At 36.1% G+C, this 72,089-nt stretch overlaps 3 protein-coding genes and 1 pseudogene across 4 annotated transcripts; all 4 read right to left on the reverse strand.

The window, feature by feature from the left end:
• Positions 1-4,673: 4,673 nt before the first annotated feature.
• On the reverse strand, positions 4,674-11,789 carry LOC132299971 (ceramide synthase LOH2-like). The gene is made up of 6 exons (XM_059796894.1): positions 11,403-11,789; positions 9,751-9,959; positions 8,666-8,821; positions 5,793-5,978; positions 5,523-5,701; positions 4,674-5,088 (listed from the first exon to the last, which is right to left on the reverse strand). Exons 1-6 carry the CDS (start codon positions 11,517-11,519, stop codon positions 5,066-5,068), a joined length of 870 nt encoding a protein of 289 aa, XP_059652877.1. The 5' UTR covers positions 11,520-11,789; the 3' UTR covers positions 4,674-5,065.
• A 19,087-nt stretch (positions 11,790-30,876) lies between these two features.
• LOC132299972 (ferredoxin--nitrite reductase, chloroplastic-like) lies at positions 30,877-34,414 on the reverse strand. The gene is made up of 4 exons (XM_059796895.1): positions 33,858-34,414; positions 32,626-32,980; positions 32,072-32,360; positions 30,877-31,871 (listed from the first exon to the last, which is right to left on the reverse strand). Exons 1-4 carry the CDS (start codon positions 34,237-34,239, stop codon positions 31,131-31,133), a joined length of 1,767 nt encoding a protein of 588 aa, XP_059652878.1. The 5' UTR covers positions 34,240-34,414; the 3' UTR covers positions 30,877-31,130.
• A 3,281-nt stretch (positions 34,415-37,695) lies between these two features.
• Positions 37,696-40,763, reverse strand: LOC132298704 (ferredoxin--nitrite reductase, chloroplastic-like; annotated as a pseudogene).
• Positions 40,764-48,290: 7,527 nt separating this feature from the next.
• Positions 48,291-55,889, reverse strand: LOC132299973 (cold-regulated protein 28). 2 transcript variants are annotated; one of them, XR_009480246.1, is made up of 6 exons: positions 55,582-55,889; positions 52,211-52,390; positions 51,777-52,059; positions 51,501-51,631; positions 49,100-49,209; positions 48,969-48,987 (listed from the first exon to the last, which is right to left on the reverse strand). XR_009480246.1 is itself a non-coding variant. In XM_059796896.1 (5 exons), the coding sequence occupies exons 1-5, from the start codon at positions 55,726-55,728 to the stop codon at positions 48,961-48,963; spliced, it is 747 nt and encodes a 248-aa protein (XP_059652879.1). In that variant the 5' UTR covers positions 55,729-55,889; the 3' UTR covers positions 48,291-48,960. The 2 variants fall into 2 exon arrangements, 1 of the variants encoding a protein (XP_059652879.1); XM_059796896.1 differs by lacking the exon at positions 51,501-51,631 and having other exon boundaries at positions 48,291-48,987.
• Positions 55,890-72,089: the final 16,200 nt, after the last annotated feature.

Genomic DNA, 72,089 nt, shown 5'->3' on the forward strand with positions numbered 1-72,089 from the left:
GGCTTTTCATCTCTCAGAAAGGCAATAAGTGGCTTCCAAATGGCTTTTTATGGTGATAGGAGCCAAACGATCAAGAGCCAAACGTTTTGGTATGGGGGCCGCAAATTTTCTTTTTATCTTTTTATTTTTTAATTTTTAAAATCGATAAATACCACACTCCAAAAAAAATATATAATCTATATAATTTCTTTTTATTTTATTTACTTGTTTATGAAAAAAAAAAAATCAACTGAAAAAATAAGTTTTACAAATTTGTAAGGAAAAAAATTGATAAAAAATAATAAAATAATAAATTCGGGCCAACCCAAGCAGCACCCTACCATACCAGTTAGGGTTACAACTCGAACAGGTTGGAGGTACAACTCGAACCCAACATGTCATATGAAATGTTATCCCTAACTCAATTTTCAAACCCAATCTCAATTTTCAATCTTAACTATTCAACCGAACCAATTCATTTTTTTATTTTTAAACTCAAGTTGATATTTCGGATTACTTACATAACAAATTTCTAAAATGAGAATTTAATGTAATCATGAGTTGGTTTCAAATTAAATTACTCTTAAGAAAAAAATAAAATAAAATAAAACTTATTGCAAGTTTTTAATAAATTACAAAAAAAAAATTAATAAAAAAAATTTAATTCTCAAAATGTTAACATGTAAAATGCGATGAATATATATACTCCGTATATAATAGAAGAAGGTGAATGGAAGGAACGATGGTGATGCAAGTTGGGACAAATAAACGGACGTTCCCTATCATCCGCTGACTATTTCTATCTGTTCTATGTTTGACTTTTGCTTTTTTAATATAGGAAATCCTTTTAACCATTTTGGGTCGTACTCGTTATTGTCCTTTGACACATTTATTCTTGTCCATACGCGGTACCGGGACAGCATCAACATGCTGTTTAGAAGTCTCTATTGTCTGATGTCCGCTAATTGTCCACAAATGTATGTGCTTTGTACCATCTGACACAGGGAGGCTCATGAGACAAATTGAAAGACAATAAAATGGGTACACGTGTAAGTTTACGATTCCTGTAAAAGGTCTTACGTATTTATGTGCAAATAAGAATTACGTTTCCGTGACACCGTGTCATTTCTCGGTCGCATAACCCGAATATATTCCGACCCATTCTTAATTTTAAAAAGAAAAGTCACTTTACATCGAACTGAATTTTACAATTACAAAGAATCAGGTCTAAGAAATTCGATGCATCATTATTCATTCTTAATATTCGGACTAATTTTGAATTACTCAAATTAGACTAGGAATTAGTCTTAAATAGTTAATAGTTAATACTAAAATTAATAATATAGATTGAGTTTGAATTCTGATTTAAATTGACCAATAATTGTCCAAGTCCCGCCCCTATGGATCCAAATTCGATTCTCCTCTCTTACTACCTATCACTATTAACTAACCATTGTCATTGTCAGGATAAAATAAATTAAAAAAAAAATAAAAAATAAGAAAAAAGAAAAGAAAAAGAAATGATGAATATTGAGGGGTTTGTGTTATCATCGGGTCCTGTAATTAATATAAGGAGCATTTATAAAAGAAAAAGGTCAATTAAAAGAACGATGCCGATGGAACAAAGAATCAGACGGTCCCTATCATCCGTTGACCTTTCTAGTTGTTCTTCGTTTGGTATTTTTTTTTTTTTTTTTTTTTAAATTAATTCCCGCAATCATTTTTGACCATTTTACCTTGTACGGATCTATTGTCCATTGATACATTTAGGTTCGTAAAATATTTTTTTGCATTTTTTAGTATTTAGTTGTCGTAAAATATTTGGAAAAAAAAAAAAATAACAAAATAATTTATTCATTAATGTTTGGCAAGTTATGTTACACGTCTCATTCAATGAATCGACCTCGATCTCAATTTAAACCTTTGCCAAATACCGAAAAATAAAATATATATATATATATATATATATATATATATATATATATATATTACTTTTTTAAAAAAATAGCCATTGTCAAAATAAAATAAATTAAAAAAAAAGAGAGAATAAAGTAAAAGAAAAAGAAAGAAAGATGGAAAGGATGAATATTGAGGGGTTTGTCATTTGTGTTATCAACTTATCTTTAGTTGTGTCATGTAATTTATATAAAGGGTTAATTTCATTATCACTTAGTTCCACAGTTTTCATTAAAAATATGTAAAAGACAATTTTATCCCTAAATACCCTTTGACTTGATTAAGAGGACTCTCTAACATAAAATAAAAATAATAATAATAAAAAAAATAAATTAAGTAAAAAGACTACAATACCCCTAAATACACTACAAATTTACGATTATATATATATATATATATATACACACACTGAGCAGGAATGGACATTTTGGTTGGTGAGAGATCACTCAAACTTCAGACGCAAGGTGGGCTAAAGGTGAGCAGTGTTTGGCTGTTGTGCAGTCTTACAATTCCTAATACCATGGTTTGCGCCTCAGATCTGTATATACACACATTACACACAGAGACATATATAAATACATATATATATGTAGATATACACACAGATATCCGCCACCGCCACCGCCACCGCCATCGCCACCGCCATCGCCATCGCCGTCGCGGCCGCCGTCCATACAATCCCAACCCATCGCCAATCGTCGCCGCCACCACTCACACAATCCCAACACCCATCCCAATCTCTCCTCCTCCTTCACCACATAGAGTGATTGTTGTTGTTGGCAAAAACAAATACTACAATCAGACCAAATTCCATCAAAATCCAAGCATAATGCAGAGCAGAATTTTTTATTTTTTTTAGTTTGTATAGCTGAAAACCGACAAATCAAGATTGTTGTTCATTTGGTTTCCAGAAATTAATAATCTAAATTTCTTGAAAACTGAGAGAAACAAAGAGATTTAAAAAAAACTGATTATGGATCAAAAGAGTTGATATTCTTGTTTTTTTCTTCTCTTTGTTTAAACTGATTACATATCAAATCAGGATTGTTCTTCATTTGGGTTTATAGAAACATATATACGTGTCTATATATATCTGGTATATCTATGTAATTTATAAATTTATAAAATTTTAGGATATTTTAATCTTTTAATCCAATTATTTAGGCAAAGTCAAAGAATATATAAGTTATTTTATATCGTGTCAAAATTGTTTAGCTAATTATTGGGGTGTGAGTGAAAAAAGAAACAAAAATTTGTAATGTAAGAAGTGATGGTTATTCTTGAAAAATATTTGAGGGTGAGGGGTGTCAGTGTAATTCTAACATATTTTTATAAAAGAAATAGGTCAATGAAAAGAATGACGCTGATGGAACCAAGAATCAAACGGTCCCTATCATCCGTTGACCTTTCTAATTATTCTCTTTTGACTTTTTTTAATTATTTTTTTATTCCAAAAATCATTTTTGACCATTTTGCATTGTACACCTTTATTGTCCATGGACACATTTAGGCTCGTAAAATATTTTTATTTATTTATTTATTTCATTTGTTGGTGTTCAGTTATAGTAAAATATTTATAAATAATAAAATATTAAAATTTAACAAAAATAACTTATTCATCAATTTTCAATAAGCAATGTCACACATCCCATCTAATAAATTTGACCTCAATTTTGACCTAATCCTTTGTCAAATACCAAAAAATAAAAGTAAAAGAAACTATTTTACCTTTGGACTTCGTTTGTTTGGACGTAAAATATTTTTCAAAAAATATTTTTTCATTTTCTAGTGTTTGATTGTCGTAAAATATTTACGAAGAAAAAAAATATTAAAATTTAACAAAAATAACTTATTCATTAATTTTTGACAAGTTATTTTACATGCCTCGATAAACTCAACTTCAACCTCGAAGTAAACCTTTCAAACACCAACAAAATAAAAATAAAATAATATTTTACTTGAAATATTTTTCAAAAAAAAAAATTTACATCAAAACAAACAGAGAAAAAATTATTTTATAAAGAAAATATTTTACTTTGTTTGACCAATGTAAAGCCGCGCTGTTTCAGGACATCAACATGCCCGGAAATATGCTTTGGAGGCCCTACTAACTATTAATCAGAATATGGGACCTAATATTTAGCTCTTCTTTTTCTTTGGGCTGGTTTTGTAAGTTGACCTCTTCGTCCTTACGTTTCATGTTTCAACCACTTTTTGTGTGTCCACACCAAGTTGGTTCATCTTCAACTATCAAATTAAGAAAAAAACATGAAATTAAAGGGTTCTGATTTCAAACTCCTGATACAAAAAATGGGGCATTAGAAAGGCTAATCCTGCAAGGTATTGTGGACTTAAATGCTTCCATACAATGTATGCACACCGATCATTCTGAAAAAGTGCCTAAACAGCCAATGATTCAGCACATCAATAATTATAATTACTGCAGTCTAGAGTACTGCCTCACTTTTCAAAGTCGAGAAGATCAAGAGTTTAAGTTCTCGAGATAAATGTGTGTGTGAGTACGTTTTTTGCCAAGGTGTAAAATCATTATAATTATTTGTCACTCTCCTTTACAGTTAGATAAGAGTGACATCACCAAGAACCGTAGTGTTGTATTTCATGTACATTAGAGTGGAAGTCGAGATTTCAAATCCTCACACAAAAAACAGTGTCATTTGAGAAGCCAAACCACACACAAATGAAGAAGAAGAAGACACAGTGGGGGATCACAGAGGGCATAACAAAAATAAATAAATCTTATCCCAACTATTTTGAATAGATAAGGCAGGAAAAAAAAAATGAGTAACTATAGTTTGCTCCATTCATTTTCCTACAAGGATCATCTGTTTACCCAAAATGAAGTATCATCTGTTACCCCCAAAAGAACAATGGATCGTCGAGAAATCAATTATACAACAAGAACCTATTTCTTTTATACACTAAAGTAATCACGAAGGGGAATACTATACGGTCCTACCTCCTTTTTCTATCCGAGAGAGAAATCTTACCAGGATTAACACCGCCAATGAGAACAAAACTTTGAGCTCACAAGCCTACAAAATAAGGCCAAAAAGATCTTCCCGGGGCTTACATATTACAAGAAGAAAATTATTTGAGCTGAATCTTCGATCTAGTCATCATCATCCTCCGAATCTGCATTTTGGTTGTAAGAAGTTGGTAAATGCTTACCAATATCAGATAAAGATGCTGAAAACCAATAGAACAAAGAGAATGCAGCAACAATTCTGTTATGCTATTCATAGTATTGTTATGAGAAGGGCCTTGGCGCATCCATTGTGACTGGTTAAAAACGGAAAACAGCCTCTCCACATGCGGAGGTAAGGTTGTGCGCATCTGACCATCCCCAGACCCCGCAATGTTGGGAGCCTCGTGCATTGGCCTCATAGCCTTACATTTTTATAACTCTTTTTCTTATTATAAAAATAAAAAAGGTTAAAATACAGCATTTCAACATGTGTGTGTGAGAGAGAGAGCAGTTGACGCAGCATAAAATCAGTAAAGTTGATATTTTGTTTAGAACTGGAAAATGAATCTTAAATTCAGTTATGAATTTATAAAATGCTTACCAGATCGTATATCTTCTCCAACTTGTCCTCTATTTTGCAGCTGTCTCTTGATCATTGAGCATATGAGAATCCACCAATATATGTGGAAAACAAGCAGGGTCAATAGCATCGTATTGAAAACATAGTATATTATCATGGGATACACTTCTGACAGCCTCAAGAAGTCACGCATATAGTAGCTGAGAAATGCCAACCATACAAAGGAATATGTGAAAGCAAGCACGATTTGTTAAAGGTTACTGAAACGAGACATCTGCTTGGAGGACAAACCTTGTGGATCTTATTATCCAAAACGGAAAAATTATTAGCCTTAGTATAAGCCATGAAATAGCAAACAGTCCAAAGCACACACTTGCTCCAAGCTCCTTCTCAGAATATTTGAAAACTTTAGCAGCTTCCATAAAAACATCACTTCCATCATGCAGTGCAAGGATAACCGAACCAATACGGAAGAATCTGTAATATGGATAATTAATTAATTTCTCCCCAAGAAAATATCACTAATTGTATTTTGACATCTATTGAACTTAAGCCCGAACAAGAAAATACTACTATGCCATGAGACCATTGAGTAATCATCCCAAATTTTGGCAGACCAAGCATATATGGACATAAAAAAACAACACAAATGGTCTTCAATCAAAAACTCTTACCAATTACCATATCCAACAGAGAAACTATTATTGTGGAGAACAATCTAAAATTTTCAGACTTCGAGTAAATCACTACAGTCATAAATTTAACCATTATAAAATCTAAGACAAACAAGAGTGATTAGCGCAACGATATAGAAAGGAGATACCTTTGAATTCTCCCAAGGATCAAAATATATACGTGTTATTCACAAAATGGAACCAAATACTGGATCCATGGTTTAGAAGTTTGAGGCTAAACACTCAATACCCTTAAAATGCTTCGTTTCATTAAGAAACCAGGATTAAATGCTAAAAAGAAACTGGATGATGCAGGATATATACCCTAAAGGTCTTCAACACTGAAATTTCCAAAATAGGTACTTCTATACATATACATTTTTAAGTCAGCGGTATCTTTACTTCCGTGCTTTAGGTTGTTTCATATATTCAACTCTTTCAGAATAAACTCATAAAATAAGGATTTAACAAAAAACAACTAAACTGGAAATGAGGAACCAGTTCTTCCATATCGAGCCTTGCATTGAGTTCAATTTTTCAACTTTTCTGTGGAGAAAATAAATTAGAAATTATTCAGGAAAAAAATAAATAAATTAGAAATCTGTCTTATTCTAGATTTGAGGCACTTCTTGGATTCACTTTGAAGTTGAAGGTTTCTTTCTTTACATCTAAAATTAAAAACTTAATCTTCAAAAGATTGCTTTTAATTTAATTAGAGTAAATTTACAACGAGATTTGCATGAATAATTATTATTGATTGATCATATCATTAAAACTTTAATCCCATAACATAAAAAAAAAACTTTACAATTACAAAATCTGTTACATCGACATTCAAAACAATGTAATGGTCTAAAAATTGTAAATGACCAACTAATGACTGATAAAAATGTTTACTGTTTAGATCATACTATCTTTAGAATATTAAACCACCTCTTTCTTCACATTTGTGATACATACAAGGACCCCTCATATTATACATGGCAATCTGAATCTTAATAATGTGACTGGTTACTTTTACCATTTTACGTAATTAGTGCTTTGACAATTTTATATAATTAATTAGTACCAAGAGATGTATTGATTTACATTTCTATTCAAATGACGTTATTAAAATTTTCAATTGCATCTTATAGTATTGATCATCAATAAGTGATTTTTATTAGATTTCTAAAAGCATTTATTGAGGTTATCACAAGCTTCTTAGCATTTATAAGCAAACTTGTTTGCCTCTACAATATTGTAACGCCAGGTGAGAGGATGCATACATAAGCAATATACTATATTCACCAATATTTGAACTTAGGGCCACACTTAAGAGGCCCTCTTGAAGTTTCAAGAATTTCCTGAAAATGTTTCTATAAAACATTGAATACCTATCCCCTGTTTGAAGCACTATGACATGTTTCTACTGTTTTCTACTAACTTGTTCGGATCAAAATTCACATCCAAATAAAATTAAATTAACAGTTCAGAGAGTTGGCAATTACATAAGGAAGTAATTATAGAAACTGCAACTCCATTGGAAAATTGTCAAGTCTAGTGCTTATGTGCCCTTAAAAATTTGAAGTCCAAAAAAGTCACTGAAGTCATAGGTGTGCCAAATCATATTAAATATTTGAATTTTATAGCTTAAGCATTGCAAGCAAGTAGTGGGAGGAAGTCAGAAACAGGTTCAGGTCTGAGAAAGGGAGAAACTTAGTCCTAAGGGATTCTGAAGTTCTGGTCTGTCAGAAGCATGCAAACAGATATGTGTGTGAACATCTAGAATCATCATTATCGACCACACAGAAATAACCAATTTTTATACTAACAAACTGAGCGTCACAGCAGTTGGTTGTTGTGGGGAGGGATTAGAACCCCCTACACTGGTTCCTAGCCACATGCTCAAATCCTCTGAGCTACAAAGCCAGCCCGGTCTCCACTGGATCTGTTCCTGGGAGTAACCAATCCTCTTACCCAGCCATTTCGGGTTAAAAAAATGTGGAAGCGCTTTTCTTTTTAACTAATTTGCATTTCGGAAGAGTCAGTTTAAGTTTGCCTTGATAAGAATTTTGCAAATTTTACAAGTAACAAAGATACAAGTGCAGATTTGCGGTTTTCGAGTGGATTCAATATTTTGAGCGCCAGGGGTTTGTGCTTTTCCAAATTCAGGATTCATGCTACACCAACAATTAAAGAGGAGGGGAGGAGTTTAAGCTCCGGCGTGGACAAAGAGTGTGTGTGAGTACTTACCTGACCGGGGGGTAAAAAATGAATTAAAGAGTGACTGACAGATCTGGGCAGCAGTAGAAAAATACTAGCAAACTAAACCAACAATGGGGATGCAGCAAAAGCCATTACACGAGCTTCGCATAAATATGAAACAGCACGGAAAGAGTTTTAGGAGTCTCTGACATTATCTATTGTAGCACTGACTGGCTCAAATTTCACAGAAACAAATACAGAAGTGTGAAGTAAATAACTAAAGAAATAAAACTACAAAGGTACCTTGAAATGTATGAATAGCCAATCAGGAAAACAGTGATTACATGATGAGACATCATTACAGAGAAATCCTTCCTTCGAGTTTCCCACATGAGGAGGGCAACAATGCTGTATGCATAGAATCCACATTGACAAATGTAGTATAGCCTTACGGGAGGCCTGAAATGAAAATTTTGAAATGAAGACTGTGAGTTAAGAACTCTGTATGAATTGAAGAATCCTAGAGCTAAACATTTAAACGAAAAGTTGTTGCAGGCATATCGTAAGGAGAGCTAAGCTAAAACATGTTTCGAGTTCAACAATCTCAAAGTTATCCATTTTGGGAAACTCAAAATAATATCCCAACAAAGGACCATACCATGTCTCCATTTAAGACAGTGACAGAGAGAGTATCAGAAGGAAGCAATATTTTATCAGAAAAAGAGTTCTAAATTTGTGGAGAGGGTGCAAAAAAACCTTCATAGACAGCCATATCTAGAATTTAGGGTAAATTGCATAAAACCTCCCTAAAGTATCACCCGTATGCAAATAACCCCCTGAACTAATGGAAATACACACTTAAACAACACGGCGTCAAACAACCGTTAACGGAAATTTGAAGTTATGGTTTTTGCCCATTATGTAAATGATACCGTTTTAAAGCTTATGAAAACGCAATCTTATTAGTGCAATCTTTTCGTGTTATCAAAAGTAGTACCTTTTGGTTTTGCTCTGACAAACAACAACAACAACAACAGGCTTTCTATCACACCTTTTAACAAACATTTAGAATCCCAATTATCTTTTAAGAACCAGAAAAACCTCAAAATACTTCACTCCATTTTTCCTCCTCTCATACAGTAAAACATAATAAGAGCATCTTATGCAGTGTCATAGTAGAAATCTGGAAAGAGAGACGATAAGAAGGATTAGTTCTATCAGAAACTTAATGCAATGGTTTATCAAATGCTGATGTCGCTTGTACAGTAAAGCTTAGCATACGAAGGATTAGCAAGTGTCAAACTAACAGTACATTAAGTGAACATTCAAGAAATGAGATTTCTCTTTCAAACAGGTGGTCAAAAAGTCCAACCATATCTATTACTCACGTCAAATCTTGATTTGGCCAGCCTCTAAAATGCTCTTTGATATCTCTGAACCATGGCTCGTGGTAGATAAATGTCAAAATGCATGCTTCAACAATGGCATAATACGTTAGCTTCCACATAGACTCCACACATTTTACAAGCTTTGCCTGTGTATCCTTATTAATCTTCAATGGAAGGGCTCCACCACTCAACAAGAAAACGGCCAACCTCTGTAAAAAAGGTAACCAATAATATGGTAAGATATATGGTAAAAAATGAGAAAATTCAAGAGTTTAAGTTATGAGAAGGAAAATATTATATGGACTTTGCTTTCTTGATTAGATGTAATCATATAAATAACACAAAACATTGTTCTTTGCTACAGTGAGTCTTAGTAGAGGCGTACAGTTACATCAATATAAAGGGAGGAAAAGGTTCAAAATGATTACATTAAGGGCTGCCTAAGTATGTTACTAAAATCCAGCCTTTTGAAATCCAAAATATAAAAATGAACAAAATTTGAAAAATGTGGCAGATTTAAGTATTAATTTTAAATGGCCAGTTTTTGGAAGATCCTTAAAGTTTAGTTCTCAGAATCCTCTGCCAAATGTGTTTTATTGTCATCTTAAATTTCCAGTTTCTGAAAACCATTAAATGGTGTGCATGCAGACTTAAAAAGGAAATTGAACAGGCCCAAACTCAATCTAATTATGGTTTTGTGCTCTGTCACTGTGAGTTTCACTGGAAAAATTCATAGCCAAGAAAGGTAGAACTCAAATAAATACCGCAACTAAATCATCTGTTACATAATTTTCAATAAACATGCACAAATGAATAAAGATGTCCCTATACAAGGAAGAATATTTTCTTAATGCATTCCGATGTATGTACGAGATGCCCTTAGATGTAGAACCCAAGTTTCAGTTGCTATTTACAGTCCTATAGACCTCATAAGTTCTTTTAGCAACACAATGTGATTCTATGATAAGCCTATGCAAATTCAGCATTACAGAATTGAGTGTCTTTATATGTTAAGAAGTGTAAATACTCTAATATAAGTAAATTTTTGTGGAACTGCAAGATGTGGATTTCCGCGAGTAACTCTCAACTGTTCAAGCTTCTACGACAGATTCTTGTTTACATTCTAGAGTCTGATCTTCTTTCTTGCAAACTTGACTTAGTGTTGTTCAAGTGACAGAGCTTCTTACAACATTTTGTGTATTTATGATTATACAGGAATATAAATAGAGTTATAGAGTCAGCTTAGCATTTAAAGCATAAATAAATGAGCACAAATATGAAAACTTCTAGTTACTATAAAAGTCCAATTCAAGATTTATACAACTCCAATTCAAGATTTAAGAACTGACCAGAGTAAACATATAGTTACAATTTTAGCTTAGCATTTAAAGCATATATATATGAGCACAAATATAAAAAAATTCTAGTTATTATAGAACTCCAATTCAAGATTTATACAACTTTAATTCCATCTTTAAGAACTGAAAAGACTAAACATATATAAATGAACACAAACATCAAAACTTCCAAGGCCCTCAGTTATTATACAACTCCAATTCCAATTCAAGATTCAAGAAACAACAAGAGTAAACAAAACCTATACATGATGTTGCAGTATTGAATCAAACTGAAGAGATATAGCGAGATCTTACACGAAAGATGAATCTATCAAGCAAGAACCTCGCAGCAACAAAAAAGAATGCGAAGTATATGGCGACGATGAAATGCGAAGCGCTTGGAACGCTATCGTGACTCCAGATCGAGTCCATGAGAGAATTGGAAACTCAGAAATTCAGAGAAATGCCATCAACGGACCGATCCAGGGCTAAGTTGGAACTTCCTTTCCAGAATTAGCAAAAACCACGAGAGTATACGAATCGAATGATATATATTTGCCCTAATTTTCAGTGAATTGTAGAGAGAGAAGACTTGGAGCAGAGCTGGTTGACAAATAGAGTCTAGAGAGAGAGAGATAGATAAGAGAGGGAAACGGAAATAAGGGGGATGGGCGTGTTTTTGAGTGTATTGTGGAGGCTTGCAAGAATATGACTTAACCCCACAAATTATGGGACCATGTCTGGCTACGAACAAGTAATATTCCAATTCTCAATGGCACACAATAACCGATTTCAGAAAGGATTTTTCGTTTTATTATTTATTAATTTATTATTTATTATTATTTATTTTTTTGTTATAAGTGATGGTGATCTGAGGTCTTTTGTTTTATTATTTATTAATTTATTATTATTTATTTTTTGTTATCAATGATGGTGATGTGAGGTCTTTTGTTTTCTTATTTATTAATTTATTAATTTTTATTATTTATTTTTTGTTATCGACGACGACGACGACGACGACGATAATGATGATGTGAGGTCTTTTAGAATAATTTATAATTTATCACTAAACACATCTAATCCTATCATGCCATAAATATCGGACAATTACTAAAAAAAAAAAAATCTAAAATGACCTTAAGGAGATTTGAACATCCACCCCTAGTTATGAGGTGATTTTTATGTATAAGTTAAAAACCACACATTCCTGATAGAAATAAAATAGAGAATGTGCGAGTACCAAGATTACACCATCTAAGTTAATATCAATCAATAAAAGGAATAATTAATTTTAAAAAAGGTTTTGTTTGCACCAAATAAATGCATTGGATGAGTTTTGAGAATTATTTATTTAATTTTTTATTATTATTAATTTTTTATAGAGTCTTTCATTGGAGGAGAGTAGAATTCTCTTTGGTGCACTGCAAATGGTAATGCCAGTGCAGAATTTTTTATAATTTATTATAGATTACTGTTAAGGGTTCAAGTTTTATTAAAGGTAAAAAGATGTGAGAGAAATTTTTTATTATTTCTTGTTAAAAGAAAAGAAATCTAGGTGAAAGAATCATCAAATGCATTTATTTTCCAAAGTTGTCCCATTTGAGATACTAAAAAGAAAAGAAAATCATTATTTTCCTTATTTTGTTTTCTCCTAACTAATTTTATTATTGATTTCTTTTTCCTCAAACTTATTCCCTCCTACTCGTGAACATCTCAACAGTTTTAAAAGCTACGGACGGGCAGGACACTGATTCAAAGGTGAGAATTTTAGTCGGAGAAAAGAGGACCCGCCCTTACCATCATTTGAAGACGCTAATCTCTCTGATTTTTCAATTTTTTGTTCAAGTTATTATTTATATATATAGTTGGTAGATTTTGGTAATTAAATTGAAAGTAAAAAATATTTTTTGTAAATCTGATGCATAAAGTGGAGAGAGGGCACTTCACCGACCAAGGGTGAGCTTCCTTTTTGTCTCTTTCAAATCCGCCAAAATTATCCTAAATCTGTCGCGAATTGAGGGAGACAACTTGTACTCAACGGTAACTCAGCTGTGCAAGAGGGTTGGTTTGGCTTGATTTGTGTTGAAGCATGCACTCATGTGCAATGTGTGTACTATTTCGTATACATTGTTGAATTGTGACCATTCAGTCACGCGGTATTAACTGTGATTACAAATTTAGACATATATTGATATAAATTAGTTGAATCGTTTGATTTATAAAAGTGTATAACGATATCGGAATATTTGAAAAATGATTACCAACAAATTGATACGTCGTGCATTTTGATACGGTGAACCATGATTGTGACTAGAATATGTTGTCGACTTAGGTTGGCGTTCTGACTCAAATACCGCATTTGAGAAGGAAAAAAATGTATTTGTTTGTAGATTTTGGGATCAAATTCTAATTTCTATGTGTACAATGATTATAGGTTTGAGGGGGAAAATAATTAAAATTGAAATGAAGTGAGAAGAAAGATATTATAGACTTAAATGACTTGTAATTTCCGTGTCTTAAGTAATGAATTTTTTACATATATAAGTTGAACTATATTAAGGTGCTTTTTGATAAAACTGAAAATTAAGCATTGAAAATTTTAAGTGCTGAAACTTTAAGTGCTGAATGTATTAATTTGAAAACCTGTTTGATTACATTTTAATTTTAAGTACTGAATTCATTAAAATTGTTTATTATATACAAAAGCTGAAGTCTGAAAGTTGTACATATTACATGTTTAACCTCAATATCTGATACTCATAACAGTTTTATATTTATAATACAAAAATATTAATAAAACAACCACATCCACTCAATGAAATAAATAAATATGAAAATTTAAATATATGGATTTTGTATTACATAATATTTATGTATGGTATCGAGAAGGGTATTACAAATATTAAAGAAAGTAAAATTTAAAATATATGAGTTTTAGATTGAATAATATTTAGGTAGGATATTGAAAAGGGTGTTACAAAAATTAAAGAAAATACTTGAAAAAGAATTCTTATTTAGGAATAAAATTCTATTATATAAATAATTGATGGAAAATTTAAATCTATGAGTTTTGGATTACATAATATTTATGTAGGTATGGTGTTACAGAAAGTAAAGAAAGTAAAATTTAAAATATATGTGCTTTGAATTACTTAATATTTATATAGGGTTTAAAAATGATATGAGTATAAAAATAATGTTAAAAATATTAAAGAAAGTGCGTGAAATTGAATAGAATTCTGTTATATAAATAATTTTTTTCTATAGTGAATCAATATAAATAGTAACCAAAAGGCTATATACGTGTTTAAAATATATTAGGTAGAATTATGTTTTTATTTTTTTTGAAATTTGTTACATGTAATTCATTTTCATTAGAGAAATCGCAGAGAGAAACCCTAAAAGAGAGAACACAATTATATGAGGGTAGAGTAGTCATTAAAAAGTTATTTTTTAAACCCAACTACTTACCGTCTTCTATGATAATCGATAAGTAACCTTCCCCATGCTTAAATTTTTGGCCTTTTTTAAACTGTACTTACCATGTTAAGCGGTATTCTAACATTTTATCAAACAAACTTGTTTTTAAAAATCATTTACCGTGTTCTGCATTCAACGTTGAATTTTATCAAACAATCTTTGCATTTTATTTGGTGTGTGATTTTTCTTTTATATTTATTGTGTTTATGCTTTGCCTTGTGTAAGAATTTTAATTTTCTCTCCTTTTATCTTTCTTTTTCTTCATTGATAGGACAAAAATAGAACTGGACAGTTTTTTACAGTTTAGTAACTTTTGAAATATTCCTATTTTCTGTACTTCAAGAATGGAACCTGTAACGACCCGAACCCGTGGGTTCGGACCGTTACCTGGGTCCTTATCCTGACCCGAGGTCACCTAGGTCACACCGTCAATTTTTTGGGTCCTTAACCATCACACAAGGCAATCCAAGGTTCAAAATAATTAAATGTCATGCCGTGAATGCAATGTTATGCATGTCACTCCCCATTTTCAGGAAAATCCATCACTTCGCAAACTGTTAATATAACCCGCCCTTTGGTGACTCCGCAGTAACACGAGAGAAGGATTAGCTACTGTCCCTGACCTTTGGTACCCCGCAGTGTCATTTTGGGCATAGATAGCTCAACCATGTTAGGGCAATTTCCCTAATTCCCTCTAGGCTATATTAACACACCGGCCCTTTGGTGACTCCGCGGCAACCGGGTTTTCTCAAAACCGTTTAATCAAAATTTCTCCCTAAAATCCCCTTTCACTTTTATTTCAAAACACTTTCCCTTTTCTTTCATGCCCAATGTCAAGAAATGCATGTCATGTACTTCTCCAATAATATTAGCATAAAAGAAATTTACACTACACAATTTAACATGCTCCTTCCTAGCATCTTCTTGAAAATTAATAAACACTGTAGGCATGTAAATTAACATCTAAGCATGTTTTCACATAATTTCATCAACACATACAAGTATAAATTCCAAATACAACAAATATATCATTCTCAAGACAATTAACTTAAAATTAAGCATGCTTTGCAACAATTAAAGAGAGATGACTCATAGAAGAACAAGAAAAGTGTGAATTAAGAACTCCTACCTCAAGATTGTGCAAAACCCCCAATTTTACACTTCGAACCCTAGGATTAGAGGTCCTCCAAATGGTGGCCAAATGAAAATTGGCTCCGATCAATTCGAAGCCCTCGATGCGCTCTTTAATTTGCCGCAAACGGCATACAAAATCTCCAAATAGTGAGAGAGAGATCTAAAGTTGAAGTTGTAGAAAAAGAAAAAGAAAAAAGAGAATTGGGAAGGTGAAAGAGAGACCTGTGGGAGAGATAGAGAGAATTGAGATCCAAAGTGGTCTTTAGACCACTTAAATGGGGTGAGGTGGGTTCCACCAAATTTTATTTTCTTTTCCCTTTTCTTTTGCTTTTAATTTTCACCACATACACACATAATTACACATATGCACATACTAATTTCAACCACATAAAATTCATTAAACAAAATGCATGAAATACTAATGGACCCAACTAAAATCCCTATACACAACAGTACCAGTAACAGGTCCTACACGGGTCCGTTCGGTCCGAAAACTGAAAAATGCACAAATGATCACCCTTACATTTCAAAGAATCCTGGACTCAATGAAATGTCCCAAACAACTCACAAACACAACCGGTACACCCTGTAGTGTCCGGTACGCAAAACGATAAAAAACGGAAATGCCCTTGCGGCGTTAAAATTTCCAAAAAAGAAAAATGTCGAAAATTGGAAACATCACAATCTCCCCAACTTAAAAGGATTTCGTCCCCGAAATCAAGCCATACCTGGGGAAGAAAATAATGTTGGATACTTGCAGCGAACTTCCTGCTCAAGCTCCCAAGTAGCCTCATCGACTCCGTAGTGCTTCCAAAGAACTTTTACTAACGGTATCGTCTTGTCCTTTAACACTTTCTGCCGTGTGTCAATGATCTGAACTAGTCCCTCTTCATAGGAGACATCCTCATCAATATTCACATCAACCCAATCCAAAACATGAGATGGATCTGGTTCATACTTCCGTAGCATCGACACATGAAAAACATTGTGAACCCTGTCCATCTACGGTGGCAAAGCAAGTCTGTAGGCAACATCTCCTACACGGTCCAAAATCTCAAACGGTCCGATGAACCGTGGCGACAACTTACCACTTTTCCCGAATCTTATCAATCCTTTTCGTGGAGAAACTCGTAGAAAAACATGGTTTCCCACCTTAAAAGATAGCGGTCGTCTCCGCTTGTCTGCATAGCTCTTCTGTCGACTCTGAGCTGTGAGCAATCTCTGTCTGATCAATTTAATCTTCTCAGTGGTCTCGAGTACAATGTCGGGTCCTAAGGTGGCTGTCTCGCCCACCTCAGTCCAACAAACTGGAGGCCTACAAGGTCTGCCATACAACGCCTCAAATGGAGCCATCTCGATGCTTGCCTGGTAACTGTTGTTGTAGGCAAATTCAATAAGTGGAAGGTGATCCTCCCAACTACCTCCCAAATCAATTACATATGCTCAAAGCATATCCTCCAAGATCTGGATGGTACGCTCCGACTGGCCGTCTGTCTGTGGACGGAATGTCGTACTAAGATGCAACTCTGAGCCAAACGCTGCTTGAAGTCTTTTCCAGAACTTCGAAGTGAACTTGGCATTCCTATCTGATACAATGGTTATTAGAACCCCATGTAACTTTACAATCTCTTTCATATAAAGTACACCAAGTGCCTTTGCATCATCTGTTACCGTAATAGGCAAAAAGTGAGCCGTCTTGGTCAGTCTGTCAATGATGACCCATACGGCCTCATTGCCTCTCCGTGACTTGGAAGGCCTGTCACAAAATCCATAGCAATCTGTTCCCATTTCCACTGCGCTACAGGCAATGGTTGCAACAAACCTGTTGGTCTCTGATGCTCGGCCTTCACCTCCTGATAGGTAAGGCACTTAGCCACAAACTGGGCAACATCTTTCCTCATCCCGTTTCACCAATACTGACGTCTCAAATTGTGATACATTTTGGTACCACCTGGATGAACTGCAAAGCGGGAAGTGTGAAACTCCAGTAAGACATCCTCACGACAAACCGTGGGAACCACCAATAAACCTCTGAACCGTAGACCCCCATTTGCATGCAAGGTTCAATCCTTCACTGTCTCACCATCGAAGATTAAGGCGTGAATGACATCTAAATCTGGGTCTTTGTCTCTGTGACTCAATCACTTGTCCAATAAGAATAGGCTGAGCCACAAGACTAAACAAGAATGCTGGCTCACTGCCAACACCGTCATCAAAACAATACAATCCCATCTCTACCAAATCTTTAAGTATTTTCCACTTCCGAATAGCTAAACAAGCCAGAATCCCATGAAATTTCCGGCTTAAGGCATCTACTACTACATTTGCCTTGCCCGGATGATATTGCAAGTCAAAAATGTAATCTTCCAAGAACTCAACCCATCTTTTCTGTCTATTGGTCAAGTTCTTTTGGTAGAAAATGTACTTAAGGCTTTTATGATTCGAGAACACCTCGAATCTTGCACCATACAAGTAGTGTCTCTAACACTTTAAAGCAAAAATAACTGCTGCTAATTCCAGATCATGAGTAGGGTAGTTGTACTCATGAGTCTTCAACTGCCGAGACCCATAAGCTACTACTCTACCATCCTACATCAACACACATCCCAAACCATCACGTGAAGCGTTACAATAAATCACATAACCCAAGCTACGCTCAAGTATCACCAACACTGGAGCTGCAGTCAATTTTGTCTTCAATTCTTGAAAAGATGTCCACAGGCTTCTTCCAGACAAACTTGATTCCTTTTCGGGTCAAACTGGTCATAGGAGCTGCCAAACGGGAAAAATCTTTCGCAAATCTCCGACAGTAACCTGCTAAACCAAGAAAACTCCAAATCTCAAAAACATTCTTGGGTTGCTCCCAAGTTAAAACTGCTTCAATCTTTGATGGGTTAACCGATACTCCACCTTCTGAAACAACATGCCCTAAAAATTTCACCTCTTGTAGCCAAAACTCACATTTCTCATATTTGGCATACAATCGGTGCTCCCGCAAAATTTGTAAAAGAATACTCAAATGGACCTCGTGCTTCTCCCGAGATCGTGAATACACAAGAATGTCATCCACGAAAACTACCACAAACTGGTCCAAGTAATCGTGAAAGACGCAGTTCATCAAGTCCATGAATGCCGTTGGCGCATTAGTCAAGCGAAAAGGCATAACAAGGAACTTATAGTGTCCATAGCGTGTGTGATACCCCTCGGATCCGAGATACGGGTTGATCAGGCCCAGGCCCAAACCCGAGAGAATATCAAACAATTAAAATATTTTAAATCGAATACAAAATAGAAAAATATAAAATTTAAATATAAAATCCTCCAATGATAAATAATAAATTAATTCTCCAAAAACCTTCAAGGTTACAACTTGGGAATCCAACTAGTGGACCCCTAAACCAAACTCCAACTGAAACTGAGTAACTGAAAGTAAAGATATTCCAAAACTAAAGCATGAAGTGAAATCCTACGTCGTTAGTAGAATGAATGAGAGTCTCTGCTTAGCATGATCAAGCTTGAGACTGGAACCGTCCGATACTTGAAAAGAATAATAAATGAGTGGGTTAGGCCTACGAGCGAGTTCTAATCTAACTGCAATCCATACAGTGATCCGATACGCAGATAAACCGTAGACACCTCACAATATCTATCTAGTCCATACATATAAATATATCCACACTAAGGGACATTCACTAGTCTATAATAGGGTTCTCAACCTGAATAGAAGGCAACATGCGAAAACGCATCCAAAGGTGGGCATGAGTACCTAGACCTAACAGGGTACACCTTAACCTATTATAACCAGTTACGTATCCACTGCATATACGCACCCTAACCAACGAGTCTGAGACTCAAGCTCATCTCGTGGTACCATAAACACACATATAAAGTCCGTCTAAAACCAAGGTATGTAGTTCAATTATTTATCGAACTGACATACAATAACAAATTAGTTAGTCATTCAACTTATTCAGTTGATATGACTTAACCATCATCTATTAATCCAGGAAGCCACTCAACTTAGTTGCAGTTGATTTGACTTAAACACAATTAGGATTCAATATTTATAAATCCATTCCTTTAATACGTTAGGTTAGGTTTAGGCATTTTGAGCTAATCCTCCATATCCTTGTAAATTACATCATATATATAACAGTTTAGTAATTTACAATCCAAAACTAATATCCAAATAATTGCAGAAAGAAGATTAACAATCTAGCAATTAAAATCTAGTATTAATCTATGTAATTGCATCAAAGAATTTAATATTCTAACAATTAACATCTAAAACATGCATAGTTCAAATTTAATATAACAATGACTCTATCATGTATTTAAAATAAGTTCTATAATCATATTATAGTCCAATAAATCGCTAAATTAATTTAAGCAATTTAGTTCCTTCCATCCGGTAACAGCGTACTAAGTTGTATACTTATCTTTTGTTTTATCTTTTAGCACAGAACCATACACTATGCCACAAGTCTAATTTATTAATTAAAAGACTTCACCGTGCATTTAAAATAAATTTAGAATCATTTTATAGCACCCTAAACTGTCAGATTAAAACTAGTCAGTAAATCTCCTTCCAGCCGTTAACCGTACGCAAAGTTGTTAAATAGCGTACTGTTAATTCTATTAAAACTAAGGGGTAAATTTATGCCATTCAAGACCTTAGTTACATGTTAAACTAATTATTTAAAAACCCATTAAATTTCTAAAACTGTTCAAGAACCCCAAGTGCCTAAACAGTAACTGAAAAGTCACTGTACACACAAAATAATGAAAGAGCCTGCTCTAGAAAAATTGAGCAGGCTCAATGCAGCATAGAGCCGGCTCTAAACCACCTTGGAGCCGGCTCTAAATAGGTGGGAGCCGGCTCTTGACATTCCAGAGCCGGCTCTCTTCCCCCCCTGTGAGCTATCTCTCTGTTCTAGCTTTGTCTGCTTCGTTTCTGACCTCTGCTTCAACTCCGGCCAGTTGCAACCTTTCTATTTGGTTTTTAAACTGATCTAGGAATCTTATTTAAGCCTAAAAGCATCCCCCATGACTATTTTACAGTAGTTGACAACAAGTATAGTAATAACATCTGCTACAAATTTAACATGATAGAAGCGACGAACTGAACCCAGATTTTGCAACTACTGTAACAGAATTATTTTAACATATACAGATCATCAAAATATCATATAATAAACATATATTTTTAGTTAATGATCAACTAACCCTAGATACTATCTAGGTGCATAGAACACAGGCCAACGGGAGAGAAGAAGAAGAGAACTTGCCTGTAGTTTTAGACTCAAAACTTGTCGCCGTCTTCCTAACTTTCGGCAACCACTGCAACACTGTTTAGCCTCCTATTACTTCTACTCTTCCCTTCTCCTAGGTCTGACCTTGAAGCCTCAGTCGAAAACCTCACAAACTTGCTCTGCTATCTCAAAGCCTCACTCTGTAACTTTTGGTATCTATGTTACGTGAGTAGGGTTTTTCCAACCCTTAATACAGATTATAACTATGTATATATATAGGCGTAAAAATACTAAACCCTAATCCTTGTTTAATTAAAGACAGAGCCCTAATCCTAATCCTAGTCGGCCCATAGAACCTAAATCATATACATATTTGATTCATGTATGACGGCTCAAAGAAAACCCTAACTGAAAAAAATGTATTTAAAACCTTAGTTAACATATTTACATATTTAACTTATTCAAATTAAACAATTACCAAATAATTAAATTTTAAAACAACCAATTTATCAAGTAGTTCAATGTAACAACAACAATTAATTAAATGGAAATTAAATCAAACAAGTCACAAAATACAAATAATTTCAAATAAATCAAATAATAAACACACCAAAAACGCACTTAAATAATTTATTAAAAATACCGAGACTATCCTTTAAACTTAGGGGTATTACACCGTATACGGAACATTGTCTTTGGGATATCCTCATTCCTAACCCGTAACTGATAGTAACCTGACCTCAAGTCAATCTTCGAGAAACAACTGGTTCCCCTCAACTGATCAAATAGATCATCTATCCTTGGCAAAGGATACTTGTTCTTGATGTTGGTATGATTCAACTTCCGGTAATCAATGCACAACTTCAAAGAACCATCTTTCTTCTTAGCAAACAAGACCGGTGCGTCCTACGGTGACACACTCAGTCGGATGAAACTTTTCATCCTCATATCATCAAGCTGCCTCTTTAATTCTTCCAATTCAACTGGTGCTATACGATATGGTGCCATAGAAATCGGCGCGATACCTGGCATTAAATCAATAGTGAACTTCACTTCTCGGTGTGGAGGCAACTCTGTCAAATCTTCTAGAAACATATCCAGAAAATCATGAACAACTGCAGGATAATCTTCTTCCACAACATCATCTTTTTCGACTATAAGGCTAGCTAAGAAGTAATCACCACGACTCCGTCCACGAACTCCATGAAACGATGAAATATGGGAATCACTCCGATCTCCCACGAAAAAGAAACAATCTTTCTCGGGAGTGCAAACTGTGACTCTACCTCTAAAACAGTCGATCGTGGCATGAAAGGAAGCTAGTCAATCCATCTCGAGAATGACATCAAAGCTAGTCATCTCCAAGAGGATAAGGTCAAACACAAAGGTCCGCCCGGCTATCACAATAGAATAATCCCGCACAACTTGGCTCAAAGACACCAAAACCCCAACTCGAGTATCAACATACAATGTCCGATTCATGAAACTAATCTCTAACCCCGATGTAAGTGCAAATGATAATGATATGAAGGAATGAGATACACCAGAGTCAAACAAAACATGGGCCCAAGAACCAAACACCGGAAATATACCTCGGAGAACTGATAATCCAGGTGGTGCATCAGTCAGTGCAAGTGCAAAGATACGTCCTTGCGGTGCCTGTGCTTGAGAACTACCAATCTGAACACCAGACTGCTATGCCGACACAGTAGGAGTGTCCCTCCTAGCTGGTCGTGAACCCTGAGAAGACATAGCAGGCTGTGGTGGTGGCGGTGGTCTGAAACCTGACTGAACTGTAGCCGACTATGATGGTCTTTGTCGTGACCCTCTGCCGCTAGTGGTGCCTGCTACCTGACTTGGACAGTCTCGAATCAAATAGCCCTGCTGGCCACACCCATAACAAGCCTTCAGAGCTAAAGAAACTGAAGACGGTCTCATGGGATAATTGGACTTGTAATGTTCAAGTTGCTGACACTGAAAGCAGACAACTCCACTTCTATCAGACCCAGCTGGCATAGGAGTTGTAGGAGTGGATCGTGCAGACTGCTGCCCCTGAAATTGGGATGAACCACACCTGTTCTTTTTCCCTGAAGGTCCTTCTAAAAATGGTCCTACAATCCTCTTTTGCTTCCATTGTTCCATTCTTGCATCTTTATCTTTGGCCTCCGCCTGTAGCATCAATGCTCTTTCCACTACCTCAAAATAAACCTTGATGCCCTGTGCTATTAACAACGGCCTCATTTTGTAGTCAAGTCCGGAGATAAACTTCCGAACCTTATCAACTTCATCTTTCAACATCTCTGGAGCAAAGCGGGAAAAAGAAGTGAACTTGTTCTCTTACTTTGTTACCGACATATTACCTTGGATGAGACCAATAAACTGATCCTTTAACTCCTATCTCTTGGAGGCAAGGAAATACTTCTCATAGAATAGCTCCTTGAACCTATCCTAACTCATCTCTTCAATCTTATACTGATTTGTGACCGACTTCCACCAAAACTTGGCATCCTTAGAAAACTAGTAAGTGGCTAGGATGATTTTCAAGTGATCATCCATCACATCCATAGAGGTCAATTGAGTTTCAACTTGATCCATATAGTCATCCGTTTCCATTGGATCCGCACCACCCTCGAACATTACCGGCATCAACTGAGAAAACCTTTTTATAATTTTGAGACGTTTCTGTGCTGGCGTCTCTTCAACTTGGGCTACAGGTTGTGGTACCGGTTGTGGTATCGACTGCGGGTGAGTAACAATGGTAGCCATCAAGGCCTTCTACAACAAGCGATTCAATACTAATTCCGCCTAGCTTTCACCCTCTTCAACGGGTGCTTCCACATTATCCCTCCTTGTAGGAACAACTCTTGGGGCAATCAAATCCTTAAGAAGTGTGTCCTCATCAACTGGCTCTGCCAGGTTGGAGATGGAACTTTCGCCAACATCACCCCTTGTTGGCCTAAGGCCAACTTCTCTTGGTTCCTCACGCCGTGACATTGTACTAAAAAGAATGAGAAAACAATTCAATGACATGACACAATGGTCTACCGTGGATAACTCAACATGAAATGATGCCGCACTAACACTTAGCATGCAAAACTATGCACTAACACCTTAGCATGAACATGCAAGTACATAGACAAATAATCAGTTAAGCATGCTCCTTCAAGTAATAACAAGTAACACATAGACACACAATCAATGCAAACAACTTCCCATGCAACCCTATGTAGGCCTCTACCCGTTGTCCCAATGGTTTTCGAACCATGGCTTTGATACCAACTTTGCAACAACCCGAACCCGTGGATCCGGACCGTTATCCGGGTCCTTACCCTGACCCGAGGTCACCTAGGTCACACCGTCAATTTCTTGGGTCCTTAACCATCACACAAGGCAATCCAAGGTTCAAAATAATTAAATGTCATGCCGTGAATGCAATGTTATGCATGTCACTATCCATCACTTCACAAACTGTTAATATAACCCGCCCTTTGGTGACTTCGCAGCGACACGAGAGAAGGATTGGCTACTATCCCTGACCTTTGGTACCCCCGCAGCATCATTTTGGGCCCAGATAGCTCAACCACGCTAGGGCAATCTCCTTACTTCCCTCTAGGTTATGTTAACACACCAGCCCTTTGGTGATTCCGCGACGACTGGGTTTTCTCAAAACCGTTTAATCAAAATTTCTCCCCAAAATCCCTTTTCACTTTTATTTCAAAACACTTTCCCTTTTTTTTTCATGCCCAATGCCATGAAATGCATGTCATGTACTTCACCAATAATATTAGCATAAAAGAAATTTACACTACACAATTTAACATGCTCCTTCATAGCATCTTCTATAAAATTAATAAACATTATAGGCTTGTAAATTAACATCTAAGCATGCTTTTCACATAATTTCATCAACACATACAAGTATAGATTCCAAATAATACAAATATATCATTCTCAAGACAATTAAGTTAAAATTAAGCATGTTTTGCAACAATTAAAGAGAGATGACTCACAAAAGAACAAGAAAAGTGTGAATTAAGAACCCCTACCTCAAGATTTTGCAAAACTTCCAATTTTACACTTCAGACCCGGTCTTCCAAATGGTGGCCAAATGAAAGTTGGCTCTGATGAATTCGAAGCCCTCGATGCGCTCTTTAATTTGCCGCAAACGGCACACAAAATCTCCAAATAGTGAGAAAGAGATCTAAAGTTGAAGTTGTAGGAAAAGAAAAAGAAAAAAGAGAATTGGGAGGATGAGAGAGAGACCTGTGGGAGAGATAGAGAGAATTGAGATCCAAAGTGATCTCTAAACCACTTAAATGGGGTGAGGTGGGTCCCACCAAATTTTATTTTCTTTTCCCTTTTCTTTTGCTTTTAATTTTCACCACATACACACATAATTACACATATGCACATACTAATTTCAACTACATAAAATTCATTAAATAAAATGCATGAAATGCTAATGGACCCGACTAAAATCCCCGTACACGACAGTACCAATAACGTGTCCCATACGGGTACGTCCGGTCCGAAAACTGAAAAATGCACAAATGATCACCCTTACATTTCAAAGAGTCTTGGACTCAATGAAATGTCCCAAACAACTCACAAACACAACTGACACACCCTGTAGTGTCCGATATGCAAAACGATAAAATACGAAAATGCCTTTGCGGCGTTAAAATTTCTGGAAAAGAAAAATGCCAAAAATTGAAAACATCACAGAACCTTTCTCAGTATACCAAAACTGAAGATCTCACAGGGCATAGCCAATCTTCGGCTGTGGAGAACTCTTCCTTTTATCCAAACCGGTGGTGGTAGCCAGCCTCGCATTGCCCCAAACCCCTCAATGAGGATTCTGGTGTGGAATTGTCACGGTTTGGAGAATCCCCTGACAGTTTCTCAGTTGAGGAGGCTTGTTTACCTCCATTCCCCTCCTCTGATTTTTCTTTCAGAGACGAAGAACGTGTCTGACAGAGCGGAGAAAATTTGAGTTTTGCTGGGTACGTATGATTCTTTTGTGGTGCCTTCAGTGGGCAGAAATGGCGGTTTGGCTCTTTTATTTTCAAAAGAATGGAATATTTCAATAATTTACTTTTCTGAATTTCAAATTACCTGCAAAGTTGTTGGTGGCAGGGACGCTCAGCCTTGGTTTTTCACCGGTGTATATGGGTCTTGTTCATAGAAAGATCGTGTGTACCAATAGAGATATATTCATAATCTAAAATTTCAATTAGGTCCCAACTGGTTCCTAATGGGTGATTTTAACGCTTTATTACATCGAGATGAAAAATTGAGGGGTCGCATGAAACAAGGATGGATGCTTAAGGATTTTAAAAATTTTCTTGAGGATTGTGGTCTTGTGGATATCAGATTCAAAGGTTTCCCTTTCACTTGGCACAACAAACGGGATACAAGAGACCTGATTCTTGCCAGACTTGACCGAGCTCTCTGTACAAATCAATGGTTGCAGTCATTCCCGCGTTGCATGCTTTATCACCTTAATGTGTAGGGTTCAGATCATAATGCCATCATGTTGTCCTTCAATGATTCTATCTCTCACGTTAAGAGAAATTTTCACTTCGACGCTCGCTGGGTGAAGGAGACAGAGTTTACTCCTATCGTAGAAAAGGCTTGGGACACCCTGTTTTATGGCCCTCCATTGGATTGTATCAATAAAAAATTAAGCATGTGTCAATCGGACCTCAAGTTCTGGAGAAGGGGAAAATGCAACAATGCCCACTGGAAAATTATGGATTTAGAGGGGAAATTGAAGCACCTTCAAGAACAAGTGTCTGGGTATGATAAAGCTTTTTTTTCAAGCTTGAACAGGAGTTGGGAAATGCTTGGCGAGAAGAAGAGATTTTCTGGTTACAAAAATCAAGAATTGTCTGGCTTAAACATGGAGACCAAAATACAAAATTTTATCACCGCAAAACTCAAATTCGTAAAAGGAAAAATGAGATCATGGGTCTTGAAGATACAAATGGCCAGTGGTGGAACTCAAAGAATGACATTCGTCGAGTGGCCGAAGATTATTATCAGCTTCTCTTTTCCCTCGCTCCTGTCCATGTTGATGCCGAGTTACATCGGAGATGAACAACGATCTTCTCAAAGAAGGTACAGAAGCGGAATTACGGTTTGCTCTTGCAAGTATGGGTCCATACAAGGCTCCTGGCCCTGATGGTTTCACCCCCCTTTTTTCCAAACGAATTGGGATATTTTGAAGGTTGATCTTGTTCAGGGATTCAATTCTTTTCTTCAAGGTGATGCTCTGCCGCGCAGTCTCAATGCTACTAATCTGGTGTTCATCCCTAAGGTAAAACACCAAACTTCTATGGTTAATTTTAGGCCTATATCATTGTGCAACGTGGCTTACAAGATCTATTCCAAGGCTTTGGCAAACAGGCTCAAGCCTCTTCTTTCAATGCTTATAAGTGATAATTAAAGCGCCTTTGTGCCACACCGCCTCATTCACGATAATATTATGCTTGCCCAGGACCTTATGCATGTTCTCAAATCAAAGAAAACTAGAGAGAACTATTTCATGGCTTTGAAATTAGATATGGCGAAGGCTTATGATAGAGTTAATTGGGCTTTTCTCAGCCAATTTATGAGCCACTTGGGGTTTGATAGGCGATGGGTGACTTTGTTGATGGAGTGTATTAGCTCTGTTTCTTACTCCGTTCTCATTAACAGGGAAATGGGTGATTCGGTCAGTCCCTTTAGAGGCCTAAGACAGGGAGACCCTTTATCTCCCTATCTTTTTTTTTTTTTAAGCCGAAGGTCTTTCAACTCTGTTCCACCACTCTTTGAGTTGTAAACAGCTTCTTGGCCTAAAAATGGGCCGAGGTTGTCCTTCTATTTCACATTTATTATTTGCAGATGATGCCCTCATTTTTTGTAAGGCTAAGGATCCAGAGGTAGGGTAGGTGAAAATTCTTCTTAACTAATATGAAGCTTTAACCGGTCAACTCATCAACTTGGATAAATCTTGTTTGTTTTTTTTCTCCCAATACCTCCTTATCTCAAGGGACCCAATCCAGTCTATCTATGGGCATTTGCAATGTCGACTGGTCCAACAAGTACCTTGGTCTTCCTTCCCTTCTGGGTCGCTCTAAAGTGGCAGCGTTTGCTTTTCTTTCGGAAAAAGTTTCTTCTAAAACCAAATCTCTCAAAGGTAAATTGCTTTCCAAAGCCGGCAAAGAGGTTATGATTAAAACTGTTCTTTCGGCTCTCCCAACTTATGCAATGCAGTGTTTCCGAATTCCAAAGAACAATTGCAATGTCTTGATTAGTAAATTCCTTAATTTTTGGTGGAGTGGTGAAGAGACATCTAACAAGATTAAGTGGATCAGTTGGGACACCCTCTGTAAATCCAAAGCCAGTGGCGGCATTGGTTCAAAAATGTTGAAGCTTTCAACTTGGCTCTTCTGGCTAAGGTGGCTTGGAGGATGGAGATTGGAGATGAGTCTTTGTTGTACAAATCTTTTAAAAAGAAGTACTTCAAGAATTGCATCTTTATGGAGTCTCCCAATAGAGCATCTGCTTTTTGGGTTTGGAAGAGTATTATTTCCGCAAAGGAGGTTATTAAACGAGGCATGAGGTGGCACATTGGTGATGGTTCAGCGGTTAACTGTTGGTTAGACAATTGGCTTCCTGATAGGACTAATCTGGCTGTAACTTCAAGCAAGCTTGGAGCTCCTTTCTTATTTGTGGTAGATTTGATCATCCCATCCACCTCTAAATGGAATTCATCCTTGGTGTGTCAACATTTTAATCGGTGTGACAGTGATCTCATTCTCAAAATTCCCATCATTGTTTATAGAGGTGCTGACATTAAAGTTTGGGGTTGCTCTAAGGATGGTCAGTTTTCGGTAAAGAGTGCTTATCATGTCGCTCTCTCCTTTCTTAATAATTCTCAAGTTTCCAAGTCTGATATGGGCAGTAGCTTTAAAGCCAGTCAAAACGCGATGTGGAGTACTGTTTGGAGAATTCATGCATATAAAAAAATTCAACTTTTTGTTTGGCAATGCCTTCACGAGAGGCTTCCAGTGAACAAACAACTAAGTTTTTATGGGGCTACTGCGGTATCTTGTTGTGCTTTTTGTGGTTTTTACGACGAAACTGTTGATCACCTTCTTTGCACGTGTCCTTTTGCTTGTACAGTGTAGAAGTTAAGTCCTTTTAGAATTGATTTTGGTGGCCAACAGCCTTCTTTTTGGCCAAAACGGTGGGTCGACCTTTGCTCGGTATAGAGTTCGTCCGAGGGCTCGGCTGAGTGTATTGGGCTGGCCGCTTTCATCTGTTGGTCCATCTGGAGGTGCAGGAATGATCTAGTGTTTTCTATGAAATCTTGGGACCCTTTTGATGCTTTTCAACAGGCTCTTAAGGATTTTCAAGAATTTCGAGAGGTTTCTCATCAACACTGTCTTCTCTCTCTCCCAACAACTTTTGTCTCCTCCCCGTCGAAAAAGTGGTCTGCCCAGGCGATAGGTTTTTACAAACTTAATTTCGACGCTGCATTTAACTCTTTTTCTCATTCTTGTGGTGGAGGTATGATTCTCAGAAACAATTTGGGCCAACCTATAAAAATTGCTTCAGTGTTCCTGCTTTGGCTGAAGCTTTGGTGCTTCGTGAGGCTCTTTTGTTTCTAAAGAGTTGGGATTATCTGCATGTGGTGGTTGAGGGGACTGTCAATCAGTCATGAAGTTGCAACCAACTGTTGAAGCTCTCTGTGTGGTGTTCAATGATATATTAGCTCTTTTAAAGGAATGTGTAGGTTCTTCTTTGGCGTGGATTCCTCGTGGAGGAAATGTTATAGCTCACTTGTTAAGCAGGAAGGCTCTTGAAGCCAATTGTAGTGATTCCGAGTAGAGTATATGGCCTTAATGGTTGTTAGATGCTCTTCTCCCTGAATGTAATTTTTCCTTTTCTTAATCGATGCTCTCTGTTGGTGTTAAAAAAGAAAAAAGAAAAAAAAGAACCACTTTTACCAAGCCTACTTTGAAATAGGGGTACAAGTTGGGCAGGCCCAGCCCAGCTTGGTCCCAACCCAAACTCAACCCGAAATCGAGCTGGGTTGGCCCGATTTCAACTCATAGCTGGGCTCCTAAGTAATCCAAGCCCAACAATTTCACGGCGGACGGGTTGACCCATTCAACAATTTATTTATTTATTTTTAAAGACATTAATTTTTTTATGCTTCCAACTAATTTTATTTTTATTAAAGCAACCAAAATAAAACGTATCTTATTTTGTTTTAGATATAAAAATAAAAAAAACTTTTTTTCTTGTTATTTTTTATTAAATAAACTTTAATTTTTAAATTTTTCCAAAAAAACCATAAAACAAACTTATACATATATAAGCAGCCCGAGATCAGACCAAATTTTTTTGAACAAAAGGTAAGAAAGAGAGAAAAGCCCTACAACATTGGAATCAAACAAGTCTTTCTTTCTTGATACATGAAATATGGAAATTACTTAGGATTACAATCAATCATGTATTTATAGACATACATGATTTAGGATTGCAATCAATCATGTATTTATAGAAAACATGGAAACATCAATCATGTATTTAAAAGAACTAATTTATTTATTTAGGATTGCAATCGATCATGTATTTATAATTTTATAATAAGAACAATTTATAATTTTATAATAAGAACAATAATGGAGCTTAGGATTTTCAGAAAACAATGCATGCTACCAACCGTTTTCAAAGTCTCTGAAGCTCAATGTCCATCTACATTCAAAGGAGAGAACACTTCCCCTACAATTCAACAAACATTTTGCATTATGCGATTTGATTAAAGTAAGACACACACACACACACAACAAACTAATTTTCACATCTTCTTTATAGGAAACCAAAATTGAGCAAAGCTTTCAATAACAACATACAGGAGATCAAAGAGATGGCATACAAGCACTTTCTTATGTTGTATAACTTTTCTGAACCAATTTACCAAAGTAACTCTTATTTCAAATACATATCTGAATGAATAAATTTTACTTGTCACCAATACAGACCTTTTAATCAGTTCTTCAAGTTCGATCAACAAATATCTCTTCAATACATGCTTCCATGGTTTTCTTTGTCCAAATGCTTGCATATTTTTCTTTCTGAACTGGTAAGAACCAACAATGAACCAAGGACATATACATTCGACCTAATCTTCCCCTTCTTCTCTGTCTCTTGGGACAGCGCCAAATCGATCGACGAGAATGTCCACAACTAAGGGCACCAAGTCCTTGCAAGGGACACCCTTCTTATAAAGATCTCCCAAATGCGAGTCACTCCCAATTCTCCCTCCCAAGAAGACATCTACCCCTTCGCACATCTTCCCATTCTCATCCCTTGCCATGCACCCCATGAATCCGATATCCGCCACTTGAACCTGCCCACAGCTATTGGGGCACCCTGTCCAGTGCATCCTCACTGGCCGAGTCACTGAAACTAGCCGTTGTACCTCCTCAGTCACCTTCATTGCCCGGGCCTTTGTCTCAATTATGGCTTGCCCACAGAACTGATTGCCAGTGCAGGCTACCAATCCTTTCATTAGAAGAGGAGGCTCCGGCAAAAACCTGTCCTTTAGAAGAGGCTCCTTCAATAAGGCCTCAAGTTTCGAGTTCTCAATGTTAGGAATGACAATGTTTTGTTCCACAGTGAGCCGGAGTTCTCCTGAGCCATATTCGTCTGCTAACCGTGCAAGCGCATCCATATCATCTGCTTGGACACGACCTACTGGGATGTGAAGTCCCATGAAGCTAAAGCCTTCCTGTTTCTGTGGATGGACACCGAGATAATCTCTCCTCTCCCACTTCTGTTCAACCAGATCTTCGGAAGATGATCTCTCCAGCTCTTGTTGAGGCATTCTCTTCACTACCTCTGACCGGAATCCTTCTATGCCCTGCATTTTCACAATCAAAAGGAAATAAGAAATGATGGTATGTTTACCATGTCATGAATCTTTTGGGATACGTTAGACTACCATTTTCCGCAAAATTTCAAGCTGTTAAGGAATGAATCCAAAAATATATATCAAGTTCTCCCTGACTACACAAATACAATTCACATAGCGTGACAAAAGAGGAGAATATGACCACTCACAAGTTCATCAATTAACCACATCATTCTTGTTTTTTGCCTGTTCCCTCTAGTGCCGAGGTCTCTGTAAGCCTCCAACACGGCTTTGCACACTGGGATCACATCATCTGCTGGAACCCAGGCATCAAGAGGAATTGCCTCTGCACACCGCTTGGGGCTAAAGAATCCCCCCACTAGCAAATTGAATCCAAGCCGACCATCCTTTGTCGCAGGCATGTAAGCAAGATCATTGATGTGGGGATGCTCATAAAGATCGTGAGAACCCACTACACATACATTCCACTTCCTCGGTCTGCATCAATATAGATATACACAAAACTGTCACAAAAATGTGGCTTCTTTCATAGTTATTCTCATCAGATTCGAGAAATTAGTGTTTTTGTTCGTATAAATTCATTATTTTGAGTTTCATTCTACATCAGTAAAAAAGATACATCCATATAGTATCTAGGCCTTTCTCATACATACTAACACATGCAAAACAACTTGAGCCTCAAAAATTATACACCCATATTTGAACATTAAAAGAACTACAAAGGGAGTGTATTTTTACTTACAAGTTAGTGAATGCTGGATTGCCAAGTGAATTGGCAGTGATGAATTGGGAAAGCAAGTTTGCATAAGGCCTTGTATCGACAATCTCATCTGGATCAATCCCTGCAAGAGGATTACCAACTGGGTTCCTCACATTGTCCATGCCACTTTGCAAGCTTGTCAAGCCAACTTCGGCAAGTCCCTTTAGAATTTCTGGCACATCAGGCAGTACCACGCCACGAATTTGCCAGTTTTGCCTTGTAGTCACATCTGCACAGCCCTCCTTCCCATATTTCCTTATAGCACTGGCTAGATATCGAGTCTGTGCGCTTGTTGTTACACCATTTGGTAGCTTCAGTCTCATCATGAATCTACCATCTGATCATAACCATTAAATACAAATTACAAAAAAAAAAAAAAAAAAAAAAAATTGGAATCTATAGTAGAATCTTGTTATAGGGTAATGAGAATAAAATCAATAAAATCTATGGAATTATACTGCAATTGATTACTGAAAATTTTGGGAACAAAAATGAGAACTTGGAATTTTTATATAGGATGGGTTGGAGTGATGTCATAAAAATTTCAAGCCCAAGAGGAATCATATGCAAATATGCACTTTCTTTTCTTTTCATCAATCTTATCATCAACCAAACAAAGGGTACCTTTTTTTTCTTTTAATATTTTTTTTTTAAACATTGGCAAGAAACACACCCACCAACTTGCCCCTATGAGACTTGAATCTTGATCTTCCAAAGTGGAATGTATAGCTGGTAAAGGTATCATACACTGATTTAAGAAACTCCATTCTTTAATGATTCAACAACTTTAGATTCCAGGAAAAAAAAAAAAAAAACTTTAGATTCCAAGCTCAGATCCAAGCAATTAATCTTGTTTTATTAATTGAAAGAAGTTTTAGAAAACTCATTATAGTAATTTATCAGAAGTTTTTATTTTTATTTTTTTTATCTATCAATATATATATATCAGAGCTTTCAGTTTAAAATTACACATTATAATGGGAGTACAACTCATAAAATTTAAAATTTCCAAAAAAAGAAAAAAGAAAAAAAGAAAACTAATAAAATTTATGAATTTTACAGATCTTATACAATAATCCATGCAATTAATTCAACAGACAAGTATCAAAACTCGAAAAAAAAAAAATATAAATAGAACAATATGAGGGTAATTTTCTTAAAAAATAAATTCTTAATTTATGTAAAATAGAACCAATTTGAGCTGTTGGACTTACATTGATGCTTTCTTCTGTGGAATAAACCAAGCCACTTTAGCCTCACATCAATATCATCCTTAGTGAGCTTTGATTTCTCTATCTCTTCAAATGGGGTCTTAGCAATTTCCTCAATACCATTTTCAATGACTAGTTTCATGGGCTCTTTTTCAATCTTCACCTTTTCTTGAGGATTTATACCTCCCCTGAACTTCTCCTTCAGTACCCAATACCCTTCTCTTTCCTCCACTCTCGGCTCCAGCCTCTCCCCATCGATCTCCGCCGCTCCTGGCGGCGACGTCACAACCTTCGTGGTGGCCGGAGTGGCGTAGAGTCTGGTTTTGGAACGGTTCGAGTAATTTGGCAATGAAGGTGCCAAAAATCGAGCTGAAATTGATGACATGGGATTACAGTAAGCGGAAAATTATAGGCGGTGGTGATGGTTGTGGCGGTGCCGGCGGTGGTGATAGTGAGAGGATTAGAGAGAGAAGAGATGGATGTGAGCATTTTGTAGAGGATGGTTTGGGACCTTAGGAGAGTGTGAAGAGAGGAGGAGGTTGTGACCGTGTCCTGATAGTACCGACTCTTGGTAGTTGTCAAGAGTCGTATTACCTTGGATATTGTGAAAAGGGGCGGTTTGTGTGTTTTTACTAAAGTACCCCTCCCCCCTTTTTGGTAAATTTCACTTACCTACTTTGAGATTTATCAATATCCCACATAGACCCATCCATGTTTTATAATTTCATTTTCTCCTTTAAAGTTCTGATTTATGTAAGGGATTATCCCTACTTGACTATTTTGCCCTTATTATTATGTCTGAAATGACATCAAACATTTCATGTGTAGTGTAATTATGAAACGTATAAATGTCTATGTGGAATATTGACAACTTCAGGGGAGGTAAGTAAAATTTATCATTTTTTATAAATATAAAAAAAACTTGTGACCTCTACTTAATGACTATGCTATGACAATTCAACGCCAATTATGAAAAAAAAAAAAAAAATTGAGAATAGAAACTTGTGCCACGTGCGTACTTACGAGGGACTTAAGTTGGTTGTGCGGGGCACGCGTCCACATTTTCTATGTATAACTATGAAATAATATAATAAAATGATCTTCAAATGAACAGTTAGCCCTAATAATATGATAGAGTAAATTTTCAAATGATTTTCATATGCATTAAAGTAAATTTTTTGCAGGGCTTGTTTTAAGAAATTTATGGTAGCAATTAATTATGTCAAGTTATTCGGCTTGATTATTGACTTTGAATAGCATCGATCAAAGATATATGTATGTTAGATGTAAGGACTATAGTCTAGTGGTACTTTCTCGACTTTCAAACTAAAAGGTAAAGGTTAAAAAAAAAAAAAAAAAACATTGGTCTAACCATAGTTCGAGTTGCGATCAATCACGTCTTAAACGCGGTCGATCGCATTCACGACAGAAGCTCAACAACTTCAGATCTTGAGCTCTCTTCATCACAACTTTGAGGTGCATTCAGCCCACGAGCCATAGAGCCTCGATCTGACCATTTTCGAGCCTTAAACCAAGGTATATAGAAGAAGGATCCAAATTGAATGGGAGACTTGAATTAGAATTGATCTTGAGCAAGGCTTGGAGCACTTTTTCTCTCTAAAGTTCTCTTCCACCATTGAAGGACTCTGGATGTGCTTGGAAATGGTGAATCAAGCTTCCAAGATGATCAAATCCTCCTCTATGGCTAGCTAATTCTTCTCTTAGGGCTGGATGAAGCCCTAAGTCAAGTATTGTATTATTTGTTTTCAATTTGGGGTTTAAATTGTGTAGATTGTATAACCTTGAGGATTGGACTTGGTTGAACCAAGCTAGTTTGTGTTTAAATGCTTTAATCAATCTTCTTATGATCTTTATATTGTCTTATACATTGATTGTGGTTGATTGATCTCAACATCTTCACTCTTTGTAATTGTGTGGATGATGGTTATACAATGGTGCTTAGTTGATGTAATTGCATTTAATTTGATAATTAATTCTCAGATTTGATGGATTGTACTATAACTCTAGAATAGAAGTAGGTAGGTAGACAATGCATGTTAAGTTTTGATAAATTATATATGTTGATGTAATTTACATATCCTATTGATCTCTATTGTGTGCTTGTAGCCACAACTCTTTTATGCACAATTATTTCCCCAATTTGATTGCAATGATACAATTATAAGGCCAATGTTGGATTCCATGCCCTAAGCTCTTCATCAGTATCTTTTTTTCTTTGTTCATTATCATTACTCTTTCTTGCATTTACTTTAGCCTACTTAGTTGTTAATTAGGATCAAACAAACACCTCTCTTATCATATCATTTGTCCATTAATTTGAGGTTGAATCAAGTTACTAGTCCTTGTGGACAATCCCTACTCTCTATATTACATAGACTAATGGTTTAAAATTTTAAAATTGATTTTCTCAAACTCTAAAACCACATTTCTAAACATTACATTGATTTTTGAAATGACTAAGCAAACATCAATAATGAAGATTGCATGCCAACCCGATATGTAGATACTGACAACATGGGATGACTTATATTGCCACCATGAAAAGGAACCTGGCTAACGCTGATTCTCAAGAATTACTCACAGAGGTCCATCGGCTGAAGATAGAGCTTCGTCGGCCAGCTTCAGAGACTTAAAAAAAAAATATTAATGGTGGTCGATCCAACTAAAATGGGCCTTACTGAGGCCTTTAAGGCCGATTCTATCAATCTGGAGACCTACTCGGTCGAAAGCAAATTAGCTATAAAAGAAATTTTGTTCTTTTCACATGTGGCTGAGATTATTAAGGAATATGAAAGTTTGAGAAGATGAGTTAGGAAAACTCCTTATTGACGTGACGTCATTCTTCTAGTAGAGATGATAGTTAGATCGGCCAATATGACTCTTCACGATAACTTAATTTCGGTCAATGCCTTGATAGTAGAATTGGAAAACGTAGCTTGTTGATTTTGCCATCTTATTCCAAGTGATTAGCTCACCCTAGTTCAAATATTTTTTTCTAATGTACTTTTAATTTTAAATATCTTATCGGCCTGGTGGCTGACAGTCGATAAATCTTTTGAAATTAGGGACATAACTAACATCCATTAATTAATCAAGTAAAACACCTCTCAATATGTCAAAACCCAATTACCTTGTATGCGACCACATAGTACAATAACAAATGAACTTTGAGCAAATTTTTTTGCTATGTTAGATTGTATGAAATTGGTATCTTAAAATTAGAATTGAAGAAAATTTAATTCAATATTTAAGTTAAATTTTCTTCAAATTCAATTCTAAGACACTAATTCTATGCTGCGAAAGCTGGTAAAGAAGAATATAAATGAGATCAAATATCTTCTAAAAAAAAAAAAGTAAATAAAAAACAGACAAACAAACATGATATGAAAGAGATGGCATACAAGCATTTTCTTATGTTTTTTTACTTTTCTGAACCATTTGCTAAAGTAAATCTTATTTTAAATACGTATTCGAATAGGGTCTACCACCAAACAGTTGTAAACTTATCAAAAAAAACATAGGGTCTGTTTATTTTGTCACTCAGAAAATAATTTTCAAAAACTCAAAAAAAGAAAAAAATTGTGTTCAGAGAACTATTTTTCATAATTTCCTCATAATAGGCTTTTCTAAACTAAGTTTTCATAATTGTTCTCTGATTTTCAGTTCTTAGAAAACTGAACCATTACACAGTTTTTATTTTTATTTTTATAATATATATATATATATATATATATATATTGTGTGTGTGTCCAAATGCTTGCACATTTTTCTTTCCGAGCCAGTACAGACCAACAATGAACCAAGGACATGTATATTAGAACTAATCTTCCCCTTCTTCTCTGTCTCTTGGGACAGCGCCAAAGCGATTAACCAAAATGTCCACAACTAAGGGCACCAAGTCCTTGCAAGGGACACCCTTCTCAAAAAGATCTCCCAAATGTGAGTCACTCCCAATTCTCCCTCCCAAGAAGACATCTATCCCTTCACAAGTCTTCCCATTCTTATCCCTTGTCATGCACCCCATGAATCCGATATCAGCCACTTGAACCTGCCCACAACTATTGGGGCAGCCTGTCCAATGCATCCTCACTGGCCGACTCACGGAAACTAGCCGTTGCAGCTCCTCACTGAGCTTCAGTGCCCGGGCCTTTGTCTCGATTATGCCTTGCCCACAGAACTGATTGCCAATGCAGGCTACCAACCCTTTCATTAGAATAGGAGGCTCTGCCAAAAACATGTCCTTTAGAAGAGGCTCCTTCAATAAGGCCTCAAGTTTCGAGTTCACAATGTTGGGAATAACGATGTTTTGCTCCACAGTGAGCCGTAGTTCTCCTGAGCCATACTCGTCTGCTAACCGTGCAAGCTCATCCATATCATCAGCTTGGACACGACCTACCGGGATGTGAAGTCCCACAAAGCTAAAGCCTTCCTGTTTCTGTGGATGGACACCAAAATAATCTCTCCTCTCCCACTGCTTATCAACCAGATCTTCGGAAGATGATCTCTCCAGCTCCTGTAGAGGCATTCTCTTCGCTACCTCTGACCGGAATCCTTCTATGCCCTGCATTTTCACATTCAAAACGAAATAAGAAATGATGGTATGGTTACCATGTCATGAATCTTTCGAGCTACTTCTTATCACTTGGTAGGGTACGATAGACTACCAAGAAAGTCTGTTTGGTTTTGGAGTCTATTTGTACTTCGACCCTTTGGACATCAAGAAAGTTTGTTTGGTTTTGGAGTCTATTTGTACTTCGATCCTTTGGACATGGTTCGAGGTCTGGTATCTTATTTGGCCAAAAATAACGTTAGGCTAACATTTTTCGCTATATATATATATGTGTGTGTGTGTGTGTCACTAACTACAATAATATGAAATATGACTTGCTTAGTGTGACATTAGAGGAGAGAAGGACCACTCACAAGTTCATCAATGAGCCACATCATTCTTGTTCTTTGCCTGTTCCCTCTAGAGCCAAGATCTCTGTAAGCCTCAAGCACTGCTTTGCACACGGAGATTACATCATCCGTTGGAACCCACGCATCAAGAGGAATTGCCTCTGCACACCGCTTGCGGCTAAAGAATCCGCCCACTAGCAAATTGAATCCAAACCGACCATTCTTTGTCGCGGGCATGTAAGCAAGATCATTGATGTGGGGGAGCTCATAAAGATCGTGAGAACCTACTACGCATACATTCCATTTCCTCGGTCTGCATCAATATGGATATACACAAAATTTTCAACTAAAAAAGTTCAAATGAATAATTCCATATTTTGAAAACACACACCCCCATGTATCTAGGCCTGCCCTATGAAAAACTACTTAAAGCCTCAAAAAGGGAGTGTATGTTTTACTTACAAGTTAGTGAATGCTGGATTGCCAAGTGAATTAGCAGTGATGAATTGGGATAGCAAGTTCGCATAAGGCCGTGTATCGACGATCTCATGTGGGTCAATCCCTGCAAGAGGATTACCAACCGGACCCCTAACGTTGTCCATGCCGCTCTGCAAGCTTGTCAAGCCAACTTTGGCGAGCCCTTCTAATATTTCCGGCACATCAGGCAGTACCACGCCGCGAATTTGCCAGTTTTGCCTTGTGGTCAAATCAGCACAACCCTCCTTCCCATATTGCCTTATGACACTAGCGAGATATCGAGTCTGTGTGCTTGTTGTTACACCATTTGGTAGCTTCAGTCTCATCATGAATCTACCATCTGATCATCACCATTAAACTTAAATTAAAGAAAAATAAGCTGAATCTACAGAAGAACCTTGTTATAGGGTAATGAGAATTAAATCAATCAAATCTATGGAATTATACTGCCATTGATTACTGAAAATTTTGGGAACAAAAATGAGAAATTGGAATTTTATATATAGGATGGGTGGAGTGAAGTCATAAAAATTTCAAGCACAAGAGGAATCATATGCAAATATGTACTTTCTTTTCTTTTCATCAATTTTCTCATCAACCAAACAAAGGGTACCATCAATGCTATAAGAAACCCCATTCTTTTATGATTCAACAACTTTAAATTGTCAGCCTCAAATTTAAGTGAAAAATCTTTTTTTTTTTATTAATTGAAAAAAGTTTCTTCATCAAAGCCTTGAGTAAAAACTTACACTATATAACGGGAGTACAAAATCATAAAATTTATGCATTTTGCAGAAAGATTTTAAAAAACTCAAAAGTATACCAAAGGTTGTAACTTAGTGGTACTTCCTTCTCTTCCAAAGTAGCTCGAAGGTTCAAGTTCGCATAAGGATAAGTAAGTGTGTGAGCAAAAGTCAAAAGTAAATATAAAAATTCGTGTCACTTGTGCAAAAATTACATTAAATCGCTTACGCAATAATTTTATATAACATGTTGCACGATCGATGTATTGTGTTGCGTGACTAACACAGGACATCCTGTCCCACATTAGGTGATCCTGACTCGAAAATCATATGAAGCTAATATTCTTTTCAATTTTCTATAGAAATGGGTACTTTTTAAGTTATTAAATGAACCAATTTGAATGGTTGGACTTACACTGATGATTCCTTTTGTGGAATAGACCAAGCCACTTGAGCCTCACATCAATATCATCCTTAGTGAGATTTGATTTCTCTATCTCTTCAAATGGGATCTTAGCAAGTTCCTCAATACCATTTCAATGATTAGCTTCATTGGCTCTCTTTCAAGCTTCACCTTCTCTTGAGGATTTACACCTCCCCTAAACTTCTCCTTCAGCACCCAATACCCTCCTCTTTCCTCCACTCTAGGCTCCAGCCTCTCCACATCAATCTCCGACGCTCGGGGCGGAGTGGCATAGGGTTTGGTTTTGGAACGTTTTGAATAATGTTGCAATGAAGGTGCCAATAATCCAACCGAAATCGATGACATGGTGTCAGAGGGAGCTGAAAATCATAGGCGGCCACGTTTGTGGTGGTGCCAGTGGGTGGCGGCGGCAGCAGTGGTGGTGATGAAAGGATGAGAGAGAGAGAAGAGGTGGGTGTTGGCATTTTGTAGGGGATGGTTTGGGACCTTTCGAGGGTGGGAAGAGAGGCGGCTGTGACCATGTTTCATAGACGGACTCCTCAGTGGTTGTCAAAGAGTGCATTGTGAAAAACCGTTAATGTGTTTTTACTAAAGTGCCATTTTGCCGGGTTTTTTATTTTTTAAATGAGGCACCTTTCGTTGATGTTTTGGGGGGAACTTAGGTTAGCTGTTGGGCCACGCGTCCACATATGCTGCAAATGACTATGACTATATATATATATATATATATGGGTAAAGTGCAAAAAACAGTATATTTACAGTGCATATCACATCCTTCACGTGCAAAAAAACACTCCTCAAATTTCAATTTGGTGCAATTAGGTCCCTTTCACACATTTAAAATCTAAATTGACCAAATTACCCTTATTAAATAATTTTATAAAATATAGAAAAATATATATTTTTTTGTAAAAAGACCAAAAAGGACAATGTTTTTCCCTTATCATCTCTTCAACTCTGCCGCCGCCTCCTCTTCCTGCTCCCCCACACAAGACTGGTTCTTCTTTGCGATGGTGATATTGACTTTATAAAAAGTCCAAAGAGGTGGAAAGGGTAAGAAGAAAAGGCTTCTTTTGCTATTTGTAGCAGCAATTCAAGAGAATTGTTGAAATTCACCTTCGGAAACAACGACACCTTCGGAAACGGCTTGAGGGCCCATGCCTTCGAAATTCACCTCGGCGTGACCAAGATTATAGGCAAAGGCGGTGGCAACGGGGTCGAATTGTTGTTGGATGAGCTGGTGGTGGATGCGTGGAGGTATCAACTTCTGGCATCGGCAAGGCTAGAGTTGGCCAGTGCTGTCAATGCCAACGGCGAGCTCGTCGTGACGGTGCCCAAGGCCGGAAGGGAATTTGGAGACAGAGGAGAGGTTGGGGAGGATTAGGCCGGCTCGTCCTTGTACAGTAATCAAATTTAACTTCCTTTTTTATTGCCTGAAATGTGGGTTTTATTTATTTATTTATTTTTTGTTTTTGAACTCTATTTTTATGGAACGCATGAATTGGGTTCTAATGCTTTTCTTGTGTTTCTATCAAGAAACATAGTTTAGTTATCTATATAGATGTTTAATGCCTTTCAAAAGTGATATTTTTTTACAATTTCAATTCCAAACACCATTCTTAGAATCATTAATGTGCAAGTCAATCAATTCTTTTTTGATTCATAATTAACTTGGTTTGTGAAGTTAATGTGCGGCTTTCCTTGATATTATTATTATTATTAAATCGTGCTAATGAATCTATGAGTGTGTATTAGCAAAAACAGAGATAAGAAAATTAGATCTCAGAGACATAGCAGTAGAATTTGGAATAAACCAATCAATGAATGAACTGGCAGAAGAAAAGCTGCCAACACTTAGATGCGGTTTAGCAAACAACTCATTCCAAACTAGGTTTTACAACAAGGCAGGTTTAGCAAACAGCTCATTATATTAGTCTTCTATTGGAGAGTAAATTGAGCCAATTAGATCTATCTACAACATGGCAGGTGATTGATACTGAAATTTTCGGCGTGTGGTGGAGACGGCAAGCACTGAAGGCATATGATGATTGCAGTGGAGAGATAATTGCATGGGCATTTGGAAAGAATAAAAAGGTAAAATGGGTATTACAACACTAATTTATGTCAGATTGATGACAGAGTGGTAATTTTGCACAATATCAATATATTAGGAGTGTTTATTGCACACTTTTTCAAATAGAGAGTAAAAATACTACAAAAAGTATACTCTAAGGATATTTTTTACACTTACCCCATATATATATATATATATACAAACCTAGAGGAAAGCTGCTTAATCTTAAAATTATTATATTGTTTCGGGACAATAATTAGCTCACATATAAAAATTACCATATGATGTCCCGAGGCCCAATGGGAGAAGAGACCCAAAAGTTATACTTTGTTTATTATATTTATTTTTTGGAGACCATAACTAAACTTTATTATTCATATTGACCACTAAATAATTATTAGTATTGCAATAATATGATTAGTCTGAGAATGCCTAATTTAATATTCCGTGGGAGGCCTCAAATTGTAAAAAGCTTCCCAGTAAATCGTCACACAGCATCATAAGTTTGTCGCATGTCCTTTGACCATGTAGTCTTCCTATACATGTATAATATATATATATATATATATATATATATATATATATATATATATATATATATATATTTCTTTTTGATTTCACACACAACATGAAAAGCTTGTCACATGTCCTTTGGCATGTAGTGTTCGTATTTATGTATATATACTTTATTAATTATGAGATTACGTGCAGAGATGATTGATGATTAATTTATATAGGATGGGTGACTAAAGGCTGACCTCCAAGAAGGACCAAGAGCCAAAGGCAGCCCCATGCCGCCACGGCTCATACCAATGGAGCCAAAACATATTCAGTGGGCTAAAATATTGTATTGAAAAATATTTTTTTAGATAAAATATTATTTTTTAATTTTACTTTTCGACTTTTGACAAAAATTTAAATCAAGATTGAGAATTTAGATCAAGATTGAGATCGAATTCATCATGTAAGACATGTAAAATAACTTGTCGAAATTTAATAAATAAGTTTTTTTTTCAAGTTTCAATATTTTTTTTATTCCTAAATATTTTATGACAATCCGTGTACACACTGTGCAAGTGTCAATTCCTCCCAAAATTGAAAGAAATCTAACTTATTTGAATTTAGGATCATATTCAAACCACCTTGCGAGACTTTGGTTATTCACCCAACCATCCCAGGTGATTAGCTATATCAAACCCCACACCCACCCACGAACAAGCACACACAAATGATTATTAGCCTTGTAAAACTTATTATATTTTGAGTTCCACCTTTTACAACACCCTTTCCCTCGTACTAATATATATATATATATATATATATATATATATATATATATATATATTATATCATTTACATTACACACACTGTTGATGTTCAGTAATGATGCAGTAAAAACACGTTTTTAAACACATTTTCTACTTCTGTTTTGCCTTTTTAGAAATTAAAAACAAAAAATACGAAATGTTTCTGGTTAGTGAAGCCACCTAAGCTTTTGTTTTTTCTCATTTGGGTGCTGCAAAAACGAAACCACAAAAACCAAAGCATAAATTTTTAAATATTTTCTTTTATTAATTTTTCATATAATAATCTTAACTCAACCATATTGTTCCATGAGGATCAACAGATAAATTTTTCTCTTTTCTCTGTCCTAACATGCATTTATTTTCATTCTTCTCTTATATTTGGGAGCATACCAAATTAATGCATTGAATTTGAGATTGGAGGAAATTTAGTTTAAAATTTATATTAAATTTTTTTCAATACCAAATTCAAAGTACCAATTTGGTGCAGCCTAACATAGCAATACTTTCTTTGCCAATACATAATCTCAAGGGAGAATATATATGATTCTATTTGAAAATGTTCTTAATTAGAAAATTGGTTTGAATATATCCTGTTTATAGTGTAGATGGAGGGATTCAAACCCGTTCGTACCCACATGCTCTAATGCTCCGAGCTAAAGGTCCCACCCCGTCTCCACTGGATCTATTTCCGGGAGTATCCTAAAAAAAAATGAACCTTTTCTCTCCCCAGCCATTTCGGATTCCTACATGTTCTACTTCTAATATTGGCTCATCAACACTCGCTCGACGCTAGTATACTTGTATATAATAATTAGTTCAATTTTGGAGAAGCTTACCTAGGGAGCGTCTTCCTCACCATTGAATTCTGTTCTATACATCAAAATCTCCTATAACCAGGTGGTCTTTCTCTCTACTCCAAGTGCCTTTTCTTCTCTACGTAAGTAGGAGAATGTGAAAAGGAATAGCCCAAGATCATGAACCACAGCAATTGAAGTGCAAAGCCAGAAATCCTGAAAGGGAAAAACAGTACAACCATTCATCTGCATAGGAGAGGAACAAGTACAACCATGAAGGTGAAGGTATTCTCCAAATAATCAATATGTAACAAATGAGGAGCATGCATATAACTGTAACAAGATGGGGCAAACCCAGTGCACGAGGCTTCAATCATTGCGGGGTCTAGATGGGTTAGATGTATGCAATCTAACTCCTATATGCAGAGAGGTTTCCTTGTTTCAAACCCGTGTCTTCTAAGTCACAATGGAGCAACCTTACCGTTGCGCCAAGCCTCGCCCTCATATAACTGTAACAAGATACATGTGCTGAAATAAAGTGTCATTTATCAAGCAGCATATATGACAGCACAAGGCATGGACTATGGTATTTGGTAGAGGAACCGTGGCCCTGACTTTAAGTTGCAAATATAAGAAATCCTACATATAAATGCAGTAGCAAAATTCCAGTAGCAGATCAACAACAAAACTTGCATCAAATTAGCTAGACTTGCACAGCCAGAAAAAGGGCATTATCTAGATATGTCCTGCCAACAATTGCCAAAAGATGAAGATTGGTTACAGCCATAGTAGATTTAAAAGGAGTAGGGTCACATGTAAACAAAACAGTATGGAGGACAACAATTACTACAACCGAAGTAAAAAACAAGGGTACCCCTTTTCCATATTTATATGTGCACCGAGAGAAATCCAACACTCTTTCGAAATGCATCAATAGTATAAGCCTTAGAACATTAGTTGATCCGTGAAAGCAATTCTCATAACCCAAGCGTACCTCAGAAATATGAAGACATCGATGTGGATTTTTCTACTATTGACCCAACAGGGGGAAAAAAAAATAGAGCAAAATTCTCCGTTTTTGACAAATTTCTTTCAGAGTGCAATAATTAGGAGTCTTGGAAACAGAAACACCAAGCATTTTGTAAATGCAACAAGAAGGTAATATATAAATTGGCTATATGCAGGTTTGGCGTCGTGTATCACCAAAGGGAACCACAGTGATGGAGAACAAGCTATGATTTTTATGATTTTTATGGGATGTGCCACGCTGTTCCGCCTCTACTTTTGGAAAAGGGCCAAAGATAGATGAAATTAGGGATTTGATATAATTAGGGTTAATTTTAATTTGTTTTTATTATTTTAAACATATTTTATTACTTTACTATTCTTAGGGTTTTTTACTGTTTGTTTATGTTTTGCATATATAAAGGCTTCTATGTATCTAAACAAGGCAGTTTTTAATTATTGAATTTTTATCGCGAGTTTGCAAACTCTCTCTATATCTCTTTCTCCCTCTTTGTTCTTGTTATTCTCAATCTCTCAGTCACTCTCTAGCCTATTTCTTTCAATCCAACTTTTCACTCTCCTCATGTGTCGTCTAACCTTCTTCTAGCTTGATCTCATCTTCTCATTCTCATCCCTTCTTTCGTTCTAATTCTATATCAGTTTGGTATGACAACACTTTCTGTCCTACATCACAAACCCATTAGCATTTGTTTACCGCAATTTTTATTTCAAACAGTATATATACGTTATTCCTATCACTATTTATTCTTTCAATTAATTTAAATCTTGTTTCTTGTTTAGAACTAGTTTTATGATAAAATTACAAGTTATTACAAGAGACTTGTTTGAGAGAAGTTAATCCAAGATGTGATGCAACTGCGTGCAATTCAAAAACAACATAATAAATAAAAGGCCTACTAGAATAACAAGGCTATGAATATAGGTATGAAATTATACCATCTCTTGGAATATTTTTTTTGAAAATAAAGGCCAACTAAAATTGGGTAAAACTTCTTCAGTTGAACCTAGTCCCGCTACATTTTGGTTCGGGAAAGTATCCATTAAATATATTTTTTATTTTCTATCCAACTTTTCTTCCTCAGATAGGGGGAGAAAGACGAAGAAACTCAAGAATATAAAGGAAGAATTATCAATTATCTGATCTTGATGTTCAGGGGTTGTCTATGTTTCTAGATTACGGGTATAACTAAAAGTAAAATTGAGATTTTCATTGGGAAGTACACACCTCCATTGATTATGTGAAGTAATGGATATTATGGATAAACATCAAACATGAAACTTGCACTATGTTAGCGTGCCTTCTTAATAAAATGAATTTGAAGGAATTATATATAGAAAAATGCTATTTTCAAGAGTTTTTCTAATCCATATCCATTTTCCTCCCACCACTTGTATGTGAAGTAACATAAATACAACCTTTTAAACTGTGGAAATAATGCCCTATTTTGTGTACATTATCCAATTTTTAGTCATCTCTTGGATTTTCCTTTTTATTTACTATTTCTGGCTGATTGAAGATTTGGTAACCAATTATCTCTATCATTGATACAATGAGCAAATATCTAAAAGGAAAGTGTAGTGTTAAAGAATTCGATAATTATTGGTTTTCAAATAAAAAATCTCTCTCTTATTACAAAGAATTAGCTCAACCATTACACTAGATATTATTACTGCTGCTAGTGTACGAATATTATGTTCATTACATTGATTAATGCTCATTTCAGGGTAGTCATATATCACGTGACAATGAACTCCAAAATTTTTGCCTCACAAAAGGGTGAAAAAAAAAAATAGAAAGTAAAAAAATGAAACATTATACCTAAATGGTCCATTGATGCAGGTTTTGTTTAAAAAGGTAAAGCAAATCAATACTTTTAAAATAAAAAACATAAAAAAATATCTCATATAGCACAACAATAAAAAAATATAACAGCTTGGAGCCAAAAAAAAAAACAACCAGCACCACCCTACATCTGGAAGACAAACAGCAAAAGATAGGGCGGATCAAAGAACCATGGCACATACCAAGAACAGATGCCGGCAGAAGCAAAACAACAGAACCAATCTGATACGAAGACACCCAAAATAATGACCCTGCAAGTGGAAAGAGCCGAATCCCTTGTTTCATCAGGAAAAAAATAAATTAAACAAAATAAAAATGAAACCTGTAATTATATCACAGAAATACATAATGAGACTGAAGTGGTTGAGTATCAAAATCTTTTAAATCCTTCTAACCATTAATTTCAGTAACAAAACATATTAGGATCTTTCAATCGTAAACTAGTTTTGTTACAAGATCCATAACTGTTAACTTGAAATCAGTCTAGCTTCTTGGATTCTTGCCTCAAAACAGTAACACTAAAAAAAAAAAAAAAAAAAAAACACAACAACAATGAAATTTATCATTTTCCTTTGCCCTGGACAGTTGGTAGCAGACCGCTACGTGCAGCAAAATTTCTGTTTGCACTTCTTTAGAATGTTGCACCTTATGGGAGTTGGGACAATGCATGGTTCAGGCAGACAACGGTCTAAGAATGGACTGCATTTTACCCTGTTTACAATTGTTTCACATACCCATCAACCAAATCATAAGAAGAAATTTATTTGAAGACTAAAATATAAAAAGAAATTATGAAGAGAAGAAACAAAAATAAACATGGTGCTCTTAAGGTCAAATTTTGGAACTCTTCGAATCAAAAATGAAATGTTAACAATTCAAGAATGTCGTTCTCTCTCAAACTAGAAAACAAGTGACAAAAATAAAACCAATGCAGCCGGCAGGTAACAAAAAATATGGCTGACCTCTCAGCTACAAAGTACACAGTTATAAAGAAGTAATCCACAAATTACACTTCCCATCTATGATAAACCAAATTGACAAAACAGAGAGAGAGAGAGAGAGTTCCCAACTGCCCATACAGCTAACCAGCTTAGTAAATATCATCAACTCTTCATCTATGAATCTAGTAAAATATACATACATATAGTAAAAATGATGTTGAATTTTCATTCCTACTGGTTTTCGATAAAAAAATATATACTATGGCAGCATTTACACATCATTAAGCTAGACCCTACTTCAGAAAGATGTCTTCCTCAACTCCTTTCATTGGAATTATATAGCAGGTTGTTTCTTCTCAATGTGGCACCAGGAGGAAATCAAAGTTTTTCTCCTTCAGTTGGTTTATCAATATTTATACTTTATTTTTCAGATTTCAAGTAACATCTCAGCTGTCTTTTTAAAAATATTTCACATCAGGTTCTGCACAGACAAAGCTCTCAAGCTCTTCTGATGCTTGATCTTCTCTTTCTGAAGCGTTACTGACAATTGAGTGTTGTTATATGAACCTTGACTGAGGCACAATCTGAAATGACAAGGGAGAAAGGATATAAGTGAGACTCCAATACTTTTATCAGCTTGAATTGACGTGTAATACATAAATCAAATGGATGACACAAGATCAACTCGAGCAATACTTGATCTTTGCTTGAAGTATCAGCTGCAGCCGTCTTCAACCTTTTTGCCATAGACAAACTGCTCGACTTCTCTTCTCGGTCTTCATCGACAAAATTCTGATCCGAAACTTCTGCAGGAAACCCGATTATTCAAATATTTTATAAATATTAAAAAAAAAAAAATCAATTGAGATGAGTTGAAGCAATAAGATTAACATACTTCACACCCATAGCTTGGGACCCTAAGGTTTCAGCAATAATAAAAATTCTAGTCTTCTCCCTTGCCTATAATATGCAAATTGATTACGGATACTTATATAGCAACATCATCATCACCTGAAATCATTTTCCCCTGGACATGCTTTCCCTCTAGTTATGTGGTAGTCACCAATTAGATGTGTTAACTGTAAGAAATAATCCAGTGTTCCTTTTATGTAATTCCAATAAGGTATTATAATGCATTTTTCCTTGGAAATACTAATTGATCCTGTAAATGATTTTTCATTTTATACGGTTGTGGTCTGTGAGCACTCATTGGAGATTGTCAGAATACCTCTCCCTTGTGTTCATTCTTCCTCTGCTTCGTTTCAGCTTCCATTTATCTTCTTTTTCTAAATCCACAAAACATTCACATTCTATTATTTGACCCACACCCCCCCCCCCCCCCCCCCCCCCCCCCCCCCTTATTTTGTAAAAAAATTCTTTTGAAAGCCCTCTTGCCGCACACAGCCATGTGTCTGATTTAAAAAAATAATAACATATATAGAGGACACATTTCTTCACATGTCAAGACATATGTTGAGACGTCTTGATGCATATCCAGGTCTAACACGTGTCAACACTGCTATGAAGACCTTTTAGGGGTGTCCATGCTTCTTATTCCACTTTGTACCAAAACAATAGAATCTTTAATTACCAAAATTTTATGCTCAAGACGTTTCAGCATGGTATCCCAAAAACCACCCACGGCACTAAATTCTTGAATTTTTTTTTTCAATGGTGTCGTAGAAAATTCCAAACATTTAATGCTTCGAACAAGAAGACTAATTATCTTAATTTTCATCAGCTAATAAAAAGCAAACAAATATGGTTCTCCAAACAAACAGATAATTTAACTTCTAAGCCAAACTAAAAGACAGAAGGAAGCAAGAAAAGTACAAAATTGACTCGTCATATCATATCAATGGACTTCTCGTTAAAATATAAATAACCTTCTAACAAATTGCAGTTAAGAAACTAAAAGCCTTTGAAAGAAAACATTTTCCAAAATAAATACACGACAGCGCTCGGTAGCACAAGGAGCAGAATGTTACAGCTTGGTACGGTAATTAACCAAAATATTATAAATCAGTATGTTTTATATGAGACTACAGGCACTTGGGTAGTTGTTTTGTGACAACAAATATAGCAAATGCCAAAACTTACAGGTGGGACTTTATTCTTCCAATAGTATATGCTTGAGCTCGGATCAAGATAGGCTCAAGTAGAAGGTCATTTGAGATCTCCCACCAATAAACTTTGAGCTTCGATATGGAGCTTGTTAATAAATTTGAGGTGAACTTGAGTAAAACACCACTCGGCTCAATTCGGCTTTACTGGCCTCAAGCCACCACCACAAGTGACACATGACTAAGAAGCTCATTCAGATAATGCTTTGAACCAATAGCAGTGTAAGTGGCATAAAAGTAGATTAATATCCTATGCAATTTGAATTTCCTTTAGAACAGTTCAACATCATTTATCTCTGTCATTTCACTTGTACTATCCTCTTCCTTTTCTCTCTCTCTCTCTCTCTCTCCCTTTTGTTTTTTTGAGGAGTAAAAGTTTTATTACTAAAAAGCACCAAATGAACTCATATATGTGTAATGCATAGTACACAACCCCCCAGTAAGGAACAAAAAAATCCCAAATGCTCTACGCAGTCCAGAAAAGCCTCATAGACCCTCTCTATCCCATGACATGATTAAACAATATACCCAAAAATTATTCTTTAATAAATGGATCGGTTCGTCCACTGCTTCAACTCTCCACCAAGTACACCAAATCAAGCACGGAGAGGTGGCATCAATATTTCCTTCTCCTGTGACTAATTCTACTACCTCTCCAGCTATCAAGAAGTATAGCCACTGATCTAGGGTTCACATACGTCACCCTAGACAAAGTCAACAACAAAGCACAACCTCTCTTACCAATCTATGGAAAATAAGAAGAATGAGATTATCCACCCACAAACAACAATCACAAAGACTTGCCCTTACCTTGCTAAAGGAAAAAACATGTTGATTTTCACATAGCGTACTGATGATTTTCACATAGTGTACTGACCATGAAGGAAAGAGGGCCCAAATGCCTTATGAAGGAAAGAGGGCCACAGAAGTGCCAGTCAAAACCATTAAATATGAATTAAAGTCAAAGGCCAGACCTTCTTCTTTCCAAAGCTCCCCATCTCGTCTCAACCTTTGGTCCTCCCAATCTATCCAGTAAATATAAAGTATCCAAAAACTCCATCACCTCCTCTTATCCCCGGATAAATAAATGCGTATGTTTGTGCCTCTGCATGTGTGATAGTACCATGACAAACCAGAGATGAAAATGGAAACACCAATGCAAAGCATGAATAAGTAAGGAGGAAAAATCATGCCATTCATATTAACCAACATAGTCTTTCAGAACACACAAACTTTTTTCATAAACTGACCTGTAATACTGCCAACTGAATCCAGATGATATTGATGGCATATGGGAAGCTGCTCCAAACTTGCCACTAATCTGTCGGAGAAAGTTCCTTTGCCTCTTAGAGACGTCTCCTCACCACAAAGCCTTCTTCGTTTTTGCAAATTAGCTGGTGCTATGGTATGGCTTTTACCTGTGCATCCAAAATTATGCATCTGTGAACCATTCAGATTAACATGAGAATCCAATGCAGGTTGATTCCTTTCAAATTTGATTTTCCGGTAACAGCCACCTTGTCGAACCATGAACTGGAAAAACAATAATAATCAAAGATTCAAGAAAACATTTAAAAAATTAATGCCAAAAGGAATATTCAGGGTAGGACTGTGGTGCTGCTTGGAGGAGATGCAAGAGCAGAAACTAATACCCTGGAGCTGTGAAATGAATTAGAAGGCTCACCTGGTCGGAAGAATTACAAGTGTTGGAAGGTAATTGACAGGACAAATTTGGATCACACGTGTTCTGTGCTGAGCACCAGGCAAGCAAACCCTTTGACTGATGCAACTGGTGAACAAAAGATGCCTCCAAAGAATCAAGATATAAACTGTGCTTCCCATCTGTCCATGCTGTGCAGTGACCCTGGTATGGAAAAAAAATTAACATAAGAATGTCAAAACTTCCAGGACCATATTTTAATATTTAAAGTGCTGATCCAATTATGAGACATGAGAATTTTAAATGCTTGTTTGATATATATTTTTTTCATTTTAAATAACAGAAAAATAGTGATGAGGAGACTGTAGAACTTAATATTCAATTAGATAATAAATTTCCCTTGATTGAAGGGGACACTAATTTCACCTACACCATACTATCCACATCCTACAGTATTGTGTTATTTCAATTACCTCATTCTCAACTCTATAAGGATTAAATTATCTCCAAGGTTGAGCTTGCAGCCACTAGAACCTATAGCACAAGTAATCTAATTTGAACTTTTTTTTCTCTCTCATTTAAGATCTCATTAAACCATATTCATTTAAACAAAGCTTACAAGGTAGTTATATCTCGGTCACATCTTCAAAAAATCTAATAAGATCCCAAACAGGAAATAGACAAGTTTCCTAGTCATTATACCATGTGCTAGCTCATCTAGGATAACTAACATTCACGGATTAAATTATCTCCAAGGATGAGCTCGCAGCCACTAGACCCTACAGCACAAGTAATCTAATTTGAACTTTTTTTTCTCTCATTTAAGATCTCATTAAACCATATCCATTTAAACAAAGCTTACAAGGTAGTTATATCTCGGTCACATCTTCAAAAAATCTAATAAGATCCCAAACAGGAAATAGATAAGTTTCCTAGTCATTATACCATGTGCTAGCTCATCTAGGATAACTAACATTCACGGATTAAATTATCTCCAAGGTTGAGCTTGCAGCCACTAGAACCTATAGCACAAGTAATCTAATTTGAATTTTTTTTTTTTTTTTTTTTTTTTTTTTTTTTTTTTTTTTTTTTCTCTCATTTAAGATCTCATTAAACCATATCCATTTAAGCAAAGCTTACAAGGTAGTTATATCTCGGTCACATCTTCAAAAAATCTAATAAGATCCCAAAGAGGAAATAGACAAGTTTCCTAGTCATTATACCATGTGCTAGCTCATCTAGGATAACTAACATTCACCACCCTGAACAAAGTTAAGGGTGCTTCCTCACATTTGTTGGAACTTGGAAGATTTCTTTTCTACCGGTGCCTTCAACAATGGCAACACTAAAATGCAAGCATCTATGCAAGACCCTCCTAAATTTTCCCATATGAAAATCAATTAAACTAAAAAAGTTAAATAGAGCGAGTTGATTCAAATCTTACTCCCTAGGTTCCTCGTTCAAATATAAGTAATGTTTTTTTCTCTAGTACTAAATCCAACAAGTTGTGGTCATTTTTGTTTTTGGCAGCAATGCAGACTGTTGTGATATGTTTCCAATACCTAATTTAACAAGGTTTCTATTCTACAGTTGCATTTTGATACGATAAGTTCTTGTTCGGAAATTTTTAGATAATAAGAAATTTAGGACCTTGTCCAACAAGGACTTGGAATAAGCCAATAAAAAAATACTCGGGCTATTGTTTAAGCCTTGTGAGAATGAGATAGGTGTAGTCTCATTAAAGAGAGTTGAGTGTATGAGTCGTTTACTCTTTTCACCTCCTTTAGCCTGTAGAGATGGTTAGTAAAGTTATGAGAACACTACTGGCAAGCATGGAAGGACAGAATGCTTGTCCTTCCATGCTTGAGAAGAGCACTGGCAAGCATGGAAGCCTCAAGTACTCTACCGTAGTAGGGATCAAGTATTGGCCGCCTCATACGCTAAGCACCAAGCAAGATTCAGATATTAGCGCCTGACCCAATTGATGGTATTCTCTACTTTGTAATCCTGTACAATATTTACAGTGAATCTATTCCCATCTGTAGGTGTAGAGTGGTGGTGCTGAACCACACAACTCGTGTTTCTTATGTGATCATTATTATTATTTGCGACTAAATCTCTACACTTATGCACAAGTAACAAGGATAGTAACTTCCATTTATGCACAAGAAATGGTATTAGAGCTGAAGATTCTTACTTGGGAATTCACCATCAAAGTCGTAGTTATGAATTACTCTAGACAAGTACACAGGAGATCCACAAACACACTAGGAGTCTAAACAATTCTAATTAGATTTCAGTTGCACCTTACAGGTGGAGTCAATCACCTCATGTATTGCAATTATAACAAAAACGTGATGGGTTCCATGGCCTGAAGTTTGACGAATCATGGTGAAGGTTTGACAATTGAGCAATGCAAATGGTGACACTAGAACTTGTTGCAGAATAGTGATGGCTCAGCATGCGATCCAAAGAGCGAGGAGTTGACTCATTTGATGAAAGGCCCTAAAGTCAAACAGGCTTGTAAGAATGATCCGTAGGTAAAAAACTCTAAATGGTGGTTCTGGCGTGCAAGATAGGAGCTATGATTATTCATCCAAACTAACAGTCATGGAAGAGAATAACAGACTTGATTGAATTTTAGTCAAGCTTGATATATGTTATATGTGTAAATTCCTGATTTGATAGGCTTCTATTTTAGAGTATTACCTTAATTAAGATAGTTCTTTTTCGGAAACTCTCTGGTACTAAGAAGCTGTAAGCCTTGTCTAACAAGGACTTGGAGTAGGACTCTATGAATAAAAATCTAGAATAGTCTTTTGAGACTTGAGAATGAGAGACATGTAGCCTATGAGATAAAGAATTGAAAATGTAAGGACTTTGTTTTTTCACCTCACATAGCATATAGAGATAGATGGTTCCATTAGTGAGCAGACCATTTTGCTTTTCTTCAGAATTCTAATTATCCATAATAATAATAATAAATAATAAATAAATAAAAATAGAAACTAAACATAAAGATATCATATCTCAAAAATTCAAAATTACCTTATGTTATAACAATTACCCTATAAGGAATTTCTTTTTTACCAAAATAATAATAATTATTGTTATTACTCGGAATTTAACCACACTTCAATCTATTTCTTCTCCAAATATTTAACAATAATGCACCATGTTACCTAACTTACAGTTGAATGAATTAATCCCAATTTCATCCTCATATGGGAGGAGATAGCCTTACTTTCTAAACCCTAATCAATTCACACACAATATCTCAATAAATCCAAATAAACTTTGTCCATACCTACTGAAAATATCTACACAAACATGCATAAAAAAAAAATTACAAAAAATCAAAATATGACGAAAAACACAAGAAATAAAAGAATTACCGGTCTGCCATAGGCATTCTGGTTACATATATCTTTTAAATTCTCATGAGTCAGAGAAAACGAGTCCGAGTTGGACCGAGTCAATTCGTTTATGCAACCAAGATCCGGCGGTGCCGACGACATCCAAGGCCGGAGATTCTCTCCCATTTTCCGTTCAGACAATGTGAATTTCTTAAATCAATAAGGATTTACCGCTAGATTTAGCAGAGAAACCCTCGGGGTGGTGTGTCTTGGTGGAAGAAGAAGAAGAGAGAGGGGGGAGAGAGAAAGAAAGGCCGTGCCGGTGGGGCCAAATAGCAGCGCTTTTACACGCGTCGATGACATCAAATGAGTGACATGTTCATCAGGATGATAATATCTTGGGCTATTGTCAGATATTTTTGGCGAGGGACACTTGTAACTAATGTAAGTCACGAAAGCACTTTGGAATAGGACAGTGCTCTTTATTTTAGGACATGTGTCTTTTTTTTTGATCCTTTCTTCAATTTTGTCTCTAGTTAAAAAATAAAATAGGAAAATTCCACCACTAGATTGCATAAATTCGCACCCTGACATGACCGCTCCGCCCGGTTTGGGGGTGATTTTCGAAAACTAATTCTGTAATTCGGGATGGGATTGATTTGAAAAATTAGGCTAGTTTTTGGACAATTTTGGGTAGGGCTGCAATCTGGGCTTGCCTAACTCAGCCCAGTCCCAACTCAGCTTCAATTCGAAGTGAGTTGGGTTGGGTCAACCCGAATTAAACTTAACATGAGTTATGATCATAACTCGGATCAAATATTTTCGGGCGGGTTGGATCAGGTTGACGGGTTGAGTTTTTTATTTTTATTTTTTTTTTGGAAATTTATATATAATATATTATATTATATATATATATATATCATATTATATTAATATAATATAATATATATAAAATATTATATATTAAAGCAAAATATTTTTAGGGCAAATCACTTCAGCCTCCCCTATCGCCCCATCTCCATTCTCGCTGAACCCCCTCTCTCTCTCTCTCCCTCTCCAACTGTAAATTACAAAATCTATAAGAATCATCAGAAGTTCAAAACCTATATTTCAGTTTTATCTATCTGTATGTAAGAATCAAAAGTTCAAAACCCACGGCATATCATTTTAGATTGTTCAAAAAATCAAAACCAGATCGGCATATCATTTCAGATTGTTCAAAAAATAAAAACCCAGATCTTTCAGTTTCCATCGCCCGCTGTTCCAGTTCAGGTTCGCCGTTCGCAAGCTTCAGCCGCTGTCTCTCAACTCTTAAGCTTACCCCCTCTCTGTTTGGAAAAAAGGAATTTCATTTCCTCTTCGTCGACAAATTACAAGTTGCAGAAAGTAGGAAGATTTGTGTTGACGGATCTGGTGATATTCTCGTCTATCCGGCAGAGGTCGCCGTCTCTGGAGGTTTTCCTGGCACCGGTGGAGTCGCCGCTATCTCTCAACTCTCAAGCAGCGGAGAGAGAAAGAGAAAGAAGAGAGAGGAGAGAGAAAGGAAGAAAAAAAAAAAAAAATTGGGTTTCGGGTTGGGTTCGGGTTGAGCCCGAGTCCAACCCGAATATGCCTGGGTTTTGACAAAACCCAACCCGAACATGAACCCGATTTGGAAATTTAAAACCCAATTTTCAAAATTAAGGGTTGGGCTTGGGTTGGGCTGGGTTAGCCCGCCCAAGTTGCAGCCCTAATTTTGGGACAGAGTTATTCGCCTTGAATATATTATAAATTTATTAAGTTACCCTTATATATTATGATATATTATTAAAATAGATTAAGTATATATATATATACACACACACACAAGCATAGGAGAAAATCTTAACCCTCATTTTGTTTCATATCTTAAGTCATGAAGAAAAAAAAAAAAAAAAAAAAAAACCCAAGTAGGGATGGCAAAAATTCTCACCTTGACGGGGCGGGATTTGGGACAGTTTTGAGAAACTGAATATATAAATAAAAATGGAAATATGAGATGTTTTGAAAATTTCAATAAATTTTAAAATTGTTATGAAGGTGAAAAAATTGAAGGGACGAACGATATCTCTGTCTCAAACTCCTCATTACCATTTCCCACACTTTTTTTTTTTTTTTTGTTCCTGAATGGTGTTTTGTATAAAAAGAAAAGAAAAAGAATTCCAATTCACAAGGAGACATTCCCCTATTACAAAGCTGGCCTAGAAAAAGCCCATTTTCAGTAGATGCAACAAAGAAATAAATCAGAGAAACTCAACATCAAGTACTAAAAATGAGTAACAAATCTTCAAACCTAAAATCAAGATAGGCAAGCACATCCCAAATGATAGTCCTGACAGCATAAATAGCAAAATCTTTAGTGCCGCTGTAGAGAGATGAATTTTTACTTGACCAGATTTTGTAAATGGTAACAGCAAAGACAACACCCAAAACCATTTCCCACACTAGATTATATATCTATACTATTATTAAATGTGCAAAGAGTTTCAGTCTTTAGTATTTCAATATTTCAGTATTTATTTATTAATATAAAAAAAGAGATAAAAAATTACCTAAAAATTATTTAAAAAGTTTAATTCAAATTACAAATTACCTAATAAAATTTATAAAAATTAATTTAAAGAGTTTAATTCAAATTACAAATTACCTAATAAAATTCATTTTTCTTGTCCCACATTGATTTTAAGTTCAAAGGATTACATGGTAGTCTCTTATAAAACTATAAACTTAAAGAAATAATAATCACACATTTATCGGCCTTTTGACTAACCTTTCTTGGCTTTTGACTAAGATCAAGTGTAGTACTAAATTTTTTTGGGTCAGCCTTTTGGTTAACCTTTCTTAACCTTTTGGTTAAGATTAAGTGTAGTATTACTTTCTCGGCCTTTTAGCTACTACTATTAAATATGCAAAGAGTTTCAGTCTTTCAGTATTTATTTATTGATATAAAAAAAAGAGACAAAAAATTAACTAAAAATTATTTAAAGAGTTTAATTCAAATTACAAATTACCTAATTAAATTTACAAAAATTAATTTAAAGAGTTTAATTCAAATTACAAATTACCTAATAAAATTCATTTTTCTTGTCCCATATTGGTTTTAAGTTAAAAAGATTACATAGAAGCCTCTTATAAAACTATAGATCTAAAAAAATTATAATCACACCTCCTTTTGGCTAAGATCAAGTATAGTACTAAATTTTTTTGGGCTGGCCTTTTGGCTAAGATCAAGTGTATTACTACTTTCTCGGCATTTTGGCTAACTTTTCTCAGCTTTTTGGCTAAGATCAACTGAAGTACTAAATTTTTTTGGGTCGGCCTTTTGGCTAACATTTCTCGGCCCTTTTGACTGAGATCAAGAGTATTATTAAATATGCAAAGAGTTTCAGTATTTTATTTATTAATATAAAAAAAGAGTTTTTATATAAAAAAATTACCTAAAAATTATTACCTAATAAAATTCAAATAAAATATTTATTAAAACTCTAACACGAAATTTTTCACTAAATGATTGCCAAACATTAATAAATTGTTCACTAGATGATTTACTACAATTACAGATTGAGGTAATTTTTCACCCTTATTCATAAAATTTTAATTAAATTTTAAAAAAAATACTTACTTAAATTTCTTAATAGCTCTAAATTATATTTGTTCTTTTTATAGGACATGGATGAATTCAGCAACAAAGTGACAAATTGCAAAGAAAAATCTTTTCTTTTTCTGGTAAAGATAGACAATACTCAACAACAAGTCGTGAAAACTTATTTTGCGATGGAAGAATTAAAAGAATTGACACTTGACAATGATTCATTTAATGAAGAAATGAGATATACAAAAAAGATAAAGATTGAGAAATAAATAATTTTGTAATACTTTTATTTTCAATGAGTTATAGTTTAAGAATTCATAAAATTATAGTTTCGAATAGTTTGTCGTACATTTTAAGTACCTTTTGGATTTTCTAATATATTTTGTTTCTTTTGAGGTAACAATTATTACAATCTAAAAATTGTTGGTACCCTTTTAGATTTTATAATATATAGAATTTTTATATAGTATTTATTTATAAATGTTTTGTAAATTATATAATTTTTTTTCATATAATTTTTAATTGTTTATAGTTTTCATTCATCCATAAATGAAAAACCTTATTTTGTTTCTTTTGAGGTGACAATTATTACTCTCTAAGACATTCTAGGCCTGAAACTGTTTAATTATATAAAACTATAAATAATTGAAAAATATATGAAAATATAAACTCCATAAGGTACAAAACATGCATGTGTGTGTGTGTGTGTGTATAAAATGATAGAGTTTACAAGTGAACAAGAGATTTATACAGAACATGGTCAACAATTAATGATCTCACTCTTCGCGTATGAAGATATAATATACACATATAAAGAGACGTAAGTATATGAAAAAAAAGAAAAAAAGAAAAAAAAAGTATGTGATGTTGGCGTTATGAGGCCCATATTAGATGTTACTGGTGTCAGAACAAATTACCAAGACATGGACCTTATTTTTTAAAATTATAATTAGACCCCAAATCTTAAGAAAATTTGTGATAAGACCCCAAAACTTGTTAGTATTTAGACCACCACTTTTATCTTATACATATTGATTAAATTCTTACCTCATTATTCATCTAGTACAAGAACCATTTATGAAAATTTGGGACTAACTCATTCTAAAAAAACTCTACGAAAAGAGAAGTTCAAGAACTATGTAGAAAACCAGATTCAATTAAGCTAAATCTAGAAGAAAAATCAAAAATTATTTTTGAGACATTGAGGCCTTCCTTCAAGTTGACTTATTGCTATATATCATGAAACCATTTTCATTTTTAAGGTTCAAACTTGAAGTTTTTAGTCATAGGTCTAACTTGGTTACCAATCATTTTTACATTCGATATAAAACATAAGGGTAAAATGCAAAAACCCCCTGAACTATTGGGGTATTGCAACTAACCCCCTGAATTACAAAAAAAAAAAACCCCAAACTATGCATTTGTTACAATTTACTCCTTGAGTCAACATTCCGGTACCGGAAATGCCAAAAGACCATTGTACCCTAAATAAAATGACACAGTTTAAGGCTAAGAAAATCTGCAGTTGATGATGTGGAAAGTGAAATCTAAAAGACCAATGAAAAGGCGAAAACAAGGCAATTGTGATAAGGCTACAGATATATTCCCTCAACCACACAACCCCAGTGGCGTCATTTTTTGTCTTTATCAACTAACAGTTGCAGAGCTTTGCAAGTCCTCGATCTCTTGCTAAAACGTGACTAAAACCTTAACATCTCTCTTGCTGCAAGTGTTGAAGCCTACATCAGTAACTCTCTTACTCTAAATAATTGATTGAAACCATTTCTAAGTTGAGTTTGTAGATGATTTTTTTAGTAGTTTTATAACCATTGTCGTTGTTTTCTTGGTATGTATAAAGCATATTTTCATTTTGAAAGGATTCGAAGTCTACATATGATGTTGATGTTGTTGTTTTCAAGTAATTTTTTGATACCTTTGTGTCACTTGATTTTTAGTTTTTTTTTTGCCTTTTTCTGTTGATGACTTGTTTTCGCCTTTTTTCTACCTTTTCTTTCTCAAATGTTGTCTGTCTTTGTGTTGCTTAATTTTTAGGTTTTTTGTGTCTTTTTCTGTTGATTTAGTTGCTTTCAAGCCTTATTTGTGCCATTATTTTTTGTCAAATATTGTCTGCTTTTATGTTGCATAATTTTTAGCTTTTTATGCCATATTCTATTGATATAGTTACTTTCAAGCCTTTTTTCTGCAATCTTTTTTTTTTTTTTGTTCAAAAGTTGTCTCGATTAGTGAACTTTGTCTTAATGAAATAGTATAAAATTATTCATGTCATTGGTGGTCCCTCTATTGAATATGTGTTTTTTTATGCTTTGTAGTGGTTAGATAGTCCATATGTATAAAATTTTGTTGGTTGTCATTCATTAAATTGTCTTTGTAATATGAATTTTTTTTTACACCTATTTAATGTATGTGCACACTTGCTGATAATAATTTGTCTGTACACTTAATGATTGAATTGATGATCTATACACTTATTCACTTAGCCCACTTGTTTATTTAATTATGTTGTTGTAGATGGATGGTAAGTACACCATTGAAGTGCATCATGGGGGTATTTTTGAGAAATCACACCCTATGACATACATAAGAGGAAAAATCTCAAATTTTGATAATGTAGACCCAGATAAGATGTCCTTTATTCAGATTCAAGGGATGGCAACTCAATTGGGATATGGGGAGGTTAGTGAAATGTTCTACAAAGTACCTTATGAATGACAAAAGTTTAATGAAGTCAACTGTGACTTAGATGTATTTAGAATGTTTTATGACCATGAAACCCATAGGGAAATCAACAAAATTAAGTTGTACATTGTTGCACCTATCTTGTTGAATGAAGCACGAGGATATCTTAGGTGATGATGTGGGCTGGGGTGTAGGGTGGGATGAATCAGACCCCATTGCTCTTGTGTCAAGCTCATATTGTCCTAATGATGAGTTGATAAGCTTGAATGGATCTGATGATGAAGTTCTTGATAGTGGTTCTATGTACCAAGAATACATTCCTTCAAGGGATTTAGGAGAAAAGGAATTAGAAATAGGTATGAAATTTGGCTCTGCTAAAGATTTTAGGTTGGTACTTAGAGAGACAGCATTGAGGGGTAAGTTTGATAAAAAGTTCACAAAGAATGATGGAGATAAGGTAAGCGCAGTATGTAAGGCTGAATGTGGATGAAGAATATATGCAAGTGAAATAGAAAGTGAGGATTATTTGATAGTTAAGACATATGTGCAAGTTCATGCAAACTGTCTTTGGTTTCATAGCAATGCACAAGCCTCATCATCCTTTATTGCAAACAAATACTTAGAACAATTGAGATTGAACCCAAAGATGCATTTGAGTACACTTAAGAGCACTATTGTTTCTAATTTGGACATTGATGTGTCCAAATACAAAGTGTATAGGGCTAAGAGGAAAACATTAAAGATGATTGAAGGAAATGAAGAAGAGCAATATGAAAAAATGAGAGATTGTTGTAGTTTAATCTTGAGAAGTAACCCTGGCAGTATTGTTAAATTGCAAACTGAGCCCACTGGTGTTGAGAATGAGAGAAGGTTTGTGAGAGTATTTATCTGTTATGATGCAATGTTAATTGGTTTTAAAGAAGGTTGTAAGCCTCTTATTGGTGTGGATGGTTGCTTCCTAAAGGGACCATATGGTGGCCACCTTTTGAGTGCAGTGGCCAATCATGGAAATTGACAAATGTTTCCAGTAGCAATTGCAGTAGTGGAGTCTGAGATAAGAAATTCTTGGGAATGGTTTATAGGAGAATTGATGGATGCTATAGGACCTTACTAAGATATAAATTTTATATCAGATAGACAGAAGGTATACTTTCTATTTAATTTACTTCTATTTATGTTCAGATTCTATTTTAATTTAATTTTATGGTATGTTTTATTCTACTTTTTTTTTTTAACACTGATTTTCTGTTTGATTTGTCTCATGTGTAGGGTTTAGTAAAACCCTTTGAGAACATGATGGAAGGGTCAAACCATAGATTTTGTGTAAGGCATCTGTATGAGAATTTCAAACTTAGGTTTAAAGGACAACAACTAAAAATTGAGTTATGGGAGGCAGCAAGGGCATATACTGAAGCAGACTTTGAACAACATATGTGGAAAATAAGGGACTTAAATATGGAAGCTTATGAGTAGTTGAGGAAGGTGCCAGCTATTTTGTGGTCAAGGTCAGGCTTTACCCAAACTTCAAAATGTGATATGGTCATCAACAACATATGTGAAAGTTGGAATGCAGTTATTGTTAATGCAAGAGATAAGCCAATAATATACATGCTTGAATGGATTAAGAGGTATCTAATGCTAAGGTTTCAATGCAAGAGAATGGATGTTATTACAACAAGGCTTGTTATGTCCAGTAATTCAAAAGAATCTCAACAAAGTGAAACACCAAGCTAGAATGTGTAAGGTGCATTATGCTGGTGATCAAAAGTATGAGGTTGAATGCTATAGAATAAGTGAAGTAGTTGACATTGATAGGAAAACTTGCAATTGTAGGGTGTGGAATTTGATTGGCATCCCCTGTAGGCATGCGGTAGCATGCATCTTTATGAAGAGGGAAGCTCCTGAAGCATATGATCACCTATACTATCACAGAGAAACCTACCTCAAGTCCTATGCTGGTTTAATCATACCCATTCTAATGGGAAGGTTGATGAAAACAGACCCCATTCAACCACTGCTTCCACCACACTATAGGAAGCCCACTGGTAGGCCAAAAAAGGCTAGGAATAAGAATAATGATGAACCCAATGGTGGAACCAAACTTAGCAGGTCTAAGGAAAATTTGAAGTGTTGAAGGTGTAAGAAGAGTGGCTATAACACAAGGACTTGCAAAGCACCTGAGCCATTGGTGATTGAGAAACCTCCTCCAAGAAGGGGAGGTAGACCACCTATTCTAAGAAGGGGAAAAACAAGAGTACTTGAGGGCATGACAAGCAGAGGAAGAAGAATGAGGGAAGGAAGAGGGAGAGCCAGAGGAATTGAAATTCTAGCTCCAGTACCTTCAAACCAAGAGGTACTTTTAATATGATATTTATGATAATTTTCATGTTATGTCTACCTTAACTGAGCTAACTTGTAGTACTCATTTTAGGTTTTAAACATACCCTTTACACAACTGTCACAAAGTCAGGCATCATCTTTTTCTAGGTATGCTGAAAACAATCCCTTATGTTGGTATGACTTGTTATAAATCATAACAAATTGGTTGGTTTATTAACAGGTTCATGATGGACAGTGAGTATGCTTGTTAGTAGTGAAGATAGCCAGTAATTGTAGCTTTTATTGATGTTTTTTGCTAGTGGATGGCCACTTTTGTCTATGGTCTTCTTGCTGTCAATGGTTTTTGTCACTCCAAGTTGCTGTTGGAGGTTGTTTTGTTGTTGCCATGGCTCATGCTGACTTTTTAGTTACTGTATCTGCTTATGAGATACGAGAACTTTAGTTCTATTTCCATATATTTATGTTATTAAGTAGTAGTGATGTTGCTTATGTTTAGAATTGTTATGTTCTTATGTAATTGCAGTGTACTTTGGTTGAACAGGCTTTGTGATACCCCTCGGATCCGAGACACGGGTTGATCAGGCTTAGGCCCGAGCCCGAGGGAATATCAAACAATCAAAGTATTTATAATGAACACGGAATACAAAATGAATTAAGAAATGAAATTAAAGCTGAAAGGAACTAAAAACAGAATCCGCAAAATATTATAATTATTAAAATCCATCAAACTCAAACTCCAAAACTCCATCAGTTTACAACTCGGGAATCTATCCATTGGACCCCTTATTTAAATTCTCCAAACGATATTGAAATAATAAAAACAAAATCCAAAGCTAACATAGAGAAAATTCCTACATAATCGGAGGAGTGAATAGCTGTATCTGCTCTGCACGTCCAAACTCTAACCCTGGAACTGACGAGCACCTGAAAAATAAAGAAGTGGGTCGGGCCCACATGCAAGTCCTGATCTACTACAATCCAGCAGTAATCCGATACGCAGATACATCCTAGGAAGACTCAACAATACCTAGAGTAGTCAATATATGTATATAGTACACACTATAGGACACTCGCTAGTCCAGTAGGTCTGTTTCAGCCTAAATAGAAGGCAACATGCGAATACGCACGCTAAGGTGGGCATGAGTACCTAGACCTACCAGGGAACAACACCTATGTCCAGTTATCCATCCTAGGCGATATACGCGCCCTAACCATGGTCCTAAGACTCAAGCTCATACCATGGCACATATAATAAATACATAAAGTCCATACTCCTTCTAATACATAATACCATCCATCTGTGTGGTGGTCTGGTATATGTATATCCATCCGTCCTGAAACCATATTAAGTCATTCAACTATTTTGTTGACATGACACAAGTAGGTGATGGACTTAACTCATAGGGTTAATCCATACCTTAATCCAAGTAGGTAGGATTTAGTGTTTGACTAATCCATACCTAGTATGTCACCGTCCCATACCGGTACATACAATCCTCCAATTAACGAAGTTGACAAAAACAAAAATAAGTATTTATCAACCATACTCCAGAATTATCATAAATATAGTTTAACATGTATATAACCAACTTATGCATTCAATATAAGATTTAGAATCCCAATTACAGTCCGTTAAATTGATAGAGTAGAATTACACAATCTACCTCTCCAAACAGTACCATAACTGATGCAATGTAAAATAGATTTTAACACCAGTTGATCCCAACTAAGCATACATATAACTATACAACAGTATACTTATAACATAGCTGCAAAACATGATTTATAAATCCAAGTCATGCAGAGAAATAAAATTCCAAAAATAGTAGACAATAGAAATTAATTTTCAAATCATCCACCCACGGGTTCACTGTTTAATCTTAGCTTAATTCCGTTCTTAGTTCCTATTTGTAATCATACTTCCTAACATTTTTACAAGTCTTAAACATTAAATTACAACATCCAGTAGCCTTTAAATAATTTTAGAAAATCCAATTTCAGCCAAAAAGTCCCAAAAACTCAGTTCTGTGCGTTTTAAGATGGAGCAGGCTCTTTAAAAACTTTGAGCCTGCTCAAAACCATTTGGAGCCTGCTCTAAAACTTTTAGAGCCTGCTCTAAATCACTTAGAGCCGGCTCCAACTCTCTGGGAGCCGGCTCTAAGGGTTTTGGGAGCCTGCTCTCCCTTCCTTAGCAGCCGTTGTCCGTTCCAGCTTCGTTTTCTCTGATTCCGGTGATTACCAGAGCCTCTGTAACATGTTTTAATTTTTTATTCTAGGTTCAATCTCAGTCCTAGGTAGATATTTGAACCACTGATATTCAATGATAGCATGCATGGAACATAGGTTTAGGAGCAACGATCACAGAACCTTAGTCTGAAATTTTAAGCAACTCACAACAGATTAATTTGGTGACATTCAATACTGTGTTAATTACTTATACAAGGGTTCATTTAATGTCTCAGACTAATTCTCAAGCATAAATATATATTCACAACAAGAATTTAACACAAGATTCAAAAACAATCCGCAGCAAAATCAAGTAGCAGAAAATCAACAATTCTTGCAAAACAGTTAATTCACGAGAGTAAATGAAATTCATACATGCATATAAAACTTGTTATAAAGTTTATTTAAGTCCATTTTATCCTTGTTTTAATCCCTGGAGTCTTAACTAAGTATGCACAGAACACAGATTAAAGGGATAGAGTGGAACAGAGACTTGCCTTTGAATTTCAGATTTGAAATTCTAATTCACCGTCTCTGTGTGATATGTTTGTGTCCTATACTATAGTTCCCCACTACCACGCTCCTTCCTTCTTGAGTTGCTTTGCTAATCACCCAAGTTCACTCTGTGTTTCCCTTAAATCTTTCTCTCTGTAACGTACGCAAACTCCCTCTCTGTTATTCTGCCCTCACAACTCTCTGAATGACTCTATTACGTGACTCTGTTATTGAAGGTGGTGAGTAGGGTTTATCAAAAACCCTAGGCAGACGTATACCCATATATTTATAGAGTTATACCAAACCCTAAAATAATTCAAGCCCTAACTAAATCCTAACCGGCCCATAGAGTTTAATTAAAACCTGTGTCGGCTAAAAAAAACTAAACCCTAAATTATAAAAAATAGTTAATTAAAATACTTCTGAAATTACTTCCTAAATTAAAACCTTTAATCATCAATTCAATTAAAGAAAATGATAACGTCCAATCTAACGTAATACAGAAAATAAAATACAATATAATAATTACTTAATTCACAGAATCACCATTAAACAACAAGTCATCAATTATTGCAAATAAAACACCAATCCACTAGTTAAACAATTTAAAATTCAAACATCATTTAATTAATTCAAATAATACAAATAAGTCAAGTAAGGCAAATAATTAAAAAAAAAATCAATTAAAACATAAATTAAATACTAGGACTATCATTTTGAAATTAGGGGTATTACATTTTTCCCCCCTAACAAAAGGAATTCCATCCTCGGAATTCGCTCTTACCTTCTTCCAATATTTCAGGAAACTGCGAGTGAATGACATCCTCCCATTCCCAACTGGACTCAGCCTCATTGTGATGACTCCACTGAACACGAACCGAAGGGATAACCTTATTGCGAAGGATTTGATCCCGACGATCAACAATACGACATGGTGGATCCAAATAAGTTGCATCCGGCTGCAACTCAATCTCTACAACATCGATATGCTGATACCGATCCTCATCGCGTAGAAATTTTCGCAACATGCAAACATGAAACACGTTGTGAACGCGATCCAAGTTATCCGGAAGTGCCAACCGATAAGCCACAGCTCCCACTCGATCCGTAATCATGAATGGACCGACAAACCGCAGGGACAACTTCCCTTTCTTCCCAAAGCGCATAACACCCTTCATAGGAGACACTTTGAGTAGAATCTGATCCCCAACCCGAAACTCCAAAGCACGAGTGCGACGATCAGCATAGCTCTTCTGCCTACTTTGGGTAGTACACATGCGATCTCGAATAAGAGAAATCTTTTCAGAGGTATCCTTGATGAACTTAGGACCTAAGAATCGATTCTCTCCAACCTCCATCCGACAAACAGGTGATCGACACGGCCGACCGTATAACTCCTCAAAAGGTGCCATCCCAATAGTCTTCTGGAAACTGTTGTTATAAGCAAACTCCATTAGTGGCAAATATTCCTCCCAGTGGCCCTTGAAATCCAAAACACACGACCGAAGCATATCTTCCATAATCTGATTCACCCTCTCAGTCTGTCCGTCAGTCTGAGGATGATAAGCAGTACTAAGGTGTAACTCCGTACCTAAAGCCTGCTGAAAACTCTTCCAAAATCTAGATACAAAGCTCGAATCCCTGTCTGATATAATAGACAATAGAATGCCATGTAGCTTCACAATCTCTGAAATGTAAAGCCTCGCCAACTGCTCCGAAGTGTAGTCAGTGCAAATAGGCAAGAAATGAGTTGACTTGGTCAACCTATCCACAATGACCCATATGGAATTATGCCCCTTGAAAGAATTTGGCAACCCTTCTACAAAATCCATAGATATGCTCTCCCATTTCCACTCCGGAATTGGTAGTGGCTGTAGAGCTCCTGGGGGCCTCTGATGATCAATCTTAACCATCTGACAAGTACTACACTGAGAAACAAAAAGAGCAATGTCCCTCTTCATACCTGCCCACCAAAACTGCTGCTTCATATCTTGATACATCTTATCGCCTCCTGGATGAACAGAGAACTCAGAGTGGTGAGTCTCAGTCATCACATCCTTCCTCAAACCATCAGCAGAAGGTACCACTAACCGTCCCTTGTACCTTAAACCTCCATCAGCCTCAACATAGTAGAATGGAACCTCCCCGGAAGCTATCTCTGCGACCTTGTCGACACACTGCTGATCGGTGAGTTGTGCTTGTAAAACTTTGCGAATGATGGAAGGTGTAACCACCATGCAAGCCATAAAAGCATCCGAGAACTCATCCACACTCTTCAAAGCATTCCACTCAGTAGTGAATAGAGCAGTAAGACTACCAACAGGTCGGCGACTGAGTGCATCCGCCACTACATTCGCTTTCCCTGGATGGTACTGTATAGAAAAATGATAGTCTTTTACAAACTCCAACCATCTGCGCTGTCTCATATTCAGCTCCCGCTGAGTGAACAAGTACTGCAGACTCTTGTGATCACTGAATAATTTGAAGGACTCACCCAACAGATAATGCCTCCAAATACGCAAGGCAAGACCACTGTTGCCAACTCCAAATCATGTGTTGGATAATTAAGCTCATGAGGCTTAAGTTTCCGAGATCCATAAGAAATCGGTCACTCCTCCTGCATCATTACACATCCAAGACCCTGCAATGAAGCATCCGTGTAAACAAGATACTCTATCCCGCTCTGCGGAGTAGCCAGAACCGGTGCAGAAGTCAGCTTCCTTTTCAGCTCATCAAAAGCTTGCTGACAGTGTTCATCCCACACGAACTGTACACCCTTCTTGGTTAGATGAGTGAGTGGTCCTACTATCTTGGAGAACCCCTGGATGAATCTCCTGTAATATCCTGCCAGACCGAGAAAACTCCGAATCTCAGTAGGTGATGTAGGCTGTCCCCACTCAACCACCTCTAAAACCTTGGCCGGATCCACTGCTATCCCCTTTTCTGACACCACATGACCCAGAAATTTCACCTCCCGCTGCCAAAATTCACACTTCTCGAACTTGGCATATAACTGGTGCTCACGAAGAGTCTGCAAGACTATGCGAAGATGTCTAGCATGATCGTCCTCCGACCGAGAATAGATCAAGATGTCATCAATAAAGACAATAACAAACTGATCCAAATAAGCCCGGAAGACTCTATTCATTAAGTCCATGAATACTACAGGTGCATTAGTCGTCCCAAACGGTATAACACGAAATTCATAAGAACCATATCTCGTGAGAAATGTTGTCTTAGGAACATCCTACTCCCTAACCCTCAGCTGATGATACCCAGAACGCAGATCAATCTTAGAGAAGTATGTGGCTCCCCTTAACTGATCAAACAAGTTATCAATCCTGGGCAAAGGATACTTGTTACGAATCCTGGACGAAGCAAACCATCCTTCTTCTTCACAAATAGAACCAGTGCTCCCCAAGGTGATGTACTCCTACGAATAAAACCCTGGCTGAGTAACTGCTGAATCTGATCCCTTAGCTCTCTCATCTCTACCGGTGCCATCTTATAGGGTGCCCTAGCAATAGGCGCAGTGTCTGGAGCTAAGTCTATCACAAAATCGATCTCGCGACTAGGTGGCAACCCTGGAATCTCCTAAAATACATCCGGGAAATCCTGTACAATCGGTATGTAATCCAATGGCATAATAATCCCCTCTTCATTTTCCTCCTCCACATGAAACAAATAGGTGCTACCGCCCCCCTTAGAATGTGGCATAGCTACTGCATACATATCCTGACCAGGCATGGTAAAAATAATAGATCTATCAAAACAATCAACTTGGGCATGGTAGTGAGACAACCAATCCATCCTAAGTATCACATCATAAGTGTGCATGTCTAGGACCAGTAGATTGGCCAGAAATCTGAGTCTGCCAATATCTAGTGTCACAGGCCCATCACTCTTATGTATAATAGCTGTATCACCCAATGGTGTAGAAATACCCTGAGGTCTAGTGCATACCCTCGTCCTCATCCCAGATAAAGCAATAAAAGTCCTAGCTACAAATGAGTGTGTAGCACCTGTATCAAATAAAACACGTCCATGTAAACCATGAATATGAAACTTACCCTCTATAGTCTGAGGTGCCTGAACATTCTGTGGCATGGGGTTATACACCCTGTCATAGTGCAACTGCTGGTGCCTGTCCCTGAGTCTGCGGCGGTGCCGGTAAAGCCAGATGTGTCTGTCCCTGAATCCGTGGAACCTGTGGAGCTGGTAGAGGCACTGGCGCCTTCTGTCCCTGCTGCACATACTGTCCATGTCCTGCTTTAGGACACTGCCTGGTGGTATGACCATACTCTCCACAAGTGTAACAACTACCCTGGAAAGTACCAAATGGCCTCCTCTGTCGGTTAGCCTGTGGCTGACCCTGTCCTGCCTGTGGTCCCCCATTCTGTTGCCTCTGAATAAGTGCCCCATTCCGATGAGCATCTGAACCACCCTTGTGCTTCTTCCAAGGCTGTTGTCCCTGGAACTTGCCTTTGTCATTCTGCCGGTGACCATTGCCATTCCCCTTTTCAGCTGACTAATTAATAGGGTCTTTATCTCCCCGCTTCTCACCACGAGCCTGTCTGATGTCCACAGTCAACTGATATTGTTGTAAAGCGGCGTCTACCACCTGAGCATAAGTAGTATAGGGTGGACTACCTGTAATAGCTCTTTTGATAGACCACATCAGTCCCTTGACGAAACTGTTATGCTTCTTCTCCTCTGTATCCACCTCATCCGGTGCAAAGAGAGACAAGCGTGTGAACTGCTGCTCATACTCCGCCACTGTCATATTTCCCTGCTGCAGACTTAGAAACTCGGTCTTCATAGCTGCCCTGACTGCATAGGGAAAATATTTCTCGTCAAAGCGAGCACTGAACTCATCATAAGTCAATGTCATCCTCTCTTCTGGGGTGGTAACTGACTCCCACCACTGTAGTGCATCCCCAACCAGCTTGAAGGTAACAAGCATTTGCTTCTGCACCTCTGTGCACTGAACCAAACGAAGATGACGCTCAATGTCCTGTTTCCATTGGTGAGCTGCTCTCACATCGGTTGAGCCTGAGAACACAGGTGGACTCCCCTTTGTGAAAGAGCTCCTAGCATTTTCCCAAGAATCCGTCTGAACCACTGGTGCTGGTACAGGTGCCTGCTGAACCTGTGGTTGGCTCCGGAGTGCAGCTGTTAC

This window comes from Cornus florida, unplaced genomic scaffold, assembly GCF_030987335.1.
Source record: "Cornus florida cultivar Cherokee Brave unplaced genomic scaffold, ASM3098733v1 CherokeeBrave_3.0.0_Hap2_Chr03, whole genome shotgun sequence".
NCBI lineage: Eukaryota > Viridiplantae > Streptophyta > Magnoliopsida > Cornales > Cornaceae > Cornus > Cornus florida.

Coding starts and splice junctions, on each gene's coding strand:
- LOC132299971 (XM_059796894.1), bottom strand. CDS start 11,519: ATGGACTCGATCTGGAGTCACGATAGCGTTCCAAGCGCTTCGCATTTC. Junction 9,960..11,402: donor TTGATAGATTCATCTTTCGT/GTAAGATCTCGC, acceptor CCTTTTTTACAG/AGGTTGGCCGTTTTCTTGTT. Junction 5,089..5,522: donor TGGAGAAGATATACGATCTG/GTAAGCATTTTA, acceptor ACCAAAATGCAG/ATTCGGAGGATGATGATGAC.
- LOC132299972 (XM_059796895.1), bottom strand. CDS start 34,239: ATGTCATCAATTTCAGCTCGATTTTTGGCACCTTCATTGCCAAATTAC. Junction 32,361..32,625: donor AATCCAGCATTCACTAACTT/GTAAGTAAAAAT, acceptor ATATTGATGCAG/ACCGAGGAAGTGGAATGTAT. Junction 31,872..32,071: donor TGTGGTTAATTGATGAACTT/GTGAGTGGTCAT, acceptor GTGAAAATGCAG/GGCATAGAAGGATTCCGGTC.
- LOC132299973 (XM_059796896.1), bottom strand. CDS start 55,728: ATGGGAGAGAATCTCCGGCCTTGGATGTCGTCGGCACCGCCGGATCTT. Junction 52,060..52,210: donor CTTGTAATTCTTCCGACCAG/GTGAGCCTTCTA, acceptor TTGTTTTTCCAG/TTCATGGTTCGACAAGGTGG. Junction 49,210..51,776: donor TTCAGTTGGCAGTATTACAG/GTCAGTTTATGA, acceptor GGTTTCCTGCAG/AAGTTTCGGATCAGAATTTT.